General features: G+C 43.2%; 1 protein-coding gene across 1 annotated transcript; it reads right to left on the bottom strand.

The window, feature by feature from the left end:
- Positions 1-37,463: 37,463 nt before the first annotated feature.
- Positions 37,464-44,762, bottom strand: LOC138301633 (adenosine receptor A3-like). The gene is made up of 2 exons (XM_069242147.1): positions 44,413-44,762; positions 37,464-38,127 (listed from the first exon to the last, which is right to left on the bottom strand). Exons 1-2 carry the CDS (start codon positions 44,760-44,762, stop codon positions 37,464-37,466), a joined length of 1,014 nt encoding a protein of 337 aa, XP_069098248.1.
- Positions 44,763-72,089: the final 27,327 nt, after the last annotated feature.

Genomic DNA, 72,089 nt, shown 5'->3' with positions numbered 1-72,089 from the left:
TGTTTCTGCTTTTTCCATGTGTGCTGCATTCTGCAGTACACATAGAAAGAGCAAAATGCCATGAATGATTGTTGAGGTGCAGGAAGGTGCCCCTTCCTTCACATAGACAATCATTCAATAATGACAATTTGCTACTTCTATGTGTGTTGCATTATAGAGCACACATAGTAGTGCCAAATTGCCACTGTAGATTGCTTACATGCAGAAAGGGACATTTTTCCACACATAAACAATCATTCCCTTTCATGCAGATACTCTTGCACTTTGATGCAAGGATGACTGCATTGGAGCTGGCATCTAAATTTAGAGTCGACGTTAGGGGAAGCACAGGGATGCACCATATTTTTCTAAATGTGACGCATCCCTGTATTTCAGAACTGACCAGCGCTGTGCTGCCAATTTTGGTGCAGCACTGCTGCAGTTCCTTGTAAATCCGGCCCTCAGTTTGGGATATACCTGGCCCAGTACTGTTTTCAAGAAATAATTCAAAACATGAAGGAAGTTTTTCAGCACTTTGGTGGAAGTGTGGTTAGCAATTTTTGAAGAGACATACTAGCTCAGATGCCCCAGCTTCCAAAACTTAAAGGTCTGGGTGTCAAGCCTCTTTAATTTATGATTTACTCGTTATCATAGACACATGGGCACTGGTAAGGGATACAGTGGTATGCATATAGCTGGAAAGTGATCATAAGCCCCTGATAACCATTGTCGAATCTACCCTTACACCATTAAGCAATGCAGAGTCTAATGGCACTAAACATGCTTCCAAAATAGAGCTGTCCACTAATATGTGACTGATTGAATGGAATCCAGAAACCTACAGAGTTTAGCTTCTTTCTAGCTGGAAGACCGGCCTGAAGGTGTACATGTTATTCTCACCTCAAGAGAAGGACACCAGGGCAGCAGCGGCTCCTCCGCTATGGCCGGGGAGCGTCAAACCCTTCCCCCTCCGCCAGCAGCAACCCCTGAAAATCTTTTAGCAATGAAAGGACAATAAACCAAGTTTATTATCCTTTCATTGTTAAAGGGGCGGGCCATGGGGCCGACGTACACTGAGGGGAGAGCACTTTGCACCCCCCTCAGTGTGCATGGATGTTCTGTCGGTCAAACACACATGCGCACTGTGCTCTCTCCAGCCTGGCACTGTGTTGCTGGGATGGAGAGAAAAGGCACAGACTCCCAGTGTGCCTGGGAGCTCCCTGGCTGGGCACTCCCAGCCAATCCTAACACTGCTCTGAGCAGCATCAGGATTTGACGCAGGGCAGGCTGGGAGTCTGTGTCTTCCTGCTGCTGAGGAGACAGTGGAGTGGCGGCGCGGAGGTAAGTTTTAAAAAGTAAAAAAAAAAATATTATTAATATTACCACCATCCCGCCCTTCCCCCTCCCCCGCGGGCTGCCCGGCTTCCCTGTGAGCTACGACTGCACCAACAAGTAGTTTTATACCATTTTGATCAAGTGAAGATGAAAGCTTCAATGTATTGGGCTACTTTACGTTCCCCTATACACTACTAACACCTGATGAAATGCACAAATGGCTTGACTCAGAGTACTGGCATAGGAAATGCAAACTCTCAACTCTTTTAATTCAGAGCTATTACTGTTCTGCAAATAAAAAAAACTTTCAAGGTAGCAAGGAAAAGTTACAGAAAATTGTTGGTTGCAATGAAACAGAACTTGCAACAAAGTGTACGGAATGATAAAGGCATGCTGGATGGGGAATCCTATAGCTGTCATTGCACAAGGAATTGCACAGAGTTCCAGATTCCCATTCACAAAATGAATAGGAAAATTTAAAGACATTTAGCAGGACGAGAGGAAGACCTCTGTGGTGATTGGGGTGACAATAAATTATCAAAAAATGTACAAACTAATTGACTCTGTTAGGATTCTTGCACACAAGGTGGAAAATGCAATCCGTATTAAGACCATCAAAGCCTCAGGACCAGACGCAGTGGTGGTGGACATGTATTGGGCAGATACAAAATTATGAGCCGAGGTGCTAAAAAAAGGCTTAATTGTGTCACAAACCACTGGTTGTATTGGACTGTCATGGCAATTAGCTATAAGAATCCCATTGTACAACAAGCATTCGCAAAGCCAATAGGTTTCTCCTTTATCTTACTAACTGGATTATAAATATTAGAAAAATGTTATTATAATAATTGTTTTAAATTAGATAAACCATTAATAGTTGCTTAAGTTGTGATGTATGTCAAATTATTATCCCAGGGTACCAAACATTTAATTTGTACCTTATTTAATATGGCATTGCATTAGAGTATAGTAATGTGTAGTTAGTAAAGTGTCACTGCACCTGCTGCACCATTCAAATCATGCCCCTTTTGACTGCAAGGTAACCTCAATTGTGACTGCCTGTTTAGTAGTAAAGCATAGCAATATTTGATGTTTAGAGGAGCTATGACAACTTTTGGCCCTGGTGCCACTGCACCTGCTGCACCATTCAAATCATGACCTTGATGCTTGCATGGTAACTAGACTTGTGATTGCCTGTTTAGAAGTAATAAGTAGTAATCATTTGTGTTTAGTGGGGTTCTTAGAGCTTTTGGGCACAGTGCCACTGCACTTGCTGCACCATTCAAATCATGACTCTAATGCCTGCAAGGTAACTACTGTACACTTGCGACTGTCTGTTTAGTTGTAAAATGTAGCAATATGTATTGTTTAGAGGAGATCTGACAACATTTGGGCATGGTGCCACCACACCTGCTGCACCATTCAAACCATGACCCTAGTGTATGCAAGATAACTGCACTTGTGACTGCCTGTGTAGTAGGATAATATTGCAAAATCTGGTGCTTAGAAGTTTATGACAACTTTTGCGTACAGTTCATCTTTCACATATAAACACTAACAGGTAACCAACCACAAAAAGTCGGAAGGTGTACTTCGGGCACGCTGTAGCAGTGGCAAAAGCAGAACAGAAGAGCAGAAGAGCAGGAAGTGAACTCCTAGCCGATAAAAAGCAAGTATATTCAGGAGACATGTGAATGAACAGGAAGTTCAGGTAAGTAAGGGGTGAAGTGGGGGCAAGTTCTTCGAGACAGACGTAATAAAAGATTTTGCATTCGCAAACGGTGCAAATTGGTAAATTTCACTGTTTGCAAATGTAAAATCGCCTTTCACAATGTATGAGAGGTATTCGCAGTGCATTTTTAAGGAATCGCTAAGGTAGTGATTCCTTAAAATGGCAACTAGAGTTAGCGAATCGCAGAATGCGATTCGCAATTAATGAATCGGAATACAATGTATGAAGCATTCACAAATTGCGATTAGTCACAAAATGGGTTTTTGCATGTGCAATTTACCACTAATTGAAATCAGGTGGCAAACAGGTGCAACCTATATAAAGAGGTCCAGAATTCATCAGCCTGTTTAAAAAATAGCTGCACTCTACGTCATGGCGAGGAGGATGAAGATCCAGGCAGGTTTGAGGAGAGGGAGGAGGAGACAGGAGCGCATTTTTAGAGTGCACATTACACTATTTGATCGGACAGAGGAAGACATTTTTGACAAGTACAGGTTGAACTCTGCCATCATACTTGACTTTATAGCTGATTTACAACCCCTAATGCAGCGACACCACACAAACAGAATCAATGCCATACCCACTCATGTGCAGGTATTATGCTCCCTCCACCTCTTAGCCTCAGGAAGCTATCAAGGGGTCATAGCAACAGCTGGAGGTGTATCACAAAGTGCATTTTCATGCTTCTTTAATGCATTCCTAAGTGCTATGTTGACAAAACTACATCTGCACATAAAAGTCCTCAACACCCCACAGGATTTGCAAAAAAACTAAATTAGATTTCTATCAGGATGCCCAATTTCCATACATCATTGGCTGCATTGATGGGACACATGTAGCAATCTGTCCACCATCTGCAACAGAGTACGTAAATAAGAATAGGAAAAGTGCACATTCAATAAACATCCAGGTCATATGGAATGCCTCCAACATAATAACTGATCTTGTGGCCAGATACCCTGGTAGCACACATGATTCATACATCTTCAGGCAAGGCTACTTACTGGGGAGTTTAGCGAAGGATACCTACTTGGTAATGTAACAGTGAACAATGTTGCATAACATGTATGTGATGGCACAGATAACAGAAACTCATATTACACTCCTGTCATTCTAGGAGACAGTGCATATGCAGTGCGGTCCTACATCTTGACACAGTACCTCAATCCTGCCACGCCAAGTGAACGGAGATACCATGCAGCACACAGGAGGACACAAAGCATCATTGAGAGGATCTTTGGCCTGCTGAAGAGTGTTTTCCGATGCCTGCATAAGAGTGGGGGTTCACTGCAATACAGTCCGGAGACCACCTGCAACAACCTGGCCACATGTGCAATGTTGCACAACATCGCAGCAAGAGGCATACCAGTCGAACCCACAGAGGCAGACTCCGATGAGGATGATGACCCCTTGCCACCCCTTCACCAGCAGACAGAACCAGAGCAGCAGAGGGCAGGCAACGATGTGCTGAGATTAGGTGCAACTATTTCTGATGTAAGGAATGACAGCATCACTTCTACTTTCATTAATTGCTGTAGGTATCACATTTATTGTCTTGACTTCAGGACATGTATGTGTGAATAGGCCATAGGTAATCAAGAAACACAATCAGGTTCCAATTACAGTGTGATACTATTAACATCATAGTATCAATGCATTGCTACATAATATGCAAGGCCCGAACTTTTCAACATAACTTTTTACATCCATGCACTCCACTTGAATGCTCAGTAGGCTCAGTGGCACCTTTTGTTGAGGGTTCAGAGACAGAACTGTGTCTGGAACTGCAACATCTAGGATCCATCACAGGGGCTGTGAAACTGCTCACTATCCCCACCACACAGATCGCTGTTTGCAGCACTCCGGGTTGTCTGCATTGTCTCCAATACATTGGTGAATCCTCGTGTAATGTCCTGACGGCAATTTGCCATTTCCACTTTCATGCCCACACCACATTGTGACAGCAAAGCAGTAGTGTTAATAAGCCGATTGACAGATCTGCTGAACCCATCCAACCTACCCATCAATTGGTGATGGCGCCTGCGATGGGTGACATTCTTCTGCTGCATTACAGTGCAGAATTCCTTAAAGGAATCTGTCATCACCCTTACGTGTTCTGCTGTAGTTGGCTGATCCTCATGAAGCTTACACATGTTGTGATTGAGAGACACCGACTGCCTGTGCATTGATCTCATGTGTTTACATTGCAGGTGCTGCACTTTCAGCATGGATGACCCAAGACCACCGAACAGTGATGGGCCCTCACCTTCCTCTGTGCTCTGTCTGCCTTCTTCACAACTCCTCCCGAGGGGAGTAGACTGATGCTGAAACAGGGATTGCTGTCTGTGGGTGCTTCTACCCTCTAAAGGTAGTGTGGGTACATCTTCCTGCAATTCATTGGAGTCCAGTGTAAACTCAGGGAGGTGTTCCAATCTTGTCCTGTGTCTGGATGGTGCTGGTATGATGGACCCATTGGTGTTTGAATGTGACTGTGGCTTACTTTCGCCATTACCCCCTTTTCCACTTTCTGCTGCCTCAGGGCCCGGAACATCTGCAACAACAATGCCAGCATGTCATTCATGATGTTCACCTTGCATTTTTATTTTTACAGTTACTTTCATGAGAAACATTTCCACTGGCATAATGTCTCTGATTGTCTGTTGTGTTGGTTCTGTGTTTGGGTTTACACTATACTGCTATTTATGTAGTAAATGCACTTTTGGGGTATGGACTACCACTCCCATAAGGCATTGTTGTGTTGAATGGAATATGTGGCATGGACTATTTATCTCAGTGCATAGTACCATTGCAATTTTCTAGGGGACATTTGTACATACATATATAGTGATACAAATCATTACTGCCCTTGCCTTTGCTGGTGTCGGTTGTGCCTGAGGTGTCTATGTCAGTGACACCGTCTACTGCTTCAGGCAGCAGTTTTGACTCCACCATGTCTTCCAAGGGGATGGACGGTGTCTGGATGGGTGGCCCACCACCAGTGTTCCTTGATTCCTTCAGCCTGCTTGCTACCCTCTCTTTGGAACGTGATCACAAGTAGTACTAGTGCTTGCATATCTCCTCAATTGAACACTGCACAACATCCACCGCACATATTTTGGTATGATTGTCAGTCCACATTTTCCTCTTCTCACTTTCTGGGACATGTAGTAAGTATTTGCCAAATAGCTGGTCATGGTTCTTGACCACTTCTTCCGTGAGCACCTCCAATTCCTGCTCACTGAATTTAAGTTTTCTTTTTCTCCCTCCTGTGTCCTTGCCATTTCCATCAGTGGCTATTGTGTTCTGGTCTTGGCTGCCTCCCTGGTACTGTGCTGGGTCTCCCTGCCTGTTCCTGTGGCTCAGGCTTCTGGAAACAGCATGCACTGACTCAGTTCCTGTTTGTGATGTCATCATGCTGCTCCCGAATACAAAAATTGCAATTTGCGATTTCCAAATAACGATTCCCTATTTTACTGAATCACTATTTGGTACTCGCTATTTGAGATTGCGAATTTTAAGAAATCGCAGAAAATTCTGCGATGGTGTTGTTGCATCACATTTTGTGAATCCCCGTTAGCGATTTGGTAAAAATCGTTAGTTGGTATTCGCAAATGCAAACCTTCAGACATCTGGCCCTCAGTCCCTTAAAAGAGTTTTTTAGTAACATAAGACTTTGCAGGCAAAACCTAAAAAGGGTAAGAAAAACAACCCGATTTAACTACTGGTCTAGCTCACTGCTTGATGTTGCTGTAAAGATGTGTGTCGAGGCCCTGCTTAACCACTTGCATGCCCACTCTTGATCAGATGGACATAGAGAGACCACTGTTAGAAGCAATACAAAGTCTCTATGATAAAACAACATCAAGGATGCATTATGGCCAAAAAAGTGAGAGTACCATTTTAAAATATCATCTGGAGCTCAACAGAGTGTGTTTTATCCCCATTATTATTTAGCTTGTTTTTAAATTATTTATTTTATGGCGAAATTCAATGCTCATGTACCAAAACTGTTTAATGCAAAGAATGCTACTTTACCTTTTGCCGATAATGCTGTCCTTCTATTTTTAACAGAAAATTCTATGCATAAATGAATTTGAGACTTTGCGCTATACTACTATGATAAGAATCTAATTATAAAACTCAGCTAAACTAGGCTTATAAAAATGAAAACAGGTGATCGACCTAGAAAAACATTGAAACCTTTGGAAAGGTGTTAACAGTTTTCTTTTCTTGGGTATACGTTTAAATTGTAAATTTGACAGGTACTCACACATTAAGTAAGATGTAAGCAAGCTAAATCCTACTGCAAACATAGTACTTAGGTGTAAACATAAGCTAGTAAGACATTCAATAATCACAATCATGCCATCAAGCAAAAAGCTGTTGTCATTGCTATTTATGGTGCTCAAAACTCTTTACTCCTGTTAAGACCAGGTACCTCGTTGCCACCCGATTTTCAGATTTCTCATGCAATATCATTGCAAAATCTAATACAAACCAAAAAAACACCCTAGTAGCAAGCTTAGAGCCCTCCCCGTACTCACTGTTAATTACCACTGTTTGTCTCCCATGTTGCTCTCATTTCCTTGCTTTTCTTGGTTCAGGGCCCCAGCTGCTTCCACTTTCGCTTCTGTTGTTCCAGTCCTCTGGGTGTCCATGAAGCATGGACCATGTACAGTTTTCTGTCTCTGCAGCCAGTGTCCTTCCACTGCCCGCCTCTTAAAGAGGTACCTTATTTTCAGTTTTATTCTAGCACTCCTTAAGAGTATGTTAGAAATGGTGTCTTTAGTTGGCAGAGGTATACGCTCTTGTCCAAATAGGGACCACAATCCTAGTCAGGGTAAGTCACACACAAACTAAATTATTCCGTGACCACCCTCTGGTAGCTTTATCACTGAGCAGTCAGGCTTAACGTAGAAAGCAATGTGTAAAGTATTTGTGCAATTCATCATACAGTAACACAGTGAAAACACCACAAAACTACACCACACAGGTTTACAAAAATATATGATATATATCTGGGTAAATTAAGGTCAAAACAATAAAGATTCAATAAGCCCAAGTTGAGGTATCACTTTTGTAGGATTATAAACAGTCTTAAGTCTTAGAAATGAACAGTTGTCTATTGTTTTCACAAAGTACCTGCTTTGCATCAAAAATAACATGCAAGTAGACTGCAGAGGAGGAGATGCGTGGAAAAATAGGGTGTACGTCGGATTTTCCGACGTAGCTCAGATAATGCGTTGTTTCTTTCTGCATTGCAAGGGGTCTTGCTTCGATTTCTGGCGTGCAGTCTTCGTTCCTCACTGCGATATGTGGATCTTTTTGATGCCAAGAGACGATGCGGGGAAATCCTAGGCATGTGGGAAGAAGTCACAAGGGTTGCATCAATCCAGTAGATGGTGTGTCTAATTTTCTGTCGCACGGCAGGCGCTGCGTCGATTCTTCACTCGGGAAGTCGGGCTGCATCGATCCGGTTCGGCTGTGCATCGATCCAGTAGGCTGTTGTAGGAAAGTGCCAGTGTTGGCATGATGACCCTCTACTTTTTGCCTAGTGATGATGCCAAAGTTGATTAAAAGTGTGCTGGGATCCTGTTAACCAGGCCCCAGCACCAGTGTTCTTTCCCAAAACCTGTACCTTTGTTTCCCACAATTGGCACACAGGTAAGTCCCTTGTAAAAAGCACCCATGGTACCAAGGGCTCTGTGGCCAGGGAAGGTCCCCAAGGGCTGCAGCATGTATTATGTCACCCTAGGGGACCCTTCACCAACCACATGTACACTACCTATGCAGCTTGTGTGTGCTGGTGGGGAGAAAAAGGCAAAGTCAACATGGCACCCCTCTCAGGGTACCATGCCCACAAACCACTGCCTGTGGCATAGGTAAGTCACACCTTTAGCAGGCCTCACAGCCCTAAGGCAGGGTGCACTATACCACAGGTGAGAGCATAGCTGCATGAGAAATATGCCTCTACAGTGTCTAACTCAATTCTTAGGCATTGTAAGTGCAGTGTAGCCATATTGAGTATATGGTCTGGGACTTGAAGTTGAGTGTGTTTGTGGGAATCTGGTTAATGGAATGGTATTTACATTGTCTTCATGTAGATTACATTGTCCTTTCTTTATACTGGAGTAACTGACTATCGGTAAGCATGGTCCTGTGGAAGTCCTGCTCCTGTAGGTTGGATATTCGAATTTTACTATTGACTTGGTATGTTTTTGTTTAGTTGAAACCGGAAGACAAGGATTAAGCAGCGCTGTTCTAGAAAGTTGATGTTGAAGCACGTATTAAAGCTGTCTTGCTTTATTTTATTAATTGGTTTTGGGTATTAGTTGGTTCACTATGCTTGAAGATATTTATCTTTTGTCAGTTGTTTGAGGAGCACTGGAGGGTGATTTTATTTTATTTTATGTATGTGTATATGTATGTGTGTGTGTATGTTTGCATGTATATATATATACATACATATATATCTCGATATAGATTTGGTGTTGCATGTTATGATGATGTGAAAAATGCACGTTTTACACTGAGGTTTGCCTTCTAAGTGGGCTATTCACTTGCATGTACGGCATGGTTTGGTATTCTGCTGCCTTTTTGTGTTGTTTAGCATTTCATTAATGTGGGTTATTTATGTTGTTGTAGAGCAACAATTATTGTGATTTAATCCACTTTGACACATTGTCCTGAGGATGGTCTCATGGACGGTTTGAGCCTTGGGAGACCAAAACGTCGACCTTATGCTCTCCATGATGCAGTTCTTCGCATGAGCTGCTGGATTCCATTAGGAGTGATTTCTGATTGTTTGAAAGACTGCATATAGGACTCAAACCTTTTGTGGTTGGAGAGTGAGGAGTGTTGGTGCTCTCCTTCTATCCCTTGGATGTAAAGGAATTGTAGACTAGAGGGGTCCAGTGCATTTGTTTCAAACACTAAAAATCTCCTTGGTGCTTTGCTATATTGATGGGTATATTATTTGTGAATATGTAAGAAAAAAACATTTTCATTTAAATAAATTACACACTGTTTGAAGATGTATTCATTTATGGAATTTGATCTATGGTTAATTACAACATTAATAGTATTAATAGTATTTAATATCGCTGAAATGTATGTATGCAAATTATTCTTCCATGAGCATTGTGTACTTTACACTTTCTAAAAGTGGCATTTCTAAAATAGTAATATAAAATCCAACTTCACCAACAAGCAGGATTTTCTATTACCATTCTGGCCATGCTAAATATGACCTGGTAACCCCTTTTTGATCAGAATCTACCACTTAAACAATATGTGAGAGTAACCCTTATGCTATCCTACGAAAGGAGCAAGCCTCACAGTAGTGGAAACCTAATTTAGGGGTTTTCCACTAGCAGGACAGATAAAACAGACATGTACCTGTCCTGCCTTTTAACTACATAGCACCCTGTCCTATGGGTTACCTGGGGGCGAAGTTAGGTGTGACTTATATGTAGAAAAAGGGGAGTTTAAGACTTAGCAAGTACTTTTAAATGCCAAGTTAAAGTGGCAGTGAAACTGCACAAACCGGCATTGTAATGGCAGGATTGAGACATGTGGGTGGCACAACCAGTGCTGCAGGCCCAATAGTAGCATTCAATTTACAGGCCCTAGGCACATGTATTGCACTTTACTAGGGACTGAAAAGTAAATCAAATATGCCACTTTGGTATGAACCAATGCTGCAATGTTTAAGGGAGAGGGCATATGCACTTTAGCACAGCTTATCAGTGGTAAAGTGTGCAGAGTCCTAAAACCAGCAAAAACAATGGTAGAAAAGAGGATGGAGGCTGGCAAAAAGTTGGGGGATGACCCCTCTAAGGCTGTCAGGTCTAAAAGAGTGCCTATGTTTGCAGGCCCTCTCTACCTCTCCCCACCCCTGCCTCCCCCTCCCATCCTTGTTGTTTGCCTTGTCCATGCCACCCCCTTTCGCTTCGTTGTTGCTCGTTGCCATCATTCCCTCTCCATTAGGTGTCTTTTGGCATGATCCAAACCCCTACCTCAAAAGAAAAAACACTATGAAGGTGAGTGCTCGACAAGCTTAGTTTTTATTCACTTTGCACCACCTTTTAAAAACAATAATATAGCCAAATAGCTTGTGCATAGCTATTTGGCTTTGTTATTGTTTTTTAAAGATTTTGCACAGCAGCACGGGCTGCTGTGCAACATTGCTTAAAGTAAATTAAAAAAAAGTGGCTAATTTAAGAGCCCCTAGCGTCTCCTTCTGCCACATTGGCGTCATTTGTTTATGTTAATGTGGCCCAACAAGGCCAAAATGGCACGCCAGATTTACAAAGTACTGCAATGTATGCATTGCGCCACTTTAAAACCCTTTGCACTACATTATGCCTGCGCCAGGCATAATGTATGCAAAGGGGGAGTTCCCCCGTTAGGGCGACTGAAAAAATGTCGCAAAGAAATCTGACAGATTTCTTTGCGCCATTTTTTTGGCCACTTTTAACGCCTGCTCAGAGCAAGCATTAAAAGGAGGCATACCATTGTTTTCAATGGGCCTCAATTGGCTTTACAGGATTAGCATCAACATCTTTGACGCTAGTCCTGCAAAGCTCCGAACTAGCATGAAAAATGTTGACAATAGTTCCCCTAACTACTGCCATGGTGTGCCGTATCTTAGACACGGCGCACACATAGTGGTGTTAGTGGGGTGCTAAGAGGGGCTAGAAAAGTCATGCTGCACTGGATGCAGTGCCACTTTTCTTAAATCAGGCCCAAAGTGCTATGGCTCCATAAAAACTAGCTGTGCCATAATACTTTGTTTTTATTTACTTGGAACCATGTGGCACAGGAGCCCATACCGCCGTGCAGCATCTTTAAAAACTTTGATAACGCCAATAGGTCCCGCACAGGCGAAACCTAATGGCTTTGCCAGTGCTTGTTGGAAATGGGTTTAAGACTCATTTCAGATATTATTGCTCTGGCACCAGTATTATACTTGGCTCTATATATATGTGGGAGTTTGTATCACACAACAAACCAGGCAAAAAAACAAGGTATGTCATGTTAAAGGTATGCTTATGATTCTTGACAGAGGCCAAGTGTGGCTAACCCTTTCTACTCAGATGTGATATGGCAGTTTTGACCAAGGAAGATTTTTAGGCAATTTAACTTAATAATTAGAAAATACTGCAAGCCTTGTTCACAACTTGCAAGTTACTGATACCACACAAAGTATCATTAATTGCACGCAGCAATTAATTTGCAAAAAAGCAAGCAGCATGACCCACCTTATTTCTTGGAACGCTATTAGGGCTCACACCATCTACGCCCTACTACGTTTACCAAATGCCAGTTCCAGCTCTTACTACTAACCATGTGTGACATTTTGCACCATTGTAAGAGATCTCGAGTTGGAAGAATGGGCTAGAAGCACGCTGTGTTTTTTGTATAGGAATTTAAAACACTTTGATGGTCTCAATAAAGCCAGGCAGAGCCACCATTGGTTTGACTATCATAATGAAGTAGCAGTGTTCATGAATAAGTGCTGGGCACCAGCAAACAAGGGCATTAATTAAGCGCTGAGACATGCTTATTTTTTTTTTCTGCCCTGGGGCTTGTGTTTTGCTGTCTTCTGGACTGGGACTCGGTCCCCCAGAAACCATCTGCCCCATAGGAGGGACCCTGACTACACCACGCTATAAAGCTCATTATCATAACAGTGGGGTGGGACACATGTGGGACGTGTCCAGGCTTGTGTCTGGGTGAACACCAGGTCAAGAGCAGTCCCATCTGTGCCCATCTGAGCCTGGTTTGGGCCCCTCCTTTTGGGTTTCTGCCTTGCAGACCCTGGGGAGTGAGTGCCCTTTATTTGGCAATAGGAAATCGTAAATTGGTTGGTGGTGAGACTGATCCTTGCAAACCCACCAGTATTGACACCATGCGAGAGCTGTGTTATTGGGGTGGTGGTAAACAAAATTGACTTAACCGAAATAAAGCTGTCAATTGGTTGGGCAGCTTTGTCAGCAGAGGAGGATCTGCCTTGGTCATCCCTGAGGTGTAGAGTGGAGGGGTGGTGGTGGTTGTCCTTTCCTCGGATGGATTAGTACCTAATTTAGGAGTTAGTATGGGGGTAAAGGAAGGACACTATGTATCCCCAGGGAAAACGGCTGCCAAAAGGAAAAGGCAGGGCCTGCTTGGAGTTGGCTCAAAAATGCAGAATGTATCTGCAGGGGGGCAAGTTGAGACCGTGGGCTTTTCAGGGGTTTTGACTGGGAGCTTTTTGCTAAATGATTGGAATCGATCTTGGTATCCTGTTTAACCCCTAATAAAAAAGTCTGGCTAGAATTAAGTCCCTTTTGGATTGCTGGTGCCAGAAGCGCCCAGTAGTAAGGCATTGGGACATGGAGCAGTTGCTCCACCAAGGCCCACACATGTGGATCCTCTAGCTTTTGGCCCGGGGAAGTCTCAAGACAGCCCTGCTTTGGGTAGAGTGCAGGACAAGAATGGGCGACCCGATAATCCATCTGTAAACCATCTGTCGTCGCTCTCTGGACCTAGGAACAGAGTGGGCATTGGATCACCCGGTAGCCTGGTACGAGGATTGTTGGCTCTTCCTGTGGACTTGCCCTCTTGGTAGCCCCTCTGGAAGTCAGGGGTACTAGCGATCAAGTTTGTGGGAAAGATACTGTACCCAGAACATTGAGTGACTTAAGGTGAGCTTCCTCCTCAAGGCTGTATCTCCTACCAGCTGCTACCCCTCTTGTGGTAATCCTGGCTAATGTACCTCTATTGAAAGTGGGGGGATGTCAATCGACAGATGAACTTATTAGGAAAGTTAAACATTGGTGTTCATGGAGGGGGCCATGCCTGTTTGGGACTGTGACAGGATCAATATGGCTAGAATAGTGGGATGGATTGGGGCAGGAAAGAAGCTGTTTGAGGGTGATTGTGTTGTTGTAAACTTTAATGAACCGAATGTCAAATGGCAGTTGTTCTCTCACTCCCTCCCTGAGAAAGAGGTGAGATCTGAGATTTTGGTCCTCCCAATAGGTTAATTTTACCTCCCAAAGGGAGGCACTTTACCAATAGGGTATTTGCAAACTGTCCTACTCTAAGGAGGGAAGTGCTCCCTAGTAATAGGTGCTCATCTGTCCCCTGGAAAATAGTAATAGATTTCAACCGCTGGAGGGGCTAGAAGGTTTGGATTGACAGTCCCAGGATGCTGGAGTTTCTAAAGAGCAAGGGGTAATTCTGGCAGCCTCCTGGTGTGATCATTCAATGTTGGTTAAAATTTGCTGCTGGAATATAGCTGGGGTGGGGAATAAGAAACATGATGTAGAATGGTGGCTGAGGGAAAACAGAGGATATGATATTGTGGGGTTGCAGGAGACCTGGGATATTGAGAGGAACTGTTTCCTTGATGACTATATAACTTTTATGTTTCCTGCTGTGCCTTCTCTAATGGGTAGAGTGAGAAGTGAACTGCGTATTCTGGTTAGCTTTGACTTAAAATGTCTTTTTTATGTGTTATATCAGAATCTCAGATTTTATTGGTAGTAAGACTGGTTCTGGAGGGTGGACTAAGATTTTTTAGTTGCTTAATTTCTACAACTCATTTGAGCAGAAATCTACTATTAAACATTTAGCTACATTAGGTACAGTTCTTCAGCCTAATGGAGCAAACCATCTTGTCCTTTTTTGCTAACCCTCATGGGAGATTATTACATGCATCACTGTTCCCTTAATTGCTACCTAAATACATTCTCTGGAGAGGGAATGGTTGAGGGGGGACCCTATTTTGTACATTCACATGATGGCAGTTATTTGGAAGAAATCCTGGCAGATTTCAATCTCAGCCAAGTTGGGTTGATCTCTGTTCCTACCTTTAAGGGTTGGGGTCCAATAATACTATTGGTTATGTCTTCATTTCAGCTGTTCTTTCTATGCTCATTCACAGATTTGAGGTGCTGTGGTTACCTTTTAGTGATCATAACCCTTTGGTCTGCCAGGTTGATTGGGGCCCTCAGCAGCAGGGTCTGGGGAACTAGGTCCTTTAAATGCAGATAATTTGCCTCAGGATCAGGGGAGGAGAATTAAATGGAGTAGGGTTTCATCTCAGGCCATTTTGGAAACTCTTTTGGAGCAATTGTAATCTGATATTGGATTTTGCCGAGTGCCCCGGAGGAGGATGGGGTGCTCATGGAGTCTTTTGATAGGTTTTGTAAAGAGGTTGACGGCAGCTTAGGGCTACCATAAGGCAGTCATATATGATAAGGGAAATGTGGTTTAACTCTGAGTGCTCTGTGGCACTTCAGAATTTGAAACTAGCATTGAAAAGAGAACCAAGAAATAGGGGGGATATAGCTCAGACCAGGAAGGCTTATAAATGTGTCACCCAAGCACGAAAAAGAGAGATTAGGGTCCAGACTTGGGAACCGGCAGCTGAGTGGGTAAAAAACCTTGCTGGGGTTTATAGGATTCAGGCGAGGTATACGATCTGACCAGGGTGGGGGCATGGCAAGAGGAGTTCTTTTATTAGATTTATTGAGGAGGAAGTGGGGAAGGCAGTTAATGCAATGTCAAATAACAAGGCCCCTGGTCCGGATGGAGTCCGGGCTGATATTTTTATCACCCTGCGGGTTTATGGATTACAATCCTTACCTGTACCTTTAACACAGCTCGGCGGGTGGGCCCTCCTAGATCATGGCTATGTTTTATCATTATACCAGTGCATAGAAAAGGAAATAGACAAGACCCATAGTGTTGCAGACATATTTCACTTGTTGACTCTTCTGTCAAGGTCTTGGGATGGGCCATTTTGGCCAGAATGTCCCTTTGGCTTGAACAAAGGAGCATTATTTCATGCTTAAAGTATGGTTTTAGGAAAGGCAGGTGTACAGTGGACCAATGTTTAAATTTACATCTTTTCATTGGGAATATACTATCGCTAAAAATAAGCTGTTATATTTGGCTTTCATGGAGCTGTCCTCTGCTTTTGACCGGATAAACAGACTAGGTTATTTGCATTATCTTAATCTGAATCTTACTGCAAGGGACAGGTTTAATTTGGAGGGTTCCTTGGCAGTCCCGTAAATTGTTGAAAGTGGAGTAAGGCAATACTGCATCTTGGTGCCTTTGTTTACTTTATATGTTAATAACTTGTATCCAGTTTTAAGTGTGCCTCCAATGATGTCCCAAAGATGGGTTTGTGACTGATACTGACATTGGTGGATGCCAATGACACTGTGCTTTTGGCTAGAACTGCAGTGGGTCTCCAACACCTCCTTGACACTTTTGTTAAGTTTAAGGCATTGCGAGACATGTTGGTTAACTATTCTAAGTCCCACATTATGGCCACTGGGAATAGCACAAGGCGGAGTATGAAAGTTATTGGAGAGGGGAAGAAAGTGTCAAGAGTCAAAGTTTTCCCTTATTTAGGGGTTATATTTGACAAAAAAGGATCATGGGCCGTACAACTGAAGTCAAGGAGGAATGCCATGGCTAGGGCTGTGGCCTCACTTTTTGATTTTGCCTTACAGTTAGGATCTAGGCCTGTTCCTGCACTATTGGAAGTTTACACTGCTAAATGTTTAGCAATTGCATTGTATGGTTGTGGTCTTTGGGGCTACAGTGATTGCAGGGAGATCCAGGAGGTTGAGAATGCATTTGCCAGAAGATTGCTCAGTCTCACCCAGTTCGGATCCACATTTGCTGCCCATGAGGAGCTAGGTCTGGGGTACATAGTTGATAAATTGGCCCTAGTCCCGATACTATGCTGGCGTAAGCTATGGTCTAATCCAGAGGTGAAGTTAATTCAGGCCATAATCATGGATTGTCTTGCTTTAGAGAATGCTTTTAAAATTCCATAGTTGCTTTATGTCAAAAGGATTTTTAACAGGTTAGGTTATCCTCAGCTTTTTGTTACGTGTGCCCTAATTTAAAAAAGGACTTAGACCCAGATTTAAGAGGGCCTAGCACCTCCTTTCACCACATTAGCATAATTTTTTTTACGCTAATGTGGCTCAACGAGGCCAAAACTGCAGCAGCACATTATGCTTGCCCCAGGCACAATGTATGCAAGGGGTTGTTTCCCCTTTAGAGGGGGGCAAAAAAATGGCAAAAATGAAATATAAAAGATTTCTTTGCACCATTTATGTGGCATTTGTAATGCCTGATCAGAGCAGGCGTCAAAATGGGGTATGCCAGTATTTGTCATGGGCCCCTATGCACTGTTTTGGGTTTGAGGCAACATTTTGGCGTTAACTCTGAACAGGACATCAATAGAGTCAAAAATGTTGATGCTATTGCCCCCTACCCAGCGCCATAGTGTGCCATATTTTAACATTTTAAATACAGTGCACACATGGTGGCAGTATTGGGCGCTAAGGGGCACAAGAAAAGGGGCACTGCACTAGATGCAGCACCGTTTTTCTTAACCCCTTCGCTGCCAGGCCTTTTCCCCCACCTGTACTGATCCTTTTTTTGGCTATTTGGGGCAGTACGCGCTTAGTCCCTCATAACGTTTTGTTCACATAAGCTATTCATGCCAAATTTGCGTCCTTTTTTCCAACATCCTAAGGATTCTAAAGGTACCCAGAGTTTGTGGGTTCCCCTGGAGGACACTAATAAATTAGCCAAAATACAGCTAAAAGTTTTTTTTTCAGAAAAATAGGAAAAAACTGCTGCAGAAGAAAGCGTGTGTTTTTTTCCCTGAAAATGGCACCAACAAAGGGTTTGCGGTGCTAAAATCACCATCTTCCCAGCTTTCAGGAACAGGCAGATGTGAATCAAAAAAACAAATTTTTCAACACAATTTTGGCTTTTTATTGGGACATACCCCATTTTTACTATTTTTTGTGCTTTCAGCCTCCCTTCAGTTAGAGACAGAAAGGGGTGTAAAACCTATGGTAGATCCCAGACAGCTAACCACTTCTGAAAAGTAGACAAAATTCTGCATTCAGCAAGGGGTAGTTCTGTAGATCCTTCAAGGTTTTCCTACGGAAAGTAACAGCTGAATAAAAAAATATAAAAATTGAGTTGAAAAAATAGCCATTTCCGTCCACGTTTTCTACTGTAACTTTTTCCATCTATGGCATATGTTTTTAAGGAATTTACTGTTACGTCTTCTGGACTTTTCCGGGTCCGGGGAGATATAGGGCTTGTAAGTTCATCAAGAACCCAGGTACCCAGAGCCAATAAATGAGTTGCGCCTTGCAAAGATTTTTCATTGTATACCGGGATTACAGCAATTCATTTGGTGAAAAATAAAGACTGAAAAATGGGTATCAAGGAAACTTTGATTTTCTAAAATAGGCACAAAATATTGAGAAGCCATGGTTATTTGCACATCTCTGAATTCCGGGGTCCCCATACTAGCATGTGAATTACAGGCCATTTCTCAAATAGACTTCTTTTTTACACACTGTCTCACATTTGGAAAGAAAAAATGTAGAGAAAGAGAAGGGGCAATAACACTTGTTCTTCTATTCTGTGTTCCCCCAAGTCTCCCGATGAAAATGGTACCTCGCTTGTGTGGGTAGGCCTAGTGCCCATGACAGGAAACGCAACATGGACACATCACATTTTTGCATTGAAATCTGATGTGTTTTTTTTGGGAAAGCGTCTAGCTATGGATTTTGGCCTCTAGCTCAGCCGACACCAAGAGAAACGTTTCAAACCTGTGCATTATTTAAAACTAGACACCTAGGGGAATCCAGGATGGAGTGACTTTTGGGGTTCTCATCAGGTTCTAGCATCCAGAATCATTTGCAATCCTCACAATGTATCTAAAAAACACTTTCCACTCACATTTCGGTGCTGCAGAGTTCTGGAATCTGAGAGGAGCCACAAACTTCCTTCCACCCAGCATTCCCCCAAGTCTCCCAATAAAAATGGTACTTCACTTGTGTGGGTAGGCCTAGTGCCCACAAAGAGAAATGCCCCAAAACACAATGTGGACACATCATGTTTTCCCCAAAAAACTGATCTGATTTTTGCAAAGTGCCTAGCTGTGGATTTTGGCCTCTTGGTCAGCTAACACCTATGGAAACTTAGTAAATCTATATTTTTTAAAACTAGACACCTAGGGAGATTCAGATTAAGGTGACTTGTGGGGCTCTCACCAGGTTCTGTTACCCAAAATCCTTTGCAAACCTCAGAATTTGGCAAAAAAACAATTTTTCCCCGCATTTTGGTGCTGCAAAGTTCTGGAATCTGGGAGGAGCCCCAACTTTCCTTACACTCAGCATTTCCCCAAGTCTTCCGATAAAAATGGCACCTCACTTGTGTTGGTAGGCTTAGTGCCTGCAAAAGGAAACGCCCCAAAACACAACATGGACACATCAAATTTTTACATTCAGTCAGTCAAAATAACTTTATTCGGCATATTGCCATAAAAGTACACATACATACATATAAATCATCATAAAATACAGTACGTATTACATAGTTCAAAGGCAAGTCTCTTTAATCTGCAAGTCTATAAAATCTAAGTTTACCACTTAAGCCTACTGATCAATATAAAATAATAAATACTTATAAAATCATATATGACAATAAAACGATATCTAAATTCCCTTAATAAATAGTCACGTTACTGATTCATATCGGTTCCTAATGGTGATAGTGGATTTAATAAAACTTAAAATAGAGCTGCACATTTGTTTGGATGAAAAGCTTTGAATGCCAATAATTCCTTCTTTATAAGAAAGGGTGTGCAAATTACGCAAAGTAGGTAATAAAAATGTTTCCCTAGGAACTGAGTAGAGTGTACAAATTAAAATAAAATGACAAGTACTTTGTTTTGAAAAATTATCACAAGGGCATGGCGGTAGTATTTTTTCCCACGCGCATTTTGTCGGAAATGCCACTCTAAAATGGATCAAGTTAAATCTAAAAAGTGCAAGTAAAGACTATAGAGAAGGGATCGGGAACCAAACAAAATAAGGATCTAATAAATCTGAAAATTAAATTTGTACATATGAATTAAAATAACTAAATTTCTCTGCCACTTGATATCTAAGGTTCATAAGGTGCTCTTTGTGTCGAAGTTTAACAATTTATTTTTCATTGGCGGGCAAGAGCTCTGGTTTAAAGTACATAACTCCAAATCCAAGTTTCGAAAGCCATTGTGAAAAGAATTTAACCATGGAATTTTGTTAGAGTTTGCTAATGAAATACAGTCTTTTATACAATCATGTGTTAGAATAGCCGCCAGATTTAACCATACATTTATCCATAACAGAAGTGGGGCAATATCTATTAAGTCTGTAATGTAACGGATTCCCAACTCCTCATGGCATATAATATTTGCTACGTTTTCGGGCACCATGAGTAGCCGATGGAGAAATTTATTCTCTGCCAGTTGTAATACACTTGAACTGGTATATCCCCAGAGGCCACTCCCATAAGTTGCCGCCGAAACACATTTGGATTTATAGAGCATAATGATCTGATGAACCGGTCTATGCCCTAATCTACGGGCAAAGCGGAAGAATGCTTCAATATTTCTTTCCAGTTGTTGGAGCTTAAAATTCAAATGAAATTTCCATGACAGAGTAGTACTTAAGTACAAACCTAGATAACAAAAATCTTTTACCTTTGTTAAAGCGTTTCCCCCCATTATAAAACATTTAGTGCGTGTGTTTTTAGGGCCGCAAACCATAAAATGTTTTTTTTTAAATTAACTTTCAAATCAAGCTCTTGTGTATGCATTAGAAAAAGATCCAAAGGAGTCTGTAGGCCATTGGCCATGCGAGCAATGAAAACGGCGTCGTCAGCATATAATAAAATCGGCAGTTGTCTAAAACTCATCCTTGGGAAATCCTTACCATTTTGGGCTAAATAACTATATAAGCCATTTATGTACAGCAGAAATAAAAAAGGTGCCAAAGTGCAGCCCTGTCTAACGCCCCGATTGGATGCAAGGGGATGGGATCTTTCGCCATGTTGTCCAAACTGAATTATAATAGTAAGGTCAAAGTATAAGCGTTTAATCAAATCCAACAGATCTTACTCGATCCCCACAATTTTGCTCTGTTCACCATATCAAATGCACTGGACAGGACAGATCTATAAAGGCTAAGTGGATAGATTCCCTTTTTGCAATAACATATTTGCTAAGAATAAGATGTAAATTTAGGGCCTGATCCACTGTGCCTAATCCAGGCCTAAACCCATATTGAATTGGCGATAGAATGTTTGTCCTTGCAACCCACTCCTCAAGCCGGGTCAAAATGACACTCCCCAGAATCTTTGCCGTGGAGTCAATGAGAGAGATAGGTCTATAGCAAAAGGGGTCAAGCCTACTACCCTTTTTAAATATCGGGACAAGAATTGCTGTTAACCATGAGGAAGGAATGGCACTTTAAATAGCACTATTCAAGACATTTGTGATTAGCGGGACACACAAATCAGGTAGAGATTTAAATAAGTCCACTGGAACACCATCGGGCTGGGGGCTTTCCTTATTTTCATTTTATTTATTGCTGCACTGATCTCATATGCCTCAAGTAAAATACCACTCTTAATTGAAATGTGAGTGGCCAAACGTGGGAGGGCACATGCCACCTCACCATAATTAAGATTGTTTACGGACTGAAATACAGTTGAAAAATGTTCTACCCAGACCCCCTCTGGTATCAGACAGTCGTCCTCCCTATTTACCTGCCCTGAGAAATGTGGATGATTAACCACCTTCCAAAATTGAGAAGGGTCCCGCAGTTCTGTGGCTGCCATGAGATCTTCCCAAGTGCTTATGTGTATTTCATTCTTTCTTTCCTCAATAACTGACTTGTATCGGCCCCTAGCCAGTTTAACTAAATCGCGGCTGAATGGAATAGTTTTAATAGCTGTCTTTAGATCTCTATGGGCAGCCGTACAGGCCGAATTAAACCACCGTTGAGGTTTTACGCCTTTGGGATATTGGGCACACTTCAGTGCCTCAGAAATAGCACAGCTTAAAGACTCAAAAGCAGTTATAAGATGGTCCCAAGTGGATTGCAGGGACAAACAAGTATTAATGTGGACCTTATTTTGAATTATGAGGACCTCATGAAAAGTGTTTGGGTTTACTCTCTCCCATCTCATACGGGGGCCAGAATTTCTTTTAGATACCTCTTTACCTTTATTTACCATCCTAGGTAAAATTTCCCTAGTTTTAAAAGCTAATTTTATGCTCAAGGGATTATGGTCACTGACACAGTGAGATTTAATTTTAAAATCCACCCTTGAACGTGAAAGTGAAGGACAGATAAGGATAAAATCAATAATACTGCCATTCGTGCTCCCTGTATAGGTTGGTATTTCCCTTGTCCGACTATTTGTCATATCCCTTGCAAAAGCGAGATCAAATTTATAAATAAGGGTATTCAAGGCATTACCTGAATTAGAGTGGATAAAATGAGTGAGTGACTCTCTGCCTTCTGAGGAGACACCACACAGAGGAAGTAATTCATGATTGCACAATTGAACATTAAAATCTCCAACCCAAATCATGTCAAATTCCCTATCCTGGAGTTTTCCAGCAGAGTCTAACGAATCTGTAAGCTCTTCGAGGCTTCCTAGCAGGGCGGTACTAGAAATTTTATTATAAAAATGTAAGAGTAAGATGTCTGTCTGCCCGGTCATTGATAATAAAACCACCAAGAAAAAAGCAGAGGACCAGATCAAGGAAACCTCGATTTTTGGAAGTAATAATGGCACAAGTACCAGGAGCCCGCCACTTGCTCTGCCCGCTCTAGATGGAAGAGCTGGCTGGGACACAGAATAGTAACCATCTAAATAAAAGGGTGCCGTATGCCAAGTTTCTTGAAGACAAATGATATCAAATGTGGATACAAACTCCAACCATTCTAAGTTTTCAGCTTTAGAACGTAGCCCAGCAATGTTCCAACTAATTAAGGATAAAAGTTCATTACTTTACTGGGACATTATCCCAGGTCCCTTAATTATGGCCGTATCTGTTATATTCTGTAATAAGCTAACTGGCTCATCAGACCCTGTAGGCAATTCCAAAGGTGTATGCCCTCCAACCAACTCGTTTTCCTGTATAGTATCATTTAGAAGCCCCAACCCCTCCATTTGTCAATCAATTGCATCAAGGGAGGACTGATTTTGGTTGCCCTCAGGATCGACGGTGGGGTTCCATGAAGGTACCTTTGGCAGAACTATATTTTGGCCGTGGGAAACCTTCATGAAAGGAAGTGATAGAGTTGTCGGCCCATAAGAAAACTTTAATGAATACATTTTGATCCCACCATCCCCTTTCGCACACAATGGTAGAGTCGCCAGCAAATAGTTAACAAAGTGAGAATTTGCAGAATTGATCACTATACAATCACCTTCATGTACTTTTTTAGACAAACCTACCCACTTCACCTTTCTTGCCATAATTATTCTATTATTTAGATCATCTTGATATCTAAGTTTTCGGCTCATCCAGTGTGCACACTTCCTCATTAGAGCATGAGTATCTTCCTTCTGGGTACGATCAAGAGGGGGCACGTTAGCTAGAACTAAAACATAAGGCAAGCTATCGGTGGAAGCTGTAGAACCTCCTTTGTGCTGGAAAAGGATCTAGGCTTGAAAACTGTATCAGGCTTCAATAAGGCAGTCACAACACCAGTCAAAGTGGGCAAAGGATCGATTAATGAATCATCATGAGAGCCACAAGTGGATATGCAGTAAGACGAAGGTTGATTATGTTTCATTGAGCAATTAGCCTGCTGTGAGGGTTTGAAATCAGATGCCAATTTCCGAGTAGAAGAAGTGGAATTCGTCCCAATTTTTATAGTAGACTGCTGAGACAAAAATTTGAAAACAGATTCTTGTAGCTGCTCAAATTTAGAATTGATTAGTAATATTAATTTCTCCTCTAGAGCCACAAAAAGGGGTTTGAGGATTGAGTCCAAATTAGTCAAATGGTTATCTCTTAAATTCCTACAATCTGAGCCAAATTCACCAAATGATAGATTTGTCTTAGAAAGAAGTTCAGCCGGAGCGACTAATGATGGAGAAATAAGTCCCTTAGCCTTTGATGATTGTTTTAGCAACTTAGTACATTTGCGGTGTCCCCCAGCTTTCCTTTTTTTGGGGGGAGGGGGAATGTCAGCTAAATGTTCAGTGTTAACTACATTAGAGGACTGTAAGGAGTGCAAGACATTAACATTGTCTTCAGACAGAAGCGAATCAGAAGTATGGGGGGTAGTTAAAGGGTTTACAGACTGTGTATGAGTCGGAGGTTCTAAAAAGGCTGTTTGAATCAAATTATTGGCCACCGCAATCCTTTCTTCTACTTGAACAATTTCAGTTTCAATGGCCCCAATAACTGAGGATAAATAGCTAGTTATTGACGATTGAATGGGCGCAGCATGTGTTCCTTCAGCCCCAAGTGTGGTGTTCTTCCTTTTACCCATCGTCTTTCGAATAATAGTGGGCAAACACCAACATTTGGCCCAATTCAATCTAATGAGAATAGTGCACAGACAGACTATGGCAGTATAAGATATATAAATAAAAAAAATACTGCTCAATTAGCAAGTCTTACTTGGGTGCCGGTCACTCGGGGGCCTCCTGAACCGTGGAACTCAGGGGAGAGGCGGCCGGCGAGCGGGAGCGCAAAAGTCTCCTGTGGAAGCCCCTCTTCCTGCTGCCCGGCTCCGGTCACAGCTGTCCCACAGTATCTTCAGGCAACCAGACGCCTATGGGTTGCCTAATCCAAAGTCTATAGAGGGATATCGGGGGGGGCCTGCCCTGCCTCTTCCTGGCAATGACGGGCAAGGACGGGCCCGCCCTTAGCCCGGGCTTCGCGAGCGGGAGCGCAGTTGTAAAATTTTAAGTTGTAAAATTTAAAGGGCTCCCGGCCCTGGGTCAGCCCCTCCTCCTCACCAGCAACAGCGTTGTGCGTTGTGCGCGTCCCGCGAGCGGGAGCGCAGTTGTAAAATTTAAAGGGCTCCCGGCCCTGGGTCAGCCCCTCTTCCTCACCAGCAACAGCATTGTGCGTTGTGCGCGCCCGCAAGTGGGAGCGCAGTTGTAAAATTTAAAGGGCTCCCGGCCCTGGGTCAGCCCCTCCTCCTCACCAGCAACAGCGTTGTGCGTTGTGCACGTCCCATGAGCGGGAGCGCAGTTGTAAAATTTAAAGGGCTCCCGGCCGTGCGTCAGCCCCTCCTCCTTACCAGCAACAGCGTTGTGCGTTTTACATTCAAAACTAACGTGTTTTTTGGGAAAGAGCCTAGCTGTGGATTTTGGACTCTAGCTCAGCCAGCACCTAGGAAAACCTATCAAACCTGTGCATTTTTTAAAACTAGACACCTAGTGGAACGCAGGATGGGGTAACTTGTGGCGCTCTCACCAGTTTCTGTTACCCAGAGTCATTTGCAAACCTCAAAATTTGGCAAAAAAAACACTTTTCCTCACATTTGGGTGTCAGAAAGTTCTGGAATCTGGGAGGAGCCACATATTTCCTTCTACCCAGCATTTCTCTAAGACTCTTGATTAAAATGATGCCTCACTTGTGTGGGTAGGCCTAGTGCCCGCGACAGGAAATGCCCCAAAACACAATGTGGACACATCAAAATTATCTGTTACAAAACTACCTGTTTTTGCAAGGGGGGCACCTTCATTTTTGGTCCTGGTCTCAGCAGCTATCTAGGAAAACCTACCAAACCCATACATTTCTGAAAACTAGACACCTGCGGGAGTCTAGGGAGGTGTGACTTGCGTGGATACCCCAGGGTTTTCTTACCCAGAATCCTCAGCAAACCTCAAATTCAGCAAAAACCCCAGATTTTCCTCACATTTCTGTGTGCGATCATCACACCGGCACAAATTTTCTACCACCCAACGTTCCCCTTAGTCTCCCAATAAAAATGATACCTGATTTGTGTAGGTGGGCCAAGTGCCTGTGACAGGGAAGGGCCAAAAACATGTCAAAATTGAGAGGGAACCAAAGCGGGTCCAAAGGGCAGTTTGAGAAAAAACATGCAGGGCATTGTGGAGGAAAATGATGTGGGGTACCTTTGAAGCACACCACCCTGGACTCACCCAGATGTTTAGTTTTCAAATGTGTGTAAGTCTGGTAGATTTTTCTAGGTGGAAGGGTCCCAAAGTCCAAAAAGTGCAGCTGCTCACCATTCCAAGTGGGGCGACATTGAGAGTTAGCCATGCTCCTTTGGCCCAAATGTAAAATCAAAACCTAAAATAATCAAATGTCCTCTTTCTTGCTGTTGGAATAAGATCCTTTTGTTTGCAGTGGGGGCTGAAAGCCTGTTAGCCTCTTTAGTTAGGGTGGGGGGCATATCCATGCCATTACTGGTTGGCAGCTCCCACCCCTCTATTTTTGTTTTAATTCCCCCGCATCTAGTAGGCTTTCTGCCTCCCCGTGGAGTGGATCGGGGGTAATTGCCCCATCTGCAAACCGGTGGGCAGAACAACTTTGTCACCATTTGTTTGGGTTGGGGGTATGCCCATACCCCCATCCTCTGTTTTTTAAAACAATTCTTCCCTGGTGCCTAGTGGGCTTTCTTCCCCTCTTGGGGACAGAAGGGCCTAAGAAAAATAGGCCAATCTGCCCCCAAGGGGGACATAAATGGCCAACAGTAATGTGCCCCCATGAGGAGCGACCCTTGCCCAAGGGGCCGCCCCACCAAACAAAATACACACAAACACACACGAATCCTTGGTGCCTAAGTGGTTTCTGCCCACCTTCGGGGCAGATGAGCCCAAGGGGGGGCAGAAATGGCCTGATATAATATGACCCCCGGGGAACAACCCTTGCCTAAGCGGTCACTCCCCTTATGGCCCCAGGGGACCGACCCTTGCTCATGGGGTTGCGCCCTTATTTTTCAACAAAAATAAAAATAAAAAATCCCTGGTGTTTAGTGGCATTCCTGTAGCACGATCGCTGCAGGAATGCTCAGAGAGACATGAAAACAAAAGGAAAAGCCTTTCCTTTTCCTGCCTCTCTGACCTCCCCTGTACCGAGGAGAAACTAATCAGTTTATCATCGGTTGCGCTGGAAGCCATGCTTCCAGCTCAATGGGGGTGACCTCTGATGAGGTCAGCGTGCGATAGCATGCCAAAGTCATCAGATGTCACTGGGATGGTCGGGTGGCAGTGGAAGTGCTTCCCCTGCCATCCCTGCTCAGGGGAGGGGGGTGGGAGGCACACTGGGGAGTGCTAATGCTCCCCCATGGAACGGTTCCAGGACACAATGGTTACATCTGTGGCACTCGAGTGCCATTCCACCGGACGTAAACATTACTTCCTTGGCACCTAGGGGGTTAAATCTGCCCCTTACTTTGGGTAAAGGAGCAGTTTATGTTGCGGGTTAAATCCGAAAGAGAGGACAGGGAGCTGAATAAATCCTCTGATATTGTGAATTCAACATGTCACCGCTTTTTAGTAACACGTTTTAGATTGCAGTTCCTACATTGGCTTTTAGCTGTTCCCCAGATATGATATAATGGGGATGATCGCACTCCCAGCTCCTGCGAAGATTTTTCCAGTCAGGATACCATGCACTTTATGTTCCTTTGTGCCCACTTTTCTTCTTTACGACAATATTACACACTGCCCCTCTTGAGAGGGAAAGGCTTTTATGAAGCAAAGCCTGTGTTAATTAATTTACAAATGCTGCTGTCCCGTCATTTGTATCCAGGTGGCCAAGTTTTTGGCAGGGGCTGTGAGAGTCAGAAAAAAGTATTGTTGGGTGGTTGTTGAATAATAGAATTTGTTTTTAAAAATGTCAGGTAGAAGATGTAGGAGGCTGGACTGGCTTGTAGTGGGTACCAAAAGGTACTTACACCTTGCACCAGGCCCTGGTATCCCTTATTAGTGTAGAGGGGTGTCTAGCAGCTTAGGCTGATAGAAAAGGTAGCTTAGCAGAGCAGCTTAGGCTGAACTAGGAGACGAGTGAAGCTCCTACAGTACTACTAGTGTCATATGCACAATATCATAAGAAAACACAATACACAGATATACTAAAAATAAAGGTACTTTATTTTTATGACAATATGCCAAAGTATCTCAGTAAGTACCCTCAGTATGAGGATAGCAAATATACACAAGATATATGTACACAATACCAAAATATGCAGTATTAGCAATAGAAAACAGTGCAAGCAATGTATAGTTACAATAGAATGCAATGGGGGCACATAGGGATAGGGGCAACACAAACCATATACTCTAGAAGTGGAATACGAACCACAAATGGACCCCAAACCTATGTGACCTTGTAGAGGGTCGCTGGGACTGTATGGAAACAGTGAGGGTTAGAAAAATAGCCCACCCCAAGACCCTGAAAAGTGGGTGCAAAGTGCACCTAAGTTCCCCAAAGAGCACAGAAGTAGTGATAGGGGAATCCTGCAAGGAAGACCAACACCAGCAATGCAACAACAATGGATTTCCTGACAAGAGTACCTGTGGAACAAGGAGACAAAGTCCAAGAGTCATGATCAAGTCGGGAGTGGGCAGATGCCCAGGAAATGCCAGCTATGGGTGCAAAGAAGCTGCCACCGGATGGTAGAAGCTGTGGATTCTGCAAGAACGACAAGGGCTAGAAACTTCCCCTTTGGAGGATGGATGTCCCATGTCGTGAAGAGTCGTGCAGAGGTGTTTCTGTGCAGAAAGACCACAAACAAGCCTTGCTAGCTGCAAGGGTCGCGGTTAGGGTTTTTGGATGCTGCTGTGGCCCAGGAGGGACCAGGATGTCGCCAATTGCGTGAGGGGACAGAGGGGGCGCCCAGCAAGACAAGGAGCTCTCTCAGAAGCAAGCAGCACCCGCAGAAGTGCCAGAACAGGCACTACGAAGTGGAGTGAACTGGAGCTCACCCGAAGTCACAAAGGAGGGTCCCACGACGCCGTAGGACAACTCAGGAGGTTGTGCACTGCAGGTTAGATTGCCGGGGACCCAAGCTTGGCTGTGCACAAAGGAAATCCTGGAAGAGTGCACAGGAGCTGGAGTAGCTGCAAAACACTCGGTTCCCAGCAATGCAGTCTAGCGTGGCGAGGCAAGGACTTACCTCCACCAAACTTGGACTGAAGAGTCACTGGACTGTGGGAGTCACTTGGACAGAGTTGCTGAGTTCAAGGGACCTCGCTCGTCGTGCTGAGAGGAGACCCAGAGGACCGGTGATGCAGTTCATTGGTGCCTGCGGTTGCAGGGGGAAGATTCCATCGACCCATGGGAGATTTCTTCAGAGCTTCTAGTGCAGAGAGGAGGCAGACTACCCCCACAGCATGCACCACCAGGAAAGCAGTTGAGAAGGCGGAAGGACCAGCGTTACAAGGTCGCAGTAGTCGTCTTTGCTACTTTGTTGCAGTTTTGCAGGCTTCCAGCGCGGTCAGCAGTCGATTCCTTGGCAGAAGGTGAAGAGAGAGATGCAGAGGAACTCTGATGAGCTCTTGCATTCGTTATCTAAGGAATTCCCCAAAGCAGAGACCCTAAATAGCCAGAAAAGGAGGTTTGGCTACTTAGGAGAGAGGATAGGCTAGCAACACCTGAAGGAGCCTATCAGAAGGGGTCTCTGACGTCACCTGCTGGCACTGGCCACTCAGAGCAGTCCAGTGTGCCATCAGCACCTCTGTTTCCAAGATGGCAGAGGTCTGGAGCACACTGGAGGAGCTCTGGGCACCTCCCAGGGGAGGTTCAGGTCAGGGGAGTGGTCACTCCCCTTTCCTTTGTCGAGTTTCGCGCCAGAGCAGGGCTGAGGGATCCCTGAACCGGTGCAGACTGGCTTATGCAGAGATGGGCACCATCTGTGCCCATTAAAGCATTTCCAGAGGCTGGGGGAGGCTACTCCTCCCCAGCCCTGACACCTTTTTCCAAAGGGAGAGGGTGTAACACCCTCTCTCTGAGGAAGTCCTTTGTTCTGCCTTCCTGGGCCAAGCCTGGCTGGACCCCAGGAGGGCAGAAACCTGTCTGAGAGGTTGGCAGCAGCAGTAGCTGCAGTGAAACCCCGGGAAAGGTAGTTTGGCAGTACCCGGGTCTGAGCTAGAGACTCGGGGGATCATGGAATTGTCACCCCAATGCCAGAATGGCATTGGGGTGACAATTCCATGACCGTAGACATGTTACATGGCCATGTTCGGAGTTACCATTGTGACGCTATACATATGTCGTGACATATGTATAGTGCACGCGTGTAATGGTGTCCCCGCACTCACAAAGTCCGGGGAATTTGCCCTGAACAATGTGGGAGCACCTTGGCTAGTGCCAGGGTGCCCACACACTAAGTAACTTAGCACCCAACCTTTACCATGTAAAGGTTAGACATATAGGTGACTTATAAGTTACTTAAGTGCAGTGGTAAATGGCTGTGAAATAACGTGGACGTTATTTCATTCAGGCTGCACTGGCAGGCCTGTGTAAAAATTGTCAGATCTCCCTATGGGTGGCACAAGAAATGCTGCAGCCCATAGGGATCTCCTGGAACCCCAATACCCTGGGTACCTTAGTACCATATACTAGGGAATTATAAGGGTGTTCCAGTATGCCAATGTAAATTGGTGAAATTGGTCACTAGCCTGTTAGTGACAATTTGGAAAGAAATGAGAGAGCATAACCACTGAGGTTCTGGATAGCAGAGCCTCAGTGAGACAGTTAGTCATAACACAGGTAACACATACAGGGCCCACTTATGAGCACTGGGGCCCTGGCTGGCAGGGTCCCAGTGACACATACAACTAAAACAACATATATATACAGTGAAATATGGGGGTAACATGCCAGGCAAGATGGTACTTTCCTACAGAAGATGAGATTTATTTATAATTGAAAATTTGTGTGATTTTTAGGGTCAAGCCTGTGTTGCATGCGCTCACACATGCGTATCGCTAGAGAGACACTTTAGGTATTAGAAAAGGGCTCGGAGCCCTGTCGACGTCACATCAGTGTGTTTGCTTGGCAAGTTGGCTTGCCTGTTAGAATCTGCTTCTTTTGATTAGTGGCAGGCATGCATACGTCATGCCATTTCCTGCGGTGAGCCCTCCATGAGCGCAGCGACCAAGTACAGAAAACATGCGAGGCTCGCTGGGTTTGTGGACTACTTTTTCTCTGTTTTCGCAGCGTGATCTCGCTGGGCAGAAGTCCAACGCTTCGCATACTATCGACCTTGTTTAAATATATGTATGACAATTGGATGCCTTTCCCGCAAATTTTTAAAAAACATCTAAGGTCTGTGTCCTATACAACTTCAGGTAAAGGAATAAAAAAACGTTCAGTTATCAGCATTGGCAGGGTTCTTGACTCTATGGAATGTTACCCGACAGAGCACTGTTCTTCCTACATACACCCAGTTGGCATGTCTACAGTCTTGCGATAATTGCACTGTTCAGCTGGAGGTTTCTGCACATCGGGGGACGTAACTGGCACAGGAAATATAATCTAAACACAGAGTGGACATAACGGAAATCAGAGTTAGTCATAACGGAAATCAGAGTTAGTCACATCTGAAATAGGGAAGAGCTAAGTGAGAAAGGTGAGAATGACGCACCCCTCCTCCCACCACCCCTAATCCCTCGCCCCCGTCTGCTTTGACTGTGTGCTATGCCATCTGCCACCCTTCTCTCCCTGTTGTCATGCCTGGTCCAAGAACACCCCACCTCCCCCCATTCACCACCTGCCCACCTTGTTTGTGAAGGAGAGGAACTTGACAGGAAAGTTATTTGGCGCCCGACTCACCTGGGCATGAACATCTTGCAAGCCTCAGACAGTGGGGACGCCAACATCCCGCTAGTTTTTCACTGGTATTAGGTGTTTATTACTGAAGTATGTACTGCCAGTCAGCGCAGAAATAAAATTTGCACCAACTAACCAGTATAAAACCGACATTTTGCGGCGTCATGCAGCACAAATGTTCGCTCACAACTGATATATTCTTCTCCACTACCACAGTAAAATTGCGGAGCGCCAGTTTAAAATTTCATTGCAATGTATGTGATCTGTAGTTTCTGCTACAGTGTTCTCTGATCTATCACCAGGGTTGCACAGCAGATATATACATACATTTAATTTCTAGTGCAAGAAGCAAAAGTCAGGCAAATTAACACATTTCCATTTTTATTGTTGTCACATGAGGTCTATGTAGAACAAATCAGACATTTTAGATGTTCGCCGTCTTTTGTTTGGTATTGTTTTTTCACACTACCATAGACAAAAGATCTGATTTACAAATGTTAGATTACTTTTTTTTTTGTTGCTATTCACAGATACATTTTACCAAAAGTAACTTTATAACTTCGGAGTCTCCTCTATCATAGTAGAGTCACCGCACATGAAAGAACAGGACAGGTGTATATTTTTATGTGATGAGTCCATACCACTCCTAAAAAAAGAAAATTGTGGGTAGCAAAACATCATAGACTTACACCAATGTGTGGGTTTACCTTTGTGAATCCAGCTCACAACTGGCCTCCCCGCTTTCTTAGTCCCCAGGTGCCCAAACGTCCTTACTGTCTTCACAAAGCTTGTGATTTGGAGGGGTGTTGTCAAGAAAACCACACAAGCGTCTGTGGTCTGTTTCTTGACTGGGAAGACTGGGAAGGCTTCCAGCAAGAGCAAGCAATGTCAGGCACATTCTTTCTTCCAGCAGCTTCTCAAAAGCACACTTTTCTTGGGCTTCTTGCAGATGTTTATCCTTTAAAGATGCTCTTGATATGCTGTTTGCAGGAATGCAGTCCCCGTTCCCAGCTTCTCATATTTGTGCTATTCCTTAGGAACATTTCATAAGAAAATAGGATGGAGCCAAAACAAAACTAAAATGATAAAAACTGACAGAGCTAAAATAAAGATCTGTATACATTTTAAGAAACATTATAATATTTAAGTAAGTGAACTTTGATTATGACCTGCACTTGATTAATTGCTTGCAACCTCCTGGAAATGAATGATGGATAAACTAAACAAACAACACCAGGGTTTGCACAGAATATTAAGCTAATACATGCGAGGGTTGAATTACGTCTGTGGAAACTAATAATCGCTTCCAAATTACAGTCAACTTTCATGATCAATATTTTCCTATAATAGGGTGCTGCAGGAGAGATTGAACAGTGCCACTTTTTAAGGTTGAGCGTAACACGCTCCATCCCCTGTATTAATCTCTCTTTGGGCTTCCAACCACGTCCATGTCACGTCAGTCACTTTCATTGGTTCGTGGGCGTGCCTTTTAAAATCCGCTTGCTTTCATTAGTGAAAGGCATGCAAACTTCATGCCTTTTCCGGTGTTTAACCCACCTACACAGCAACGGTAAACTACTAAAAACATACGAGGCTCAATGTTTTCAGCATGGTTTCCGGACTACTTTATCTGTTTATTTTCCACGCAAAGCGATCGCACTTGGGTTTACATAGAGCGATTGCGCTCCGTTTTTCCGTTTTCAATTTCAGCACGATCGTGCTGCATTTTACATAGTGTGACCGCGCTGCATTTTTTTCTTTTAATTTGTCTGGCAAGAAAAGTCTGGTTAGGAGTTTACATCGCTAATAGCTCTAACTCAAGCAAATGCGAGACCCGTTGCATTGAAAATGCTTGTTAATATTAGTTTTTTCTTTCTACAGATAATTTGGAATGTATTTATTGATGATAAGAAGATGTATTTTAAGTGTGTTTTATGATTCTTCTTATTGATTTTATTTTTTATTGATGGTATAAGGACGGTGCTTTTTCTTTTTATGGATTGTTTTTCTAATCCAAAATAAAGACATAAAAGAAGAGAAGGACTGATCGAAGCTATGTCTCAATTTTGATCTATGCAGAGGCATGACTCACTTTATACCTCAAATATGCCTTGGGGCACGGCAACTAATGATAATACAGTCAATTGGGACAAGGTATCCTACAACACAAATGCCCTTTATAATTGTAGCTTTGGTGGGGTGTAAACAATTGGGCACTTTATGCAGCTTTCTAACAAGTCAGTCACTGCACAGAAAGGGTTGCTGTTCTTACGTATAGATCCAGCCAAATGACAGTGTTGATGCACTTGCGCTCTGCTCTGAATCTGCTGCTCCTTCAATCAGCAACCTCCAATGTATGGGCTGGTGTGATTCAAGAAAAGCTGTGTAAAGGCCATGGATTACATATCATTTAAAACATTATTATTTTAGTTTTTTGTTTTTTTGAGGAAGAATGTGTTTTAACCATTGTTACACTGAGATTGAACATTTACCATAATATAATTGGAAGCGATGTTATGACCTGGATTTTCTGGGTACCATTTTAATACTATTTTTTATTAACTCATGCAAAGCATAAGTGAGATGATACTTTTGATTTCGACTATGTTTGCAACGGTGAGCATTTTAGAAATGTCTTATTTTAATTGTTATGAGTTTAGCTGAAATAATAAAGTTATTTTGGTTTAACTCTCTCACCATATATGGTTGGCCCTCCCGTGTATCGCTTCGCCTCCTGTGGAGTGTTTTCCTTGCAATACTGAGGAATATTTTCATCTTAAATAAACTTTTTGTCACATTCAATTCTCTGTCGTCTACATGCATTTTGTCAAGAATGCAATCCTTGTTGTTTTCATTGCCACCGTCATATAAGAATGCTTCTTCTGGACTTAAGTTTGAACCTAATCATAAAATGGACACCCTATGGCAGCGGTTCTTAAACTTTTGATTTGACCCCCACTGAATCACTACTGGAAGCTGGGGACCCCTGACTAAATAATGTATAGGATGGGAACATAAAAAAGATGGGAAACTACAGAAACAATTATACTCCAAATAATTGCACACTTTTTGAAAGATTTTGTTTTCATCACAAACAAAAATCATCAAAAGTATAATTTTAATGAGAAGGATGGAGCTTTTCGGAAATTGGGTTTATTTCTAAAAGACAAAGCTAAATGCTATGTTCCACCACATTGCTCTGCCTGTTTTGCCTTTAATGCATCCTCTTTTTGTCAGGAGTGCTTGGACTAGACTAACCCAGAGTCAGAATTTAAAAGGTAACGCAGTAGTTGGGATTACCGACCCTTATAAAATTATATTACTACCCTTTTTAGTAACAGCATAATAAAAACGTTTGAGGTATAAAAAACAAAGGTTTCTAAACCAATGCCTTCATGTTTGCTTTCTTCTGTTTGGTGCTAGTTACTGTGCTATGTTACAGGCATTGTAATTTGTGCAAGTAATAAAATGATATCTATGACAAAATCATTAATTCACCGGGCTATGTACAAGAAATAGAAATCAGTGATCTGCGTGTTTAGCTTTGTGTTTTGCAGCAGGCCCATTTACTCTGTTTGTGATGAGTCAGAACTTCCACTAGAGAAAACTCAGACTACTCCACCAAGTGTATCAGTCATCACAGCTAACATTTTTATTATCCTGATAATTTCAGGCCCTGCAGTGTGTGCCTTGATGATATTTTAAAGTGAAGTGCCCCTGAACTTGGGGCCCAGTGCAGGAGCACTGGTCGCACAGCACTGAATCATTCTGTTATTTTACTTTTCTAAGCTAGATAGTGGACCCCCTGAGTAGGCGTGTTGTACCCCATGTTAAGAATCACTGATATGCAGCATTCCCTCAGGGCCTGGGTGCAAGCTAACACTTGCCCTTTGAAATTGATTGGATCTTTGAAACAGTCCGAATAAAACTAGAGCCAACCTACGTCAAAGCACTGTTATATGTTTTTCAACATTTTTCGCTCCTACAATTTGCACAGGTGCTCCTCGACAGGGCTTTCAACCTGTCACTCTTGCTGAAGCAGATGTCTTAGTTAGAAATCATTAATGAATGTTTATGTAATTTGAATAATGAATTCTGGAGAAAATGAATAACGTATAGAAAATAATGTGCACATCTGAAAATTGTGACCTCGGAGAATGGCTACCAGTGTTCACGAAATACACGAATTGATGATTAATATGTATGAAATATTGAAAATATATTAGATTGTAGTAATATGTCATATTGAGAGTTATGAATTATGTTGTTGCTTATTAATTGTAGGCCTCAACTTAGCGAGTGTCTTGGACTAATTGCCAGGCCTCATGCATAAGCTGTATTTCTTAGCGTTTAATGAAAAATGCTGACAGAGGGAACTAACTGTGAAATGCTCATTGTTTTAATAAAATGCTTAGCAGAAGCTTTCTATGGGAACTGACGGACAGGAGATAATGTGTCTAGAAATGTAACAAAACGTGTGCAGTATGTGCAAGAGGTTCTTTCCCAGAATGCGAGCAATGAAGACACTGACTGAAGAAGAAGATGCAACAAATTTGATACCTGACGAGCAGGATGATAACATCGTAAAGCAGACCAATCAACAACGTGTGAAGTGTGAAATACTAGAAGTCATAGATTTGGTATATGAAATTACTGGACAGAGTAATAACGTACGAATATTTGACCAATTGGAAATTAGGGGATAGTTTAGGTGACTCTGATATAACAACGCGACAGAGGAAACATAGACAGATTACTAGACTAAAGATCTAGAGTGCAGTGGGAGAAGAGATTCAAGATTTTGTCATTGGGCTCATACTCTCTGTCTGAGAGCCTGATGCGTTGTTGCTTGATTGATGACCTGAGGACAAAGACTGATTCTGTTTGGTGACCCATACCATGGATAGATAGACATGACATTATGACTAAATTGTGTTTTTATGCCTTGTCATTCTAGATACCAATTGCACTGTCTAATTAGTTTTTCTTAGGTAGATGTTTTCTAAATTTGTGTCTAAATTAGTTTGCATGAAACCCCACATGCTGATGCTAATCTGGACTAGTTGAGGGTTATCTACATGACTACTGACAAATTATAGAGACAAAAGGGTTGACAGATTACTTTGTTGAATCTTATGGACTACGTAGCTTTATTAAAGTTAACTTTGCTAATGATTTGCACTGATGGTTTGGAATGTTTTGTGAGTCAAGCTTTGATTAGGTTGTGTTATGTGTGTCCATTTGTTAATAAATCTTGTTCTTATCTGCATTTTGATTTTACATTGAGATGAATCCACATGACTTTAGCATTGTTAATATAAGGGAAATAAAATTACTAAACTTTTACTAAAGGTGTGGTTATTCATGGCTGAAAAGTCATGGTGCGTGACAATTACTGACTCCATTTTTTATTGATTTGACTAATGATTTCTGATTATTGTATATTGATTGTTGTTTTATACTGGAACTATGGTAAGAACACCTTGAACGAGTCTAAAGGTTCATCGACCTATACACGCCCCCTTGTAAGTTTACTTATTAAGGATCGATGCGCTAACACTCTTGAATACGTTATCACCAGACTGGGTTTCCATGGTGACATGGAGTCGTATGGTTTTAAAACTACTGTTAATGAGCAGAGTCATCAAAAAACAGTTGGAAAAAAATAGGCAGATAAGAGATTCATTCTTTCTTGCTTTATCTACATCTAACGGATGAAATAATTAGTCGCCCTAACCCAGAATAAAACAAAAAACAAATGCTTTATAACGTCTCTGTGTGTTCCTCTGCCACGCGCTGTGTCATAGTGCTATGGGACTCCTGCTCTGGTGCAGTCTTCCCTTTGAGACCCGCTCTCTTCCGAAGGACACAGGTCGTCACAATGCTAATGCAGGTGACTTTGAACTTCTTGATCTTAAATGCATACACAATGGGGTTCATTCCTGAATTTGCATGAGATAATAAAATAGCGACATAGAAGACGGCTTTTGGGATGTCATCCTCTGGATTGAAAAGGAGCAGACAGTTCAGGATACAGAGTGGCAGCCAGCACAGGGCGAACAAAAGCAGCACCAGCGCCAGCGATTTGGCTGTTTTGTTCTCCTTTCTGTAATATTTTTGTGTGGCTTTATTTTTTGTGGCATTTTTACTCAATAGTTTTCGAATGCGGTAAAATATTTCGGTATATAATATAATCATAATGATTAACGGTGACAAGATCCAACCAAAAGAGCTAAAATAAACTATGAAATCCATGCTCACTACTGATGTGAATGCACATGCCTGGTGAGTGATGTTGGTCTCGCTGGCTGGTAGCCGAGCCCTTCCATTCCAGCCAAACATGGGCACAACGCCCATGAGTGAAGACACAACCCAACACACGCAGATGCCTGTCCAAATCCTTCTGGTGGTTGCCACCGTCCTGTATCTGCGAAAAAATTTAGAAAGTCTTCAGAAAGGTAAATAATGTGAACAATCAAGGTAAGGCTGGTTATCTTGAGTTTGTCTAAGGGATAGGACATCAAAGTGAAAAGATTGCAAAGTAGTTTTTTTATTCAAATATTCACAATTGGGGATCAAGGCCCCATCTACATACATAGACCACCCACACTCCTACTGGAATACGTCTAATACCCTTTGACCCAAAATTTTGATGACAGAACCTTATTAGTTGCTTACAAGCAAATACTACCTGTAACCAAGAGAACCATATTTAGCATCATTTTCTTCTATTTAGACATTTAGGCCCATATTTAACTTTTTTAGCACCACATTTGCGTCACTTTTTGATGCAAAAGTGGCGCAAACTTACAAAATACAATTGTATTTTGTAAGTTTGCACCGATTTTGCGCCAAAAAGCGGCACAAATGCGGTGCTAGAAAAGTATAAATGTGGGCCTTACTGTCTCTCTGGAGAGGAGGCAGATGGAATACCGAGATTCCCTATATAATATTTCTTTATTCAGCAAAATAAATACCTTTAAAGGCATACAGGGTAATCTAGACATTAGATATTTACAAATACTATATTAGCCTATGGCTTTTGAATGGCTAAGGTAGTGTCAAAATCATTATAGTGGGTGTAAACTTAAATAAAAAGACCATGACTTTTTCTTTTATTTTCCCAACCTGTGTACAGAAATAAAATTCTGCTAGACTTATCTCTTAGAGATAGGAATGTGGTAAAGACGTTTTTAAGATGATGTACTATTACACAAAATATCTGCCTCACTAGGTTATTTCCCCAATTTAGTATGCTCACAACATTGCAAGTCGCTGGCACACCGGGATCATACTATAACCGTCAAGTCCCTTCCACATGTTCAGGAGCAGCAACAAGCAAAAAATGGGCTCCAGTTGTGTGATCCAACTAAGACGTGTCCACTTAAACAAAAATAAAATATCAACGAATGATAATTCAGTTACATACACAATTGATTTGAAGACATTACACAAAATTCTAATGCATGTGATGATTTTAAAAATATTGGATTGCAGATACATCCCCAGCAGGTGCAAGCACCTGACGTCAACAATTTACCTCCCCACCCAAGGGGTCAATGGCAAATAATGCCATCAACATTTATACAGTTTTCACAGTTTAAATAAGTGAGAACTTACATAAATTAAAATATGATTACTACAGAAAAGGACACAGCACCAGGAAATTGCAATGCACACCATCCCTGCCAGGGCACTACGGGCATGTCCAGCCACCCAGAAAATCCCCATTAATCAAACCCAGGCAGCTCATGCTTATAGCTAAACAGGCCCGGACCACCAGCAAGTCAGTCCCTCATCCAGCCAGCCCCCTGCCCGGAACAGGATTATCCCTTGAATGGAACAAACTAGGAAAAAAGCAAAATGTCTCAGGTAGCAGTGTTATCATCTTTGAACATGACCACCATAGGGTGAAGAGGATATTTGGGGACTTGCCCTCTGTTTTGCCAGGCATTTACTTCCACTGAGATAGCACCAATGGTTTAATGAATAGCTTCTGGCTGTTGTCAGAAAAGTGCACCCTGCCTCTGTTAAACAAATTCATGCTCCTGAGTTGGACAGCGTTATGCATGGTGGTGCTCATGGATGAGCCAGCAAATAGCTTTTGACCAAATTGATAATAGTCCTATGATAAGAGCCATTCGGCCATACTGACGAGTTATGATCTCCTACCAGAAATGTTTTGCTGCTGGTAGTCTCTTTCGCACTTTTGATATGGTTGCAAAGCATAAATCACAGATTCCTTGCCTCCTTCAGGAAGACATGTCATTACCCCAACACATTGATTGGGGTAGTATCACCCCAGAGTTCAAGGCCTATTGAAGCTGCCAAAACAGGTGCTCAAGTAACAGCTACCCAAAACCTATACAGCAGTCTCTAACCCACAATATTAAGTGCATGTTCTCCATCCTGGATTCGCAGAATTTCTTAGCTACTCTGAGAATGAATGAATGGCCACATCAGCACCTTAGCTACTGATGTAGCAGAAATGTTATTGCTACTTTTTCATGTCACAGTAATCATCCATACATAACAATATTAGCATTTTGTTAAATGAAATACTAATGGATAAATTGTAAAGTAGTGCACTGAAAGCCTATATTAATGTGCATTCACTGTAGAGTAGTCATTTTTTGATTGATGTGTCATAGTCCTAAAATGTAATGTATAACCAAATACCTCAATTCTCTGTTATTCTTTTGTGATGTTAACAGTTTGCTCTAAAACAATAGATTTCTGAAGACAAATGATTTAAATGTTACATGCAAAATGTTGAGAATGAAGTTCTGTACTATAGTCAATGAGAAGTATTAATAGAGTTATTTTGTTTTAAGTCTACTGTAACATGTCATTAGTCACCTTTTGCCCCAGTTATCATTTTCCAAATTCTTTTTGTCCTTTTTCTTTTTACATTTTGTCCTCATGTGTTTTAACCCAACACATGATAATTTTTAACCTGCTAGTCTATAGGGGTTTCCCCTGCCCTGGCTAGCTAAGCTGAGATGACTTTTAGATTGCCGTAGTGCTTAAAAAAACAGAACAGCACTTGTTTTCTACCCATCAGATTAACGAGTTGCTCTTTTGTATTTTTATTCTTGAATGCTTAGTTCTTTTGATGTTAGTTCACTTGAATCTTTTCCAACGTCGTGGTCAACCCATCGTGATTCTGTATCTTTATAACATTGAGAAATGTCTACATAACTTTGAGTCTGATCTTGTAATAAAACCCCTTAACTTTATTTCAGACTAGAGTTTTCTTTGTGTGGCCACATGGGTCATACTGTCATTTTACATTGTGTTGAGATTTTGATTTAACCATTTCTCCACCCTTTCATGCTATGTGAAAAGATTAATTAACATTGTTTATAGCATTGCCAAAAAATGCTTTATCACTACATTGAGGGTGTCCTCTGTCCATGCTTCCTCACTCTGAGACTAATCTTGTGATCTTGCCATGCAGCCCAAGCCTCCGAAGTCAAGGTGTTACTAGACCTGATAGGGAGCCGCTGATGAAAAAATGAAGAAGCTACCCTGCCTCCCCAATGCATAAACGGCACCTGAGGCACCCCTGATTGATACATTTATCTGTGGGTGGGAGGGGAAGTTGAGCTGCTCTATAACAACTGGTTTTGGCAGGCAGATAACTGCCCCTTCCTGGTCCCTGCCACCACATGAGGCATGCTGGGAAATGTGCTTCTGCACTAAGCAACTAAAGGTGATCCTTTGCTATCTGTAGGTTTTAACACCAAAATTGTAAAAATCGTGCCAACCTATTGCAAGATTTTCAAGATTTTAGGATAGGAGAAACATTTCTTGTTGCAAGATCCCTTCACACAAGTGTCATAATTTTTAACACAGTGCACTGAGCCAGTCAGAATTGATTACAAAAATAATGAAATAGTACTAAAAAGTGGCAAAACAACCAATGTCTACCTTTTATATTACTCGCACCTTCCCAAAATAATGTCCAGGTTCATAAATTTATCAATGTAAGGACAGCCGATCAAATAACTTACACCTCTTACCAGTTGGCACATATATATTAGGAAATATATTATCCATGCATCCACTACAGTTCTTCATGTGTGCATCATCCAAATTTAATGTGTATGTGACATATGTCAGCATAGAGGTGGGCAAACCATTTAAGGCGCACGTCTGACTCTGGCTTAGCTCGAGGTCTTTGTAAACCACTGAGCCCAAAACAAACTGAGCTTTAATGTTTAATGTGGCGTCTGCCTGCTACCCATGCTCTGCTATCATGTGTCAAGATTTAAAAACAAAATATAAACGTTTGGTGATAAAAAGGAGAGAAAATGCTAGCCATTTAGTGGGTGGATTGCATAAATGTGAAACCAGAAAACCTAAGACCAATCCTGACTTTCCCACTAGAACAAATTGTGTGATCCCAAGCATATATTTTATTTTATAAAAAACCCTTTTTTCTTTGTTATCGCATTTGAGAGAGTCTTCTGATACATGAGTTGAGGGTGTTCACTGTACAAAAATAAGGTAAAATGCTTCTGCATGTCAAAGAAATACCTTTTTTTAATTTTAAAAACACTATCATATTTTCTCATGATGCCCCATAGATTACAATATACTGGAGTTATTATTAGGAGCTCGGGCTCACCCCAGGATACCCTTCCTTCAGAAAAGATGATTAAGATCATCAATGTGCTCTTCTCATACTTATTACAGCTTTTTAATGCAGGTACCATAAAGGTAGAGTTCCCTTAGGCTGGAAACATGCCACAGTCATCCCTTTACTTAAAAACCTACTCTACATCCCAAAGTCTAGGCAAATTTTTGCCCCATCTCCCTTCTACCAATCTGTGCCAACATGGTAGAACAGCATGTGAATAGCCAGCTTTCTAGGCTCTTGGAAACGTCTGGCCGGCTGCATCCATCTCAATCGGCCTTTCATACTGGCTTTAGCACAGAGACTGCTCTCTTAGTTGCAGTGGAGCATCTTAGAAAACAATTAGATATAGGGGCATGGGAGCTCTTATTCTTCTAGATCTTAGCTCACCGTTTGACACAGTATTTCAAGTATTTCTGTGTCAGAAGCTGAGAGATATTGGCCTCCAGGATTATGCTCCTTCTTGGCTCTCCTCTTTTCTACAGGGCTGCACTTTCCAAGCTTCTTGTAAGCCGCATGAGTGTTATATTTTCCAGTGTTCCGCAAGACTTAATTGAGCCCAACATTGTTCAATATCTATGTCAGGCCCTTGGCCAACCTAGTTGAGAGTTATGACATAACTATCTTTATGGATACTGATGGTACACAGATTGTTGATATGCTCAGCGATGATAAAGGCGATAGGCCCACCAATCTTCACCTATGTTTGTCTGAGGTAGCTGGTTGGATGAGGCTTAGTTCTCTCAAATTAAATGGCCATGAGACTAAGGTGCTGATAGCTGGAAATCAACCACAGCTCTGGGGTTTCCAGTGGTGGCCTGCTGATCTTGGACCGCTACCCACCCCTTGTAATGCTGCAAAAAAATTTGGGTATGTATCTGGATCATAAGATTTATATGGAAATTCAAATTTCCAATACTGCTTCTAACTGTTTCTGGCTACTCAAGTGCCTCAAGAAATGTTCTGGCTCCTTCCTTTGATGGTACAGAAAACTGTGGTCCAAGCCTTGATTATATCTAGCTTGAACTATGACAATGTGTACTCTCTGGGTGCACCTAACAAAAAATTGAAAAGGCTTCAGTTGTTGCAAAACTCTGCAGCACATTTGCTTTGCCATGTGCCTAGACAATCTTCAGTTGCCTCCCACCTCTGATTTCCTTCATTTGCTGATGGTGGAGAAGTGCATACATTTTAAAACACTACGCTTCATGCATAAGGCCTTATATGGGAATGGTTCACTATATATTAAGGCGTTGGAGCATCTCTAATGCCCTTGGCATAACCTCCCCTCAGGAAACCAATATATTGCCAATGTGCCTCACTATCAACTCGCTAGGCAGAGTGGCACAGGGTGGTAGGTCTTTTTCTGTTCTGGGCCCTACCTTGTGGAACTCTCTTCCCTTCTGAAACCCTGATTCTTCTATGTTTTCTTTGCCCCTGTCTTTATGGATAGCACCGGGAAACTCTTTTAGAGTAGCCATGCACTTCAGAAATTGATTTATTGATTATTGATTGTTCTATGGTTTAGATGCCAACTATTTTCAGGGCTCAGCTGGTGCATGGAATCCTAGAACTCACCCAGACCCTTGACACCGTTCTCCCTATTAATTATCTGGCTTATCCACCTCAAAAGTGTAGTGCTATTATGCAAAGAGAGAAAATATGTGTTCTGAGGTGGAGTACTTAAGACTTTTTCATTGACTGATCAAACCTTTGTCTGTGAATTAGAAGGGGAGAGTGGGAAATTGCCATTTGCTTAGTTTCTTCTGTATTAAAAATCATAATTAATTCTCAAAAAAAGATGACTGTTGCTGCTACGCCCAAATGACAATAGGCTGTCCTCCTCTAAACTTTTTAAAATATGTTTTTTATTGAGTTATGTGCGCAATAAAATAAACCCATCCCAACTTCAGGTGGCATGTTGTCGAGTACTCTTACAACAGTAATCATTCTCCCTCAATTAGCCCTGAGCCATCCTTGAAACTTTGTTGGGATTAACAACAAAAAGCAGCATTTACATGAAACGACTCTGTATGAATTCCGTGTCCGTCAGGGCTTTACGTGGCTTACCTGGTCGGAATCTTTATCCTCAGATACCTATCGATTGCTATAGCGAGCAGAGAGAGGATGGACACGTGTGTGAATATGATCAGAAGGCAGCACATAAAAAGGCAGCCGTAGAAGTGAATTTCAACCCCCAAGCTCACTACGATGGCTAGAGGTGCAACCAAGAACCCAACAGCCACGTCTGCTACCGCCAAAGACACAATGAAGTAAAATGTTGGGGTCTGAAGGTCAGGATTTATCTTCACTGCCCAGATTACAAGTATGTTGCCGATCACATCAATCACAGAAATTACAGCTTCCATTACAATGTAAAAGACATCCAGGTTGTCAAGGACAATCAGCTGGGTCGCCATCTTAAAACGGGGGTTATGGTGGTAGATGAACAATCAGTAAACAGTTTGCCACTCCCTGGTCCTCACGGTTTCATGCAAAAGTCTGGCTCAGCATTTGACCCTGAAGGAAAGAAATGGGACAGGTTTTAAAGTTTATAAATTGGGTTTAAACTTGCTAGGCATCTCAAGTCTGGTGCCAATACATTTGCAATTAAGTAACCAGGAGTGACGGTGTACGCGATTCAAACGACTGAGTGAAAGTGATGGAGTGTAGCTTTTATAATCAAAATTAACAATGAAATGTTTGCAAACTAATGCATAATAATGCCCCATAGAAAATGTATTGCTGTGTTTTACTAAACGTGCGTGACTAATGAAATTGACTAATAATAAAATATTAATGTACTAATGTATAATTTTGTATTAGTATTAAGAAATATATGTTAAGGTTTTGCTGAAATTAATTACTAGGCCTTAGTTAGCATGAGTCAGGGCCTAGCTGCCCGGTTTCATATTAAATATGTTTTTCTAACGTGCAATGTGCTGACTTGCTGAAGGACATGTAGTCGTACTTTTCCAGAAGTTAGAGGATGTATGTAACCGTAGTAAATCCTTTCTCATGAGACTCGACTTGCTCAAGGAGACATTCTTGCCGAATGCAACAGTGTAAACTTGCAACAGGTACAAGGTCGCCTAAACCGGTATAGACAATGGAACCACTGACTGAGCCTGAGAAACTATAAGTTTGTACCTGATGTTTTACCCGTTGGAGACGTCAATCACAAGAGCCAATAAACTACGTGAGAACTGTTATGGGGTGACAATTTTGATGGGGCGACTAGTCAGCCATTGGATAGAGATAGTGGTGCACCAAAACTTGCTTAATTGGAAATTAGGGGACTGTACAACACGTTTGATATATAATTCTTAGACTTGAGGAGAAATCAGCCATTAGGAGCCATTATATGCCATTACCTAGCCACTTTGTCACTCTGCCTAAAGACCGTGCTTTGAGCTCTTCAAAGGACATCATGCCCTCCTGCCCCCATAAGACTCCCACTTTAGAAATACATATTAGATGCAGCTGTCAAAAGCCAGATAGGTTTTTAAAATCCGTGAGTACATCTGAGTCCCATAAGGGCGTCTAAAGGGTTCCCGTCCCCTTTCATCCTATAGCCTTTGTCATGACTCCAGTAGTTAAAAATAATAACACTGATCCATTTGCCAATTTTTGGAAGAAAGAAAATGTTTAATACAAGCCAAAGGTCAGTTTTTCTGTCTTTCAGCGAGAACACGATGGTCTATAGAGCTGTAGCGGGCGAGGATGTCTAGTAATATTAATTCAGATTTTTTTGTCTTGATCTTGGATGGATAGACAGGGATAGATAGATAGATAGATAGATAGATAGATAGATAGATAGATAGATAGACAGATAGATGTCAAGAAGTCTGTCAAATTAATGATGACATGTAGAGTGATAAATTAATGCTATTTTTCTAATATCCTCATTCTGAAACTTTCTTGGGCTTCCACAGTGTAATGCTGTGAGCAAGGAATGGAACAGTTATTAGCAGAGTCAATGGGTCTAGCGTTGGCTGCTAGCCTTTTGGCTTTGCCAATTTGTATTTGTTTGCACGTGTGTTTGTAAGAAGGAATGCAGGACATGAAAGCAAGAATTGTCTAAAATCCTTAGTGTGTATTTTTTATGTTGAACACATCTTATATCAGTACTCACTGGCATTGGAGGGTACTATTTATTGTGCAGATGTGCATACTGTACAAGAGCAGAATGGCATTACAGCAAACCAATAGATGAAGAGTGATGCCCAAAAGCCCCTTAAAAGGTCATATTATACATATAAAGGGCCAGATTTACAAGGCCCTATTGCCCACCACAGTGCCTCTTTTTGTGACACTCTGGTGGCACAATGCCCTGCATCGTGTTAACAAGGTAGCGTTAAGCCACTTTTTGTGGCATAACACCATCTTGTAAATACAGCCCCTTCACATGTAGCACTTTCTGTGGAAGGGGCATGCGATGGATGTTGCTGTGGGTGTGCTACAGCAATACTCATTGTATTTTGACGCTGCCTCAGATTTACAAGTCTTTCTAAACCTGAGGCAGCATGTGTGTTGGGTGTGTGTGAGTGTGTGGGTGTTTGCATGTGTATGTGTGGTGCTGGGTGGGGGGGTGGCAGCAGGGCGGAGGAAGTTTCCTGAAGGTCACCCCAGGAGTCTGCAGTCCAAGACACAGATTGGTCAATGCATCAGATTGCTAAATACATCAGTGATATACATTCTTTTGAAAGCATTGTCTGGGACTTGGGCAGGTGTTTTCCCACAACCTCCCTCTTCTGAGACAAATTCTACTGTAGCACGCAAGGCGCTCAACTCATTTGCAGAAGACTTCTAACACTGCAGTTTATTGTTGTCACACGCCTTACTCAAACACCCATCATCCGTGGTGATATATTTATCAGCCATTGTTCTTTCAAAAAACCCACAATTTTAAATGTCTTAGGGCCAGATGTAGCAAGGCTTTTACGCCTCGCAAACAGTGAAAATCGCTGTTTGCGAGGTGAAAAACCCACATTGCGATGCCCATTCCCATTTTGCGAGTCGGAAACCTAGTTACTGACTCGCAAAATGGGACTGCGAGTTGCAAATAGGAAGGGGTGTTCCCCTTCCTATTTGTGAGTCTCAGCGCGATGTAAGATTGCTTTGTGACCGCGAACGTGGTCGCAAAGCAATCGCAGTTACCACCAGTGTCACACTGGTGGTAACCCAATCACAAAAGGGAAGGGGTCCCGATGGGACCCCTTCCCCTTTGTGAATGGCCTTGAAAACATTTTTTCAGAGCAGACCAGAAGCAGAGCTCTGATAAAATGAAACTGACACATTTCATTTTCTCATTATGTAATGGATCCTTTAAGGAAAACGGGCTGCATTACAAAAAAAAAAAAACTGCTTTATTTCATAGCAGTCACAGACATGGTGGTCTGCTGTCTCCAGCAGACCACCATCCCTGTGAGTGCTGCGACTTGCAAGGGGGTCGCAAATTGCGACCCACCTCATTAATATTAATGAGGTGGGCCTTTGCGACCCCCTTGCGACTCGCAGATGGTGTCAGGGACACCATCCTGCATCCGGCATTGCGACTCGCAAATTGTGAGTCGCTCAGACTCGCAATTTGCGAACCGCAATGCTTGAGTTTCCAACATCTGGCCCTTAGTGCCATGGCAGTACCCACGTTCTGCCTGGAACAGGGTCTTGGTATGCACTATGCCACCCTAATTTCTATTTGACCCGGAGAATAGATTTCATGCAACATGTGCGATGTAAGGGAGCAACATTTTCCAATTGCTCACATGCTTGCCATCCAAAAAGATATTTCATTCAAAATAGCCAATTCTGGCAATATTATTTAACTTTGCCTTGTTGTGTAACATGTATGAACATTTACAAACACGATTAACAGCATGAATTCAATACACACTTTTTCTATGTGCTGTACTGTTTTTTCGCCTGGCGTTAGCCAAGACCTTTTATTTTTAATACACTTTGGGCCAGATTTACTAGAAAATGACTGTAATCGGCGCTGCGCCAAATTTGGCAGCGCATCTTTCCCTCATTTTCAACACGCCAGGATGTGCCGTATTTACCAGAATACGGCGCACCCCGGTGTTATCCCTTGCACCGTCGCTAAATTTGCTGCAGAGCACCACCACGGCCACCCTTGTGCCAAGGCGCAAGGATGGCTGCTTTGAGGGGGAGATTGTTTTTGTGTAGGAAGGGACACCTTCCTGCACAAAAGCAATCTGAAATGGCAAAAAACAAGGATAAATGAAAGCATTTCTCCTTGTTGCGTCTCTCTAACGCCACCCCTTGGGGTGGTGTTAGATTTTGGCGCTGCCTCAGGTTTAGAAAGACTTGTAAATCTGAGGCAGCGTCAAAATACAATGAGTATTGCTGTAGCACACCCACAGCAACATCCATCGCATGCCCCTTCCACAGAAAGTGCTACATGTGAAGGGGCTGTATTTACAAGATGGTGTTATGCCACAAAAAGTGGCTTAACGCTACCTTGTTAACACGGTGCAGGGCATTGCGCCACCAGAGTGTCACAAAAAGAGACACTGTGGTGGGCGATAGGGCCTTGTAAATCTGGCCCTTTATATGTATAATATGACATTTTAAGGGGCTTTTGGGCATCACTCTTCATCTATTGGTTTGCTGCAGTGCCATTCACATTTTGCTTCCGCCCATCCAGCGTATAGCATGGGGCTTAGGGGCAGCCCACTTCAGCCATTGGCTTAGCTGACTCTGACTGATGCCATTCTGCTCTTGTACAGTATGCACATCTGCACAATAAATAGTACCCTCCAATGCCAGTGAGAACTGATATAAGATGTGTTCAACATAAAAAATACACACTAAGGATTTTAGACAATTCTTGCTTTCATGTCCTGCATTCCTTCTTACAAACACACGTGCAAACAAATACAAATTGACAAAGCCAAAAGGCTAGCAGCCAACGCTAGACCCATTGACTCTGCTAATAACTGTTCCATTCCTTGCTCACAGCATTACACTGTGGAAGCCCAAGAAAGTTTCAGAATGAGGATATTAGAAAAATAGCATTAATTTATCACTCTACATGTCATCATTAATTTGACAGACTTCTTGACAACTATCTGTCTGTCTATCTATCTATCTATCTATCTATCTATCTATCTATCTATCTATCTATCTATCTATCCCTGTCTATCCATCCAAGATCAAGACAAAAAAATCTGAATTAATATTACTAGACATCCTCGCCCGCTACAGCTCTATAGACCATCGTGTTCTCACTGAAAGACAGAAAAACTGACCTTTGGCTTGTATTAAACATTTTCTTTCTTCCAAAAATTGGCAAATGGATCAGTGTTATTATTTTTAACTACTGGAGTCATGACAAAGGCTATAGGATGAAAGGGGACGGGAACCCTTTAGACGCCCTTATGGAACTCAGATGTACTCACGGATTTTAAAAACCTATCTGGCTTTTGACAGCTGCATCTAATATGTATTTCTAAAGTTGGAGTCTTATGGGGGCAGGAGGGCATGATGTCCTTTGAAGAGCTCAAAGCACGGTTTGAGCTATCAATCTTCCAAAGATTCAAATACATCCAGGTAAAACCCTCTCTAACTAACACAATGTACAGCCCACTTTCATGAAATCCCCGAAGAGACATCATCAGAATGCAATATTCTGATGACCCCACTGCATAAACATGCAATCTCGCAGATCTATGCATCTCTAACTAGGAACAGCAGATAACCCCTGCATAAGTTGAAAGAAAGATGGGAATCATATATGGGGATCATCGGGGGTTCAAAACTGGGATGAAACATGAAGGTACCCAAAGGGAGTCAACGATTAGAGCAGGCTTCCATCTCATACAGCTTAAGATACCACATAGAGCATATTACACATGTACCAGGCTCTACAAAATGGGTACGATCCCCAACAGGTGCCTCCCGGACTGTAACCACAGAGGGATACTGGTTCAAACTTCATGGGAATGCATGGACTGGAGGGCCTTCGAGTTGAGCATTCAGGGCTACATAGAACAAGTGGGAGGACAACCAATTGACTAGTCAGCACAAGCAGTGAGTTAAGGTATATGGGGGAGCAGACAACACCCAGATATCTCCTCATGCTTTGCAATGTGGCATTGATGGTGGCCAAGAGGGATATTATGCAGCTATGACGCAGTGGAATGAAACCCTGAATCATCCAGCGGGTACATAATAAAGATTGGTCCCTGCAAGCGGAGAGACCTGTTACCAGCCACACAGATACCCAATAAAATTCAAAAGAATATGAGGCCCATGGGAGGAGTTCGAGAATTGGAGGATTGAACACTGACTATAGAGAATGGGATTTCATTGTAACAAACAAACCAGAGGGTTCTCTGGCCAACCAGGTTGATGTCATTGCCAGTGAGATGAGATGTGAGATGGGGGTTGGGGAGGTGGCTGGATTCTTGTTCTGGAGATATCCCAGAGATGCTAAAGTATATTTTCCAATTTTTTTTGTGGTATGATGTTGTGTACTACCAACACTAAGGTATATGATTTTTTTTTTAAACAATAGGTGTCATGGAGAACCTCAAGGATTATCTCTCCCCTGCCTATTGTTTTCTTTTTAAATATTTGCCTTCCCCCTGAAGCAACTGATCAAGGATTACCAGGTGAATTCCCAAATGTACGCTAATGATAGCCAAGTTATCTTTTAGATGGAATATAGCCCAGAAAACTAAATAAACATCAGCTCACACCTCCTAAATTAAAAGAAGGAGATTTACTTTGGCATGAATGGAGCCAAAACCGTAATCCAGGAAACAGGAGAGATGGAACCAGACCCACTTTTTTTCATCATCAAAAGAGAGTCATCTCTGGATGGACTATCATATTAAACATTTAGGAGCATATTTACAAGCCCCTGGCGCCTTGGGCCGCCAAGCCCCTAGCGCCACATTGTGTTGCTTTGTAAATACAGCGCAGGGGAAGAGCCATCCTATTACGCTATGGGGGCACAAAGGGCGTGTAAATATGCCCCTTAGCTCTTTTTTCACCTCTCGCCAAAGCTATGCTTAAAGTTATTCACTTTCAACTCTCCTTCTTTTGAAATAATACCCCTCTTCTCCAAACTAACTATCAATGAAGCACACAATAAAGTTGATATTGCCACATCTAGAATACTGCAATATACCTTCATAGGGCTTCTTCAGATATGCAATGTTATGCTCCATGTGGTGCAAAACCAGGCAGCCAGAAAGTGTTTGCATCTTCAAAAAGGTGACCATTTCAAACCATCATGAAAAGCGCTTCATTGGCTGATGCACTCAATTGATTCAAAAATCAAGGTCTCAGGATCAAGGTCCAATGCCTAATACGGAAAGGCTGGGAAAACTTATGTCCCCTAAAGCCCACTAAGAGTCAGCCCGGAATCTTCTCTAAATGATGGCACATGGTCTTAACCCAACAGGATTTCAAACGGCAGCAAGAGGGAGGAAGATCCTATGGAGTCCAGGACCAAGCTTGTGGAATGGTTGCCCGGGCCAAGCTCGTGGATTGGTCCAGGGCCAAGCTTGTGCAATGCCCTGAACCCAAACCCAAGAGACAAAGCAAACTATGTGTGGTCCAAAAAACAGAATTGAGCTTTTAAAACATGCTGGCAGCTCAGTTCATCTCTACAGAGCAAAGGAGTGCTTATGAAAAGCGCCGGACAAGGTTTCATCTCATCGATCATACTGTGGTGTGTCATCTGAACCAAAACACCCTTTCGGTTAAAAACAACAGCATTTTCTTGTACCCAGGGGGCAGTTATCACTTTCCTGAACCCAATTAAATACATATTCCCTAATGTCTTCCTGTCCTTATCTATCTTGTATCTTTTACTAAGTTCCAGTGTTCATCTACATTAGGTACCATCACCATCCATGATTAAACCAATAAGCAAGGACACACACAAACACACACACAAATACACCAATATACTGAGAACCTCCAAACAGCAGGTGATTCGGCTTGAGATGCATAAAGTGTCCTCTTTCAAAACTATACACGCAAGGAATATACTACACGTATTTTTCTCCCTAGCACACTACAACGCTCAACCCAACACCAAATGCAAAACTTACTTTGCTCATCAGTATTACCTTGCTGTTCCTCTTGCAGTCACACGAGTGTGATCTAATTGACCTAAATGATTAAATATACGTCTGCGGGATATTTAAGAGCAATGAGGAAAGCCACACACTTCCCGTAGCAAAGTCAGGTTGAAACTTACAGTTCCTGACTGCGAATCATATTTAACCCGTTCATAAGTGCAGTTAATTTTGTTTTCGAAGCCGCTCGTTTTGCCTTGCATTCTGTGGTAATTATTTGCAAAAAGTCTTCACATTTAAATATAAAATCTAGAACCGGACGAGTTGTATCCTCAAACGTTGTTTGGTACAACAGCAGCGAATCATGCAAATGACTATATCCATCTAAAATAAATCTCTGTGCATTCTAACCTGCTAGACTCCGTCTCAGCACAAAAGTTCTCCCCAGTATCTGGTGTGTGATTTCTTCGGCCCACTTTTCGTAAAAATACCTATTTTCCGGTTAAACCACAATCTTCTCCGTCTTTCTTTCTCATGGCCTCTCTTCAGCCTTGTCTGGCAGACTGCTTCTCCCACATGATGTCCACATGCTGCCGAATGTAACCCCACGTCTATAAACAGAGGCATGTGTTTCGCAAAGCCTTTGTCCAGTAATACATGAATGTAAATTTCAGGCTAGGGGACGATGTATCCTATATTCTCAGAGATACTGGATTTAGTGAATTTTTAAAGCAAACAATGATGTTTAATTTCTATTTGTTGATTATGGTCAGTGTGTCTCACTTTGGCCCTAATAAGAAAACCTCAACCGGGACCAGTTACTTCAACACTAACTGCATATCCTGCCTAGGAATATACTATATGGGACGTTAACGCCTATATTACCTTTGTCTGCCAATGCCTTTATTGCATGTGCTACTGAAGCAGTTACTGTATCTACGATGTGCATTCAGCATGACAGCACTGATACACATCTATTCACCTATAGTTATTGATATTCATGCAATTTACTTCCAGTGACACATGTGCTGTCTGGGAGCATCGATGCATATTCCGCCTAGCAGCGCTGAAACATACAATGCTGGGACAGTGGAACCTATGGCACCCAAGGTCTTTGATAAATATACTGTATGATGTCATCAACAATGTCTTGTACAGTCTCTGGAACCACTGAGTCAAATACTTTGCAGGTCAGATAATGAATATATTGAAAGGGAAACTAATGGGCATACTTCATGGTACAATTGATTCACATATGTTGGGGATATTGATACATATATATCGCCTGGATCAATGATGTTTATTGTGCCTCAATCAGTAGTTCATATACTTTGAGAATCTGTTGTAACTCATAGTGCTTTAGGATTGAATTATGTCTGTGAGGTGATATATCTTATACCTTTTATATGCATATGTCACACGTCTCACATATCACATATGTCACAGCGGTGGTGGCTCACTAAACGCAGAAGGGGCGGAGCGGCGCGCAGGGTAGAAGGGAGGAAATAAAAAAATAAATTAATAAAAAAAAGAAAATAAACTTACCTGCTGCTCCACTCCTCTGCTTCATTGCTGGCTGTAAACAGGCAGAGGCTCCAGGCCAGCCCTGTGCCAATCTTGACACTGCTCAGAGCAGCCTCGGGATTGTCTGGGAGCGCCCAGCCAGGGCGATCCCAGGCAGACTGGGAGCCCAGTGCTCATGTATGTTTGGCCGGCCTGAGATGGCCGACCAAACATACATGAGCAGTGAGGGGGAGTGCTGTGAACTCCCCCTTACTACTCGTCACCCCCTGGCCCCGCCCCTTTAAACTGAAAAACTATATTAAACATAGTTTATCATCGTTTTTCAGTAAAAGGTTTCCAGCTACCACTGCTGGTGGGGGACGAGGGGGTGACGCTCCTCCGCCCAAATGGAGGAGCCGCCCCTGTGTCACAGTAGACAAAACAATTGATGTCAATTGTACTTCATTGTTCAGCTGCATATTTGAATAACTGTGATAGGTGTGGCAGCTACAGGCACACCACATATCTTTTTTGTGTTGAAGGTCTGCCTCAATAGATAATGCAACCGATACTAATAACAGTATGTGTCCAAATCCATACTGCTACTGGGAGTCTTCGTGCTCTGTCACCCGCAAGAACCACTACACAATATAGATACATGTTCAAATGTAGCTATATGTAGTATAATTTTAAAACTTTGAAGACAATTATATCTTATTTGGCAAGTGGTTACTAATCACAAACATTTACTGTTGGACCTTACATCCTTGGTGTGTTTTTCCTCTAGCTATTTTTCTTCCATCCTCCTGTTTTGTCTGTTTTTTATTTTTGCTAGCTTTAGAACTTTGCACAATTTACCACTGCTAACCAATGCTCAAGTGCTTATGCTCCCTCCTTTAAACATGGTAACATTGACTAACACCCAATTGTCACTGTGAATTTACTTACAAGACCCTAGAAGTGGTACTACATATACCCAGTGCCTGGAAATTAAAAGGTTTTAGTGGGCCTGAAGCACTTATTGTGCCCCAGCTTAAGTAGCCATTTAAACATGTCTCCGGACTGCCATTCGGACCTGTGTGTCAGTTTTAAACTGCCATTTCGACCTTGCAAAATAAACCATTTGCTTGGCCTAAACCTTCCTTTTTACTGCATATGTCGCCCCTGGATGAGGCTCAATGGACATCTAGGTGCCTTGCAGGATTAGCGTCTGAACTTTTGACACTAATCCTGCAAAGCACCAAACTAGCGGAAACAATTCTGACGCTCATTCCCTAACTACTGCCATGGTGTGCCTTATATTAAATATGGTGCATACATGGTGGCATTAGGGGGGTGCTAAGGGGCACAAGAAAAGTGGCGCTGCACTTGGAGCAGCATCACCTTTCATAAATCTGCCCCTTATTGTGTTGCTCCTGTTCAGTGTTTGTGAGGTGCAACCTTAAGATTCTTCTATTGCTGACACCGTTTGTGTACCTATTGTTTTTGTAAAGGGACATCTGTTTTCATGCCAGCCATGAAGTTGTTAGGTCTGGCGTTAGCCAAGACCTTTTGAATTTAGTAAAATCATTTATTGGTCTGTTGTGTCATTTATATTTCCTTCCGCACACCACACCATATAGAACGGAGCAGTGGGTCAGCACACTTCTGCCATTGGCTAACTTCACTGTGAGTGACTGCATTTTGCCTGGTTATTCTTGCCTCCGAGACACAAAGGAGTCTACTCTGTGGCCATCGTGTTTCTTAGCAGCGCATGCATTGGCACACCATCTCCACTGGAAACGTTCTCTTGCTCTGTGGGCTGTTCACATAGCACACATGGATTTGAATATATTCCTAAAGCTTTGTTTATTTCATTTACATGTACACATTAGAGCTTCTAGTGCATGCACACTATAGTGATCCTTCTGGGAGCTCAAAGTAGATGCTGTTGAGAATATCCGTATGCCAGAAATGCAAGCTTTATGTGAATTCCAACTGCACACATACACACTACCTGGAAACAAGTGACTCTGTGTGCAAGCATAGAAAGTCAACTGGACAATATAGTTTTGGCAATGGCATTTCAGTATTGATGTTTGTAGACAATGGGGACACACGTATGTCTAGGATCTCCCTCATCTAATATGGCACACTATTTTATTTTAAAGAAAATCTGCCTACAATAATACTTCTCTTAAGTACGTCTGATTTTGGACCCAATGTAAAATATATATATTTTTCTATAATTGTTTTTTTCCAGTACATTAGTGCTGTTATGAAATATTACAGTACATGGACAGGCTTAGTTGTGGCTCCATGCCCACTCACATGCAGACTCAGTAATGGATCACGAAAAAAAAACTTTCCTTACTATCAGGGAAGGTCTACAGAGGTAAAAACTGTACTGTTTTAATTAATGTCTGTGGTAGCTCAACCATTGTGGTTATGATTGGTGTTAGACATGACATTCTTGGCGTGGCATTCCCCCAAACTCTTTCCCTTCACCCCTCCTGTGCATTTTATCTTTGATGACTAGAACTAAAGTGCTTGTGCCCTCTCCTTATAACATGGTCAAATTGGTCCACACCTAATTGGCAAAATTAATGTACTTGTGGGTCCCTAGTAAATGGTACTACCTATACCCAAGACCATTAAATTCAATGCTACTAGTAGGCCTGCAGCAGTCATTGTGCCACCCGCTAAAAGCAGTCTTTTGAAACATGTCTCCGGTCTGACATTGCAGCCTGTAGTGCAGTTTTAAACTGCCATTTCAACTTTGCAAAATAAACCATTTGCCCTTTGCAAACCTTCATTTCTATACATAAAAGCCACCTCTAAGGCAGGCCCTAGCCGCTCATGGGATAGGATGCATTGTATTTCAAAAGTAGGACATGTGTACTTAAGTTTTACTTGGGCTGGTAGTGGAAAACTCCTAAAGTAATTTTTCGCTGCTGTAAGGCGCATCTCTCCCATTGACTAACATTGGGTTACCTTATTACATTTAATAGATTATAACTTTGGACATGAAACAGATAGAGAAGGAGATATGCTGTTAAGACTTAATTGAATTGTAATTTAAAATGATCTTTAATGGTAAAGTCAGATTTTAAGTCACAAATCTCAAAATGCAACTTTTAGAAAGTTGACATTTTCTTGTTTTAACCATTTGCGTCTTCTGCAATGTCCTGGGCCATATGACTGTGAATGGCTCTGCTGTTGGGGTTTGTGTATTCTTTCCAGGCAGTGACACAAAGAGGGCTTAGGTGTGGACAGGATGGGCCATCCTGGCAGGATGGCTGGGAGGAGGTGCACCTAGCCCCAGGCCTGCCCTGCCTTTTGTCACTCCTGACTTCTTGAAGCCTTGGCAAGGGATGGGGATGAGGAGAACCTTCCAGAACCAGACGTGGTGATAGGATAAGGAATCCCCTCACATCAAAGGCTGGTGTCAGGTATCAATATTGGACCCCAGAGCCACTCTTCAGAACACTCTTAGACCTGTGGACATTACACAAGAAGGACGTCTCTGCTGCCAGAAGACTGCCCTGCTGCTTGAGGACTGTCTTGCTGCCTGAAAAGGAAAACTCAACCTGTTTATCTTTATGCCACGCTAATTTGCGTGACTCCAAGGGTCATTTGGCTGACCCCCCTTTTGAGGCAAGCTCCAGAGGCCTCCCTGCAACTGCACAGCTGACCTGCTGCACTGGACCTGCTGGACCTGAAATTGACTTGCAAGAGCCCTGCAAGCTTGTGCTGGAGTGAGTTCCTGACTCCTAAAGCCCCCCCCCCACCCAGGTCCTGAACCCTGGCATGCATCAGTCCGAGCTTTTCCCAAGACAAAAATGTGAAATTTTGACTCTTCGCAGCTGAGAACGGGCTCCTTCACACCAAGACTCTGGCACCCACGATGATCACCAACACAAAGCTCCAGTGAAGGCCTGCTGTTCATGTTACAGTGACCACCACTGATGACTGACAACGTGAGAGCTGCGCTTCCAGCTACAGCAACAACAGCCTGCATTGACCGACTGCCAACGCAATACTCCAGCAACAACTGTCTACTATACCCAAGTGGCTATTCCTAGTACAGTGACGACAGACTACACTGTCCCGCCTTCTTTTCAGGCTACAGTAATCGATCATCACCATCCGCAATTCTCTCCCCTGCTCCTCAGGGCCTCCCCCACCATGAATGGAACTCTTCATCCTAGATTTTGAGAAAATAACTTTTGCAGCTGGACTAACCTGGTCCCTGAATCAGAACTATGTTCCATCACGGTTAGCCTGAAATTATGACTTTCGCCTAATCTAGCATGACCAGATGACCGCAAGTGGCACTTTCTGCTTTTAGGTTCTATGTTTACGTAAACAATGTTAAATTGAATATTTCCGGTTCTACTGATTACATTTTTGCCGGTCTGGTGTCATGTCTTCCAAAAGATTACGATTGTGAATGCAGCCTCATCAGGTAGTCTGAACATGAAAGAGCCAGGAACAATTCAGCTTACTAAGATACTTTTCATAAATGAAAGGATCTACATGTAGTGTAATGTTTTTTTTGCTTTCATGTCTTACTTCTGGAGGTTTTGTCTCAGCCTGGAAATGTTCACATAGGCAAAGAATAGCCATGGTGATGGTTCATCTAGTTCAGGGACTACAGCCTCCTCTACTCCAGAGTCATTGCAGGTTGCAGTTTGTCACGATGCAAAAGGACATTTGTGGTGCATTGCAAGAATATATGTATGAACAACTTTAAACAAGAAAACAATAGGCTCTTGTCAAAACCACTGTGTTGCGTTGAATGATGCTGTTACAGACACAGCACTACCAGGGTTTATTGTTTTGTGTATTTTCATTTGGTGCGGGTCAATGATCTATCAGAACTCCTAAATCCATGAGAGTGGGTTAATGAAGCTGCAGATCAGTTATAAATCTTTGTTGCACAGCTTAATTTAGTACACATATAACTTAAAAAAAGAGTGGCAGACAGGTTGACAATGTTAAAACTCGTTACTAGTGTCTCAAACTTTCTTGCTGTTGAGTGCTTTGTACAGGTGTTCATTATCATTACTACCATTATACGTCTACAGGATTGTGAAAGCCAATAGGTCTGCCTTTGCCTCCTGGTGAAATTGATTTTGTTTAATGCAAGCATATGCCACAAAAAATATACATTTCAAAAAAAGAAAAGATGACACCTAACCATGACAGCCATTTGCTTGCAGTAAAAATGAGCAGTTTGCAAAAAAAGTAATAATAACTATCCCATATCATTTTAATAGAGTAATACAGGTGCTTCCTAGCAGGCAGTTATACTTACAACAGATAGAACACTTCTTTTAGTTTTTATGTACATCACAAGAAAATATGATGCCGACTGTATAAAAAGTAATAATGGCTTCTAATTAGTGTAACCTTAGGACAGGGGTTAAACACACAAGGATGACTAAGAACAAATAAAAAAAATATGAATGGAAAGAAAGCATTGGCAAAGTATTGGTCCCACCAGCCTTGGCATGGAAGTGCACTTTTTCTTATGTGAGTGTACACATGTGATCATAAAAAAAGGCTGCACTCGCAGCGCTAAAGATCTTATGACAGAAGTGGAATGACGCATTGGCCCCTGATCTATGCTGTGTTGGGTAAAAGCAAAATCTGAATTACAGTTGCAACATCAATAGAAAACGAGAGATCACCGAAAGCTCCTTCATGTACATATAGGTGTATGTATTTGTTTGATTGCGTGAGGTTGATAAAATTTGTTTTTGCAAAGGGTAAATTTTTACTTTGTTTTTACGCAAACATACACACGCCACCTGTAGATGTAAGCATTTTTATTATTTTTTATGTTTTTAATTTTAATGGCTATTGTGATGTTTGCAAGATAAAAAATTCTGCCAAGGCCAAACATATTGGCTTTGCCAATGCTTGTTCAACTGTGTGTTACACAAACCTTTGCATAAAATGGAGGCAAAGCAATTTGCATTTTGAGTTCTTGTTTTAATGTATGATGCAAAGCGTGAACACTCACAAAATGTGAACAATGCTTGTTTTTTGATTTTGAATATGAATCAAGCAGTTGAGTTTACCAAAATAGCAAGACCAATTTGGCTCTGATTAAAAATTGCATGTTATTGGGCTAATTATAAAATGAATTCCAATTATACTGTTACCATACAGTTATTTTGCACCATGACATGCAATTACGAGTAAAACCTCTTGGAATCAGGAATCACCATTTGGAACAGATTATTCCAGTTGTAAAAAGCACATAAATCCCCGATTCCATATGGTTTTATGGCGTACATTTACCACCTGCTCTATGCAGGTGGTAAATGTATGCATAGGCCTGTAGGCTGGGTGGAAGTAGAACGCCAAGAAACGGAACGTTTTTTTTTCTAGTAGGAGCAACATTGTTTTCACCCCCCTTTGGGCAAGAAGCAGAATGAGACTTGCCTGCTGTTGCAGTGAAACGCTCATGCAATGTTTCTGTCAGGCATTACAAACTGGAAAAATTGCTTATATTTGTTTTAGCCTTTTTTGGGGAATTGTGTTATTGCGCTGTGTTCCTCATGTACGTCTCTCCCCTTGCGTTGCTCTCTATTACCTGACCCTTCCACGCCCTTAAAAAAGCTGGTGCATTCCAAGCAATGACTTCAGATCTCACAACCTAAGCTCAGCCCTGCCTGCGACTAGTTCTGACTGGCTGAGACACTGCTCTCCTAGACGGGGTGGGGTTAAGAGAGAGCTCTCCATGATGAGCCTATTCTGCATAAAGAGTGAGGAGCCCCGAAGAGAGCAGATGAGCAGCTGATGCACGAAATTCTGTAGGACACTGGTCTCCAGCTTCTTTAGTTGCTTGCCCTCCTCCCCCTCCTGTTGCTATTGTTTGCCCCCTCTCTTTGTCTTAGTTGTTTCTTGGCCATTGCCTTGCTTGCCCCTTCCCCCTCCCATCTTAGTTGCTTGAGGCAGAAAAGAAAGCACTGGCCATGTTCTAGCTCTTTGTAACTACATGTGGTTCAGTAGCAATGTCTGTGAGAGGCTGTACCCGTGCAGCCCAAGATCAGCTGGATCAGGGTCTCGCGTATGAAAGGAGGCCATGCACAGCATGGTGATAACTGCTCATTATCATATGGAAGCCTACTTCCAATCCCTAACCCCAGGCTTGCTTCTCTGCTGTGTGAGGGTGGCACAACGTGAAACCTTGTCCACTAACTCATTGTGGTGCACCATACAGTCCTGTGATTATATGCAAGGGGCCGCACAGTAGCTTAGTTTATTATTTTTTACTATGCTATGCTATGGCTGGCAGCTCAGAGGAGTACGCTAAACAGGTCAGAATGTCCACCAACTCATTCCTATGTTCATTGTGAAAACATGAAAAGCACTAACATTCAGGTAAGATGTCAAAATAAATTATGCATTTCAAATGTCAGCCCCAGTGCCATTACTGTGATGTCATCAAAGAAAAAGAGATGCATCATAGGCTGGTGAACACACTACAGTGTGACTGCAACAGTAAACATACTGCCTGACCACCTGAACAGCAGACGATGCAGCACCTTAAATACACTTTGTGCAAACAATGGTACATTATATTGTACATAAGTGTGGCCTGTGAAGTGACATCAGACAGTCTTGTTTCAGTAGAATGTGGGTGTCGAAGGAAAACATTACTTACCTGTAGCAATCTGTTTGCATTGTGCACCATAGATTTACATGTTGTGCACACTTCTGCCTCTAGTGTTGTGCTAAACATGTTACAAGTTGTTTTTCTTTGAAGAAGTATTCTCGGTAGTGAACCAAATCGTGGTACTCCTCTTTAAAGCCACATTGCACCAGGACAAATAATCCACCTTAAATTGTGTGTTTCTCCCTTGTTAAACTTGGAAACACAATCCACACAAATATACTCCACACCTTGCCACATAATGCCAATTAGCATAATTTCACTCAATTCCACACACTTCCAGGCCACACAATTCAACTCTACACATTTCCATTCCACACCACATAATTCGACAACAAACCACATAAGTGAACTCAAGCACACAATTACACAAAACCACATGTAGGAGGCTGGCCTGGTTTGTAATGGGTACCAATGGTACTTACACCTTATACCAGGTCCAGTTATCCCTTATTAGTAGAGAGTAGTAGTGTTCTAGCAGCTTAGGTTGATAGAGGTAGCTATAGCAGAGTGGCCAAGGTTGAACTAGGAGACATGCAAAGCTCATGCAATAACACTTATATCATATAGGTACCATATCATAAGAAAGACCATACTCATAGTTACTAAAAATAAAGGTACTTTATTTTATTGACAATGTGCAAAAATATCTCAGTGGATATATTCCCTTAGGAGGTAAGTAACATACACAAAGCATACACAACTAACCAAATCAGGTAAGTAAAACAGTCAGAAAGTAGTGCAAACACTGTAAAACACAATAGGATGCAATAGGCCTAGGGGCAACACAAACCATTTACTAAGTAAGTGGAATGCGAACCACGAATGCACCCCTAGGCAAGTGTAGTGTGTAGAGGGTTGCTGGGATTGTGAGAAAACACCAAGGGTGTAAAGGAGACCCCACCCCAGGACCCAGGAAAGCAGGAGTAAAGTGCTACTATTTCCCCCAAAACACACTAAAGTCCTGATAAAGGATTTTGCAAGGACCACAACAGACTGCAAAGCACTGAAGATGGATTCCTGGACCTGAAGACCTGTAAAGGAAGGGGACCAAGTCCAAGAGTTGCTAAAGTGTCCAGTGGGGGCAGGAGCCCACTAAACCCCGGATGAAGGTGCAAAATGACTGCCTCTGGTTGGAAGAAGATGCTGGTTTTGCACCAACGAAAGGAGGTAGGAGGTTCTGCTTTCTGCAGAAGATGTTGCACTGCATGCTGGAGGATGCAGAGTTGCTTCCTTGGCAAATTACCACAAACAAGCCTTGCTACCTGCAAGAGTCACAGATGAAGAAAAAGGGTGCTGACCGGGCTCAGGAAGGACCAGGATGTCGCCACTCAGGTGAGAAGACAGAGGGGGTCCTCAGCAACATAGAGAGCCCACTGAAAGGAGGGAAGCACCTGCAGGAGTCCTTGAACATGGGTAAAAGAAGACTGAACACAGTGGTCATCTCAACACTGCAAAGAGAGGTTCCACGACACCGGATGTCAACTCAGGGAGCTGAGCATCGCAGGACGGAGTGCTGGGGGCTTAGGCTCAGCTGTGCATGCAGGATTTTTTGGAAATGTGCACAGAATCCCTGGTAGCTGCAGATCACACAGTGCACAAGATTACTGTCTGGGGAGGGGAGGCAAGGACTTACCTCCTTAAAATTTGGACAGTTGGACCTCTGGTCTGTCTGGGTCACTTGGGTCCACAACCTGTGTTCCAGGGGCCACGCTCGTCAGGATGAGAAGGGTCCCAGTGTACGGGTGAGGCTGCAGTTTGATTCCTGCTGAAGCAGGGGGAAGACTCCGTCAACCCTCAGGATATTTCTTCGTGCCTTCCAGTGCAGGGTGAAGGCAGGCAGCCCACAGAGCATGCACCACCAGGAAACAGTTGAGAAAGCCAACAGGATTAGGCGCTACAATGTCGCTGGTAGTCTTCTGGCTACTTTGTTGCAGTTTTGCATGCGTCCTGGAGCAGTCAGCGGTCGATCCTTGGCAGAAGTCGAAAAGAGAAGTGCAGAGGAGTCCTGGCGGATTCTTGCAAGTCGTAATCTAAAGAGAAGCCCCCAGGAGAGACCCTAAATAGCCCTCAGAGGAGGATTGCCTACCTAGCTAGGTATGCACCTATCAGGAGGGGTCTATGATGTCACCTGTTGGCACTGGCCATTCAGAGGCCTCCAGAGTGTCCCCACACCTCTGAAAACAAGATGGCAGAGGTCTGAGACACATTGGAGGAGCTCTGGGCACCACCCCTGGGGTGGTGATGGACAGGGGAGTGGTCACGCCCCTTTCCTTTGTCCAGTTTCGCACCAGAGCAGGGACTGGGGTTCCCTAAACCGGTGTAGACTGGCTTATGCAAGGAGGGCACCATCTGTGCTATACAAAGCATTTCCAGAGGCTGGGGGAGGCTACCCCTCGCCAGCCTGTAACACCTATTTCCAAAGGGAGAGGGTGTAACACCCTGCTCTCGGAGGAAATGCTTTGTTCTGCCTTCCTGGGACTGGGCTGCCCAGACCCCAGGAGGGCAGAACTCTGTATGTGAGGTGGCAGCAGCTGTAGCTGCAGTGCAAGCATCAGAGAGCTGGTTTGGCAGTACTGGGAGTCCATAGTGGAGCCCCCAGGATGCATGGAATTGGCTCAACAGTACCATATTTGGAATCGGGGGACAATTCCATGATTTTAGACATGTTACATGGCCATATTCGGAGTCACCATTGTGAAGCTACATGTAGGTATTGACCTATGTGTAGTGCACGCGTGTAATGGTGTCCCCGCACTCACAAAGTTCGGGGAAATGGCCCTGAACTATGTGGGGGCACCTTTGATAGTGCAAGGGCGCCCTCACACTTAGTAACTTTACACCTAACCTTCAGCAAGTGAAGGTTAGACATATAGGTAACTTATAACTTACTTAAGTGCAGTGAAAATGGCTGTGAAATAACGTGTGCCTTATTTCATGCAGGCTGCAATGGCAGTCCTGTGTAAGGGTTTGTCTGAGATTCCTATGGGTGACAAAAGAAATGATGCAGCCCATATGGATCTCCTGGAACCCCAATGCCATGGGTACTTGGGTACCATATGCTAGGGACTTATTAGGATGGTCCAGTATGCCAATTAGAATTGGTAAATGTAGTCACTAGTGTGAGAAGGTAGCCTCTTTCTAGCCTTGTTACCCCCACTTTTGGCCTGTTTGTGAGTGTATGTCAGGATGTTTGTCACTGTTTTCACTGTCTCACTGGGATCCTGATGGCTAGGCCCCAGTGCTCATGGTGAAAACACTATGTTTTCAGTATGGTTGTTATGTGTCACTGGGATCCTGCTGGTCAGGACCCCAGTGCTCATAGGTTTGTGGCCTATATGTTGTGTCACTGGGACCCTGTCACACAGGGCCCCAGTGCTCATAGGTGTGCATGTATATGTTCCCTGTGTGGTGCCTAACTGTCTCACTGAGGCTCTGCTAACCAGAACCTCAGTGGTTATGCTCTCTCATTACTTTCAAATTGTCACTAACAGGCTAGTGACCAATTTTACCAATTTACATTGGCTTACTGGAACACCCTTATAATTCCCTAGTATATGGTACTGAGGTACCCAGGGTATTGGGGTTCCAGGAGATCCCTATGGGCTGCAGCATTTCTTTTGCCACCCATAGGGAGCTCTGACAATTCTTACACAGGCCTGCCACTGCAGCCTGAGTGAAATAACGTCCACGTTATTTCACAGCCATTTTACACTGCACTTAAGTAACTTATGAGTCACCTATATGTCTAACCTTTACCTGGTAAAGGTTAGGTGCAAAGTTACTTAGTGTGAGGGCACCCTGGCACTAGCCAAGGTGCCCCCACATTGTTCAGAGCCAATTCACTGAACTTTGTGAGTGCGGGGACACCATTACACACGTGCACTACATATAGGTCACTACCTATATGTAGCTTCACCATGGTAACTCCGAATATGGCCATGTAACATGTCTATGATCATGGAATTGCCCCCTCTATGCCATCCTGGCATTGTTGGTACAATTCCATGATCCCAGTGGTCTGTAGCACAGACCCTGGTACTGCCAGACTGCCCTTCCTGGGGTTTCACTGCAGCTGCTGCTGCTGCCAACCCCTCAGACAGGCAGCTGCCCTCCTGGGGTCCAGCCAGGCCTGGCCCAGGATGGCAGAACAAAGAACTTCCTCTGAGAGAGGGTGTGACACCCTCTCCCTTTGGAAAATGGTGTGAAGGCAGGGGAGGAGTAGCCTCCCCCAGCCTCTGGAAATGCTTTGTTGGGCACAGATGTGCCCAATTCTGCATAAGCCAGTCTACACCGGTTCAGGGACCCCTTAGCCCCTGCTCTGGCGCGAAACTGGACAAAGGAAAGGGGAGTGACCACTCCCCTGACCTGCACCTCCCCTGGGAGGTGTCCAGAGCTCCTCCAGTGTGCTCCAGACCTCTGCCATCTTGGAAACAGAGGTGCTGCTGGCACACTGGACTGCTCTGAGTGGCCAGTGCCACCAGGTGACGTCAGAGACTCCTGCTGATAGGCTCCTTCAGGTGTTAGTAGCCTTTCCTCTCTCCTAGGTAGCCCAACCCTCTTTTCTGGCTATTTAGGGTCTCTGTCTCTGGGGAAACTTTAGATAACGAATGCATGAGCTCAGCCGAGTTCCTCTGCATCTCCCTCTTCACCTTCTGATAAGGAATCGACCGCTGACCGCGCTGGAAGCCTGCAAAACTGCAACATAGTAGCAAAGACGACTACTGCAACTCTGTAACGCTGATCCTGCCGCCTTCTCGACTGTTTTCCTGCTTGTGCATGCTGTGGGGGTAGTCTGCCTCCTCTCTGCACCAGAAGCTCCGAAGAAATCTCCCGTGGGTCGACGGAATATTCCCCCTGCAACCGCAGGCACCAAAAAGCTGCATCACCGGTCCCTTGGGTCTCCTCTCAGCACGACGAGCGAGGTCCCTCGAATCCATCGACACCGTCCAAGTGACCCCCACAGTCCAGTGACTCTTCAGCCCAAGTTTGGTGGAGGTAAGTCCTTGCCTCACCTCGCTGGGCTGCATTGCTGGGAACCGCGACTTTGCAAGCTTCTCCGGCCCCTGTGCACTTCCGGCGGAAATCCTTCGTGCACAGCCAAGCCTGGGTCCACGGCACTCTAACCTGCATTGCACGACTTTCTAAGTTGGTCTCCGGCGACGTGGGACTCCTTTGTGCAACTTCGGCGAGCACCTTTTCACGCATCCTCGTAGTGCCTGTTTCTGGCACTTCTCCGGGTGCTACCTGCTTCAGTGAGGGCTCTTTGTCTTGCTCGACGTCCCCTCTCTCTGCAGGTCCAATTTGCGACCTTCTGGTCCCTCCTGGGCCCCAGCAGCGTCCAAAAACGCCAAACGCACGATTTGCGTGTAGCAAGGCTTGTTGGCGTCCATCCGGCGGTAAAACACTTCTGCACGACTCTCCAAGGCGTGGGGGATCCATCCTCCAAAGGGGAAGTCTCTAGCCCTTGTTGTTCCTGCAGTATTCACAGTTCTTCAGCCTAGTAAGAGCTTCTTTGCACCAACCGCTGGCATTTCTTGGGCATCTGCCCATCTCCGAGCTGCTTGTGACTTTTGGACTTGGTCCCCTTGCTCCACAGGTACCTTCAGACAGGAATCCATCGTTGTTGCATTGCTGATTTGTGTTTTCCTTGCATTCTCCCTCTAACACGACTATTTTGTCCTTAGGGGAACTTTGGTGCACTTTGCACTCACTTTTCAGGGTCTTGGGGAGGGTTATTTTGCTAACTCTCACTATTTTCTAATAGTCCCAGCGACCCTCTACAAGGTCACATAGGTTTGGGGTCCATTCGTGGTTCGCATTCCACTTCTGGAGTATATGGTTTGTGTTGCCCCTATCCCTATGTTTCCCCATTGCATCCTATTGTAACTATACATTGTTTGCACTGTTTTCTAAGACTATACTGCATATTTTTGCTATTGTGTATATATATCTTGTGTATATTTCCTATCCTCTCACTGAGGGTACACTCTAAGATACTTTGGTATATTGTCATAAAAATAAAGTACCTTTATTTTTAGTATAACTGTGTATTGTGTTTTCTTATGATATTGTGCATATGACACTAAGTGGTACTGTAGTAGCTTCACACGTCTCCTAGTTCAGCCTAAGCTGCTCTGCTAAGCTACCATTATCTATCAGCCTAAGCTGCTAGACACCCTATACACTAATAAGGGATAACTGGGCCTGGTGCAAGGTGCAAGTACCCCTTGGTACTCACTACAAGCCAGTCCAGCCTCCTACATTGGTTGTGCAGCGGTGGGATAAGTGCTTTGAGACTACTTACCACTCTTGTCATTGTACTTTTCATAAGAGAAAAATATACAAAACAAGGTCAGTGTATATACACATAGCCAAAAAGTTTTGCATTTCCTCTTTTCACTCTTTTCTAAGTGCTGAAAAGTACTTCTAAACTTTCAAAAAGTTCTTAAAAGTTTAAAAAGTTTTTTCTGTCTTTCCAAAAAGTTCTGAAAACTTTTTTCTCTTTGTCTATCACTTTAACTCTCTCTAAAAATGTCTGGCACAGGCCAAAAAGTTGAACTGTCCAAACTTGCATATGATCACCTTAGCTGGAAAGGAGCAAGGAGTCTCTGCATAAAGAGAGGTTTGAGTGTAGGGAAGAATCCTTCCTTAGAACTGTTAATTAATATGCTTAGAGTACAGGATAAGGCCATAAGTGCCCAATCTGTAGAAAAAGTAGCTAATGGTTCTCAATCTGATCCAGGGACTCCCCCAGGAAAAGGTTCAGGAAAGAAACTTCTCAGCCTGCCCATTACTAGACAGTCTAGCATAGTTGGTACAGAGGTTGAATCACATCATACTGATGATGTGCTCTCACATTATGCTGGTAGCCAAGCTGTTAGGGTGCCCTTGGTAAGGGACAGGTCTCCTTCTGTTCATTCCCATCACACCTCTGTATCTAGAAATGTCCCTCCCACCCACCCTGATGACAGATTGTTAGAAAGGGAGCTCAATAGATTGAGAGTGGAGCAAACCAGACTGAAGCTCAAGAAGCAACAGCTGGATTTGGATAGACAGTCTTTAGAAATAGAGAGGGAAAGACAGAAGATGGGTTTAGATACCCATGGTGGCAGCAGCAGTATTCCCCATAGTCATCCTGCAAAAGAGCATGATTCCAGGAATCTGCATAAGATAGTTCCCCCTTACAAGGAGGGGGATGACATTAACAAGTGGTTTGCTGCACTTGAGAGGGCCTGTGTTGTACAGGATGTCCCTCAAAGGCAGTGGGCTGCTATCCTATGGCTATCATTTAGTGGAAAGGGTAGGGATAGACTCCTTACTGTGAAAGAAAGTGATGCCAATAATTTTACAGTTCTTAAGAATGCACTCCTGGATGGTTATGGCTTAATCACTGAACAGTACAGGATAAAGTTCAGAGAGACCAAAAAGGAGTCTTCACAAGACTGGGTTGATTTCATTGACCATTCAGTGAAGGCCTTGGAGGGGTGGTTACATGGCAGTAAAGTTACTGATTATGAAAGCCTGTATAACACAATCCTGAGAGAGCATATACTTAATAATTGTGTGTCTGATTTGTTGCACCAGTACCTGGTAGACTCTGATCTGACCTCTCCCCAAGAATTGGGAAAGAAGGCAGACAAATGGGTCAGAACAAGGGTGAACAGAAAAGTTCATACAGGGGGTGACAAAGATGGCAATAAGAAGAAAGATGGTGAAAAATCTCAAGATAAGCATGGGGATAAGGGTAAAACCAAAGATCCCACTTCAAATCTTAAACACTCTTCAGAGGGTGGGGATAAAACAAATTCTTCCTCTTCTTCCCAACCTGCACACATTAAAAAGCCTTGGTGCTTTGTGTGTAAAAATAGAGGCCATAGGCCAGGGGATAAGTCCTGTCCAGGTAAACCCCCTGAGCCTACCACCACTAATACATCAAGCTCTAGTGCCCCTAGCAGTAGTGGTACTAGTGGTGGGACTGCTGGCAACAGTCAAGCAAAGGGTGTAGTTGGGTTCACTTATGGGTCCATAGTGGAAACTGATGTCATCAGTCCCAAGACAGTTTCTGTCACACCTAGTGGCATTGGCCTTGCCACACTGGCTGCTTGTCCCCTTACAATGGATAAGTACAGGCAGACAGTTTCAATAAATGGTGTTGAGGCCTTGGCCTACAGGGACACAGGTGCCAGTTTCACTTTGGTGACTGAAAACCTAGTGCACCCTGATCAACACATCATTGGACAACAGTATAAGATTATTGATGTCCATAACTCCACTAAGTTTCTTCCCTTAGCTATAATTCAGTTTAGTTGGGGTGGAGTTACTGGCCCTAAGCAGGTGGTGGTATCACCTAGCTTACCTGTAGACTGTCTCTTAGGTAATGACCTAGAGGCCTCAGGTTGGGCTGATGTAGAGTTTTATGCCCATGCAGCCATGCTGGGCATCCCTGAGGAATTGTTCCCTCTCATTTCAAGTGAAATGAAAAAGAAAAGGAGAGAAGGCCTGAAAACTCAGGATCCCTCTCCATCAACAGGTAAAAAGGGTATCACAGTATCCCCTAACCACCCTACCATTCAGGATACTATTCCTGTGGTGGGAGAAACCTCTCCTGGGGTGGCACCTGTTCCAAGGGACTCATCAGTTAGCAAAACTGTACTCCCTGAGGTGGAAGTACCTCTCTGTGGGATAACTAACATTGGTGAGAAAAAGAACACCATTTTAGTTAACATGGAGCATCCCTCCAACCCTCCCAGAGAAACTTTAGTGCAGAAACTCTGCACTGCCTCACAACACTTAGGACAGCATCCCTGCCCTAGTGTGGAGCTGATAGGACAGCATCCCTGCCCTGCTCCAACCCAAGAGAAACAGCATCCCTGTTCTCTCTTCCAGCCAAATGGACAAAGTTTTTGCCCAGCTATGGCTTTACTGAGACAGCATCCCTGTCTGGCATTTCCATCACTACAAATAGGTTCAGTGGACAATTCCCACTGTTCTAAACTAAAACTTACTGATAGAAACTCTGAAAATACATCTCCACATTGTTGCTTAGCTAAAAAACTTCAAACAGGGTGGTTTACATCCCCACAGGGAAGTAACCATATAGTGGATGATAAAGAGAGTAACCAGTCTATTGCAGAGCTACTCTCTACTTATCACCACTTAGACAATAAAGTCTCAACTGGCCAAGGTTAGCCTTATTGTCCTTCGTTTGGGGGGGGGGTTGTGTGAGAAGGTAGCCTCTTTCTAGCCTTGTTACCCCCACTTTTGGCCTGTTTGTGAGTGTATGTCAGGATGTTTGTCACTGTTTTCACTGTCTCACTGGGATCCTGATGGCTAGGCCCCAGTGCTCATGGTGAAAACACTATGTTTTCAGTATGGTTGTTATGTGTCACTGGGATCCTGCTGGTCAGGACCCCAGTGCTCATAGGTTTGTGGCCTATATGTTGTGTCACTGGGACCCTGTCACACAGGGCCCCAGTGCTCATAGGTGTGCATGTATATGTTCCCTGTGTGGTGCCTAACTGTCTCACTGAGGCTCTGCTAACCAGAACCTCAGTGGTTATGCTCTCTCATTACTTTCAAATTGTCACTAACAGGCTAGTGACCAATTTTACCAATTTACATTGGCTTACTGGAACACCCTTATAATTCCCTAGTATATGGTACTGAGGTACCCAGGGTATTGGGGTTCCAGGAGATCCCTATGGGCTGCAGCATTTCTTTTGCCACCCATAGGGAGCTCTGACAATTCTTACACAGGCCTGCCACTGCAGCCTGAGTGAAATAACGTCCACGTTATTTCACAGCCATTTTACACTGCACTTAAGTAACTTATAAGTCACCTATATGTCTAACCTTTACCTGGTAAAGGTTAGGTGCAAAGTTACTTAGTGTGAGGGCACCCTGGCACTAGCCAAGGTGCCCCCACATTGTTCAGAGCCAATTCACTGAACTTTGTGAGTGCGGGGACACCATTACACACGTGCACTACATATAGGTCACTACCTATATGTAGCTTCACCATGGTAACTCCGAATATGGCCATGTAACATGTCTATGATCATGGAATTGCCCCCTCTATGCCATCCTGGCATTGTTGGTACAATTCCATGATCCCAGTGGTCTGTAGCACAGACCCTGGTACTGCCAGACTGCCCTTCCTGGGGTTTCACTGCAGCTGCTGCTGCTGCCAACCCCTCAGACAGGCAGCTGCCCTCCTGGGGTCCAGCCAGGCCTGGCCCAGGATGGCAGAACAAAGAACTTCCTCTGAGAGAGGGTGTGACACCCTCTCCCTTTGGAAAATGGTGTGAAGGCAGGGGAGGAGTAGCCTCCCCCAGCCTCTGGAAATGCTTTGTTGGGCACAGATGTGCCCAATTCTGCATAAGCCAGTCTACACCGGTTCAGGGACCCCTTAGCCCCTGCTCTGGCGCGAAACTGGACAAAGGAAAGGGGAGTGACCACTCCCCTGACCTGCACCTCCCCTGGGAGGTGTCCAGAGCTCCTCCAGTGTGCTCCAG

This window comes from Pleurodeles waltl, chromosome 6 (genome assembly GCF_031143425.1).
Source record: "Pleurodeles waltl isolate 20211129_DDA chromosome 6, aPleWal1.hap1.20221129, whole genome shotgun sequence".
In the NCBI taxonomy this organism is placed as follows: Eukaryota; Metazoa; Chordata; class Amphibia; order Caudata; family Salamandridae; genus Pleurodeles; species Pleurodeles waltl.
This window is presented reverse-complemented; position numbering and strand designations above follow the sequence as displayed.

Coding starts and splice junctions, on each gene's coding strand:
- LOC138301633 (XM_069242147.1), bottom strand. CDS start 44,762: ATGGCGACCCAGCTGATTGTCCTTGACAACCTGGATGTCTTTTACATT. Junction 38,128..44,412: donor AGGATAAAGATTCCGACCAG/GTAAGCCACGTA, acceptor ATTTTTTCGCAG/ATACAGGACGGTGGCAACCA.